The sequence below is a fragment of the Cupressus sempervirens genome, chromosome 3 (genome assembly GCF_028749045.1).
Source record: "Cupressus sempervirens isolate cs-2001-9-10 chromosome 3, ASM2874904v1, whole genome shotgun sequence".
NCBI classification, from domain to species: Eukaryota; Viridiplantae; Streptophyta; class Pinopsida; order Cupressales; family Cupressaceae; genus Cupressus; species Cupressus sempervirens.
Window position 1 is genome coordinate 926,211,177 of NC_143120.1, and position 72,089 is coordinate 926,283,265.

Sequence of the window (72,089 nt, forward strand, 5' to 3'; positions counted from 1 at the left end):
TAGTGCCCACAGAAGAACTCCCAAATGCTCGACCAATACAAATATTGGGCTTTAAGTATTGTGACCATAACAAAATCCCTTTAAACAAATAGTGGTTCTATTACTGCAAAACATTAGAAAATATTGCATCCCTTTGTATGTGAAGTTCCAATATTTTTAATTCATTCATCTTTTTTTTTCTTTCTTTTGACTCTTACTGGTGCTACCGTGAGAGGAAATATTATTCATGTGCCTCCCTTTTAGTAGTGTTCCTAACTGCCGCAATGGCCAGTTAGGCACCAGTACCATGTAGTTGTGATTTCCAATGCTCCCAGCTTGCCAGTCTCCTATTTTTTCAAGCACATGAATGTCTTCTTCTTGCTATTTTGGTGCTTCCTTTTTGAAGATAACTCCAAACGTTCATCAGAAATGTATGCAGATTCTTGCCACCAAAGTTGCTTCATGAAAGTTCAACCGCAACCATAGTTGGACGGAGGATGAAACTTGTCAATCTTTTCATTTGCAACATCAATAACTCAAATTATTCTGTTGCTACCACCTACAACTAATAATGGTGGACCATTCACATTGCAAGCCCAAATGTAACTCAACATACAACTGATATTGTTTTGTTGCAGCATAGGCCTATTAGGTGTTCATGGGAATGAAGTAACATATCTAACAATCTGTATTTCCTTCTTTGTCACCCTACGGATTATTGATTACAAGATTCACAAACTACCGCTAGATGAAGTAGCCTACACCCCTTGTCTTCCAAAAAATACTGAACATGGGGCACAATTTCCAACTAGTACCCAAAACTCAACAATGCTAAAACTGCGTTGACCAACTTACCTCTGAATATGGAGTTGCCTGAAACATTTTTTCCTCTTGAATTGAACTTAGATGTGCAAATTTGATCTTTCATAAATTTGTCTCTATTATAACTTCATAGGCTAGCAGGAAAACCAGCTCCGATACCACTGAAATATCCCAAATCGGATATTTACTCTATTTCCTTTTCAACAGTATATTCAGGATTGAACATTGTAAACGTATTACAAACACAATCGAAACTAGTAGAAATTCCAACAAATATTTACCTAGCTTCTTCTTGAATATAATATTCAAAACCCAACAATAGACAAATGCAATACGATACAACAATAAAATCAGAAGATTCTCCACAAGGTAATAACCCGTTCTTTCCAAAAATAATATTCAAGGTTTGAGCATATAACAATGTGTTACAACCTAGTAATATAAAAACCAACAAACTCTTATAACTCCTTAAAATATGTTATTACATTATACAACAACAATAAAATAACCAACACTAACAAATCCAATCTTAAATACAGTATAATAGTCAAATTAGAATACAAGAATAAGAACCTATAAGTGCATATGAAACACCCAAATTGATGTCTCCTTGGACAATGGGTTTGCATCCACTATCTGTAGGCACGAGGGGCTATGTCCTCATACTAGCTGAAAGCTGAAGCTTTTTGAATAACTCTCACTAGAGAGAACTGAAAACTAAATAATAAATTCAAGCATGTCCAGGAATGAGCCTCTTTCTATTTTTAATACACAAGTTGAGACTCTTTGACTCCCCTCTGGCTTCATCTTATTCCCCCTATGACTCTTCAACCTCCCTCTGGCTTTTCGTCTTATTCCTCCTTGACCTCTAGCCCTTCCCTTATAATATTAAATTGCTCCATTTTAATCCAGCTCTCATAGATAAATTTTAATATTATCTCGTATATCTGAAAATCCTCCAATATCCCAAAAAGGGACATTACATTCTTCTCCAATAGATAAATGGTTTAATTCCACATAGTAGTATGAAGGGATCACAACATTTGTTAGAAGGAACATAAACTATAAGCCCATGGGGGAAAGGGTTGGTTTTTTGAGTTCAAGGCATCTCACAGATTCGTTACCTGAGAGGTAGTAAGAGACTATTAACAATTATTTTACTTTATCCTTAATCAATTGCATTATTTTCCACGTTCTTATCATAGGAGAGTCTCCAAATGGTAAGCCCCACCACCTTTAACTAGCCATATTTTAATACCACAATTACATTATTCCTTGTAAACAAGAAAAAAAACAAATACGACTAATACAATGAACCTTGTCAATTCACTTGGTTCCACCGAATTGTTACTTCTTGGATGTGACAAATGAATTATAGCAATTTCATGAGGAGCCCCCATCCTTTATTTTATCCCTTGCAACTCCTTTCAAGTTTCTCACTTCTTCTTTAATCTCAAGACCTCATTTTGATTCCATCAAGATTTCTACACCTTTCAGAAACTCCCCTTTCTCTATAATTCCATCATTATTCACATTCAATAGTAGACCCAACTTCTACACATCCACAACATAGATGCGGTTAAGAAATTAGTCTACAAAATAAGGCCAACAAAGCATTGGCACTCCCATGGCGATAATTTCCTGCATTGCATTCCATCCACAATGCTCATCACAAAACAAGCAATCAAAGGATGAGATAGCACCTCTAACTCTGGTGCCCATGAAACTATGAAACTTAATACTTATCTTCAACAACCTTGATACATCATAATGATTCCATTAATGACAACTGGTATCAACTTACTTTGGTGAAATGGCCAATAGATTCCTCCAAGTTGTGCTAGCTTATGAGATGGTATCTTATCTTATTGTGTGCAGAGGAAATGGATTCCATTAGACTACCCAAATGTTTCATTTTGAGATCTACATCTTTAACAATTTCAACTTGAGCTAAGTAATTGTCCATATTATTGGCATTCACTAACATCAATTTGTTGTTATTTTGCTTTTCTATTTCCACCCCATTTGAATAGTCATGTTGCTCACTTGGCATGTTATAGACGTCTTCCATAATGGCTACATCCACTGATTGCAAAATATTATATCCTAGCTTTTGGATCTACCATCTTTTAAGTTATCTTCATAGATCCCAACTTCCCTCATGATTTTGGTTCTATCAAAGATTTGCAGGTTTGGGTTAAAGGTTAACATTTCCTTTCCTATAATATGGGAATCCATGCCAACTTCCTACCTCATTGAAATAACTATAACTATCCCATCAATCCTTCCCTTGGCCTTCCACCAGATTTTTAGAGGTATTGAAACTATATTGATAGGACAACGACTTCCCAGATCTTTCATATTGAGCTCTACATCTTTTTCAAATACAACTTGATTTGAGAATTTTCCCAAATTATTGTCAACTTCTGACATGACTTCCTTGTTATTCTAGTTTGTTATTTCCTTCCCATTTGAATTATCTTGATGTTCACTTCACTTATTGGAGATGTCTTCCCTTATGGCTCCTACCTTCAAATCCATAATATTATTCTCCATCTTTTGGATATCATATTTTAGATTAACATACAAAATTCTTGCCACCTTCAAAATTAAAATCTTGTCACTAATTTGAAGGTGCTTTTCCTTATCAAGATTATTGAAATCTATGATAGTTTCCTTCCTAGCAATAATTGCAGAATCAATCTCACAAGATGGATACTTACCTTGAACTTCCATCAAAGGAGTTGAACCACATTTATAGGAGAATCATGTGAACCTTGAACTTTCACAATTTCATCTTCTTCTACTTCTTCAAGACTGGGAGGTACCAACTCAGCATAGAGTGATCTCAAGGCTTTATGGTTTGGGTTACTGCTAATGGCCAAAGGCTTGGTTCAGGGGTTAGGAGAAGAAAGAAATTTCTAGGCTTCTTTATGGGCCGAAGGGGAATTTACTATTGATAACTCACTTGAGGGTACCGAATGACACAAGAGAGGTTGGGTAATTAGGGCCGGAGGCACACCTAACTATCAAACCACCTTGTTGAGTAAACACAACAGAAGCAAAACACAGAGAACAACCCTGAGGAGAGATAGAAACCACAATATCTTATCGATTCATCAAATGATCTGTAAATATGCTGGCCTGTGAGGCCTTCCAAGTTATGACCAATACAATGATCAGATATACGTCAAAGTACATCCAACGTGATACATTTGCAATTAGATATCCAAATAATTTACTAAGATGCTTAGTTGGGGATAAACCAAGTAATTGGGATATGGTATTGGCACAAGATGAGATTTCATATAATAATTTTGCGAATAGGAGTATAGGGAAAAACCCTTATAGATTATTACTGGAATGCAACCTAGAGGTATATCAGACTTGAGCGATATTGTTAGAGAAGAGAAGATGAGTGTTGAAGGAGAAGTGTTTGCTAATGTCATGAAGTCTTTGCATTAGGAAGTAAAGTTGAGGTTGGAAAAAAGTAATAAGATGCATAAGAAGAATGCGAACAAGTCTAGAAGACACTATATTTTTTAAGTTTGAGATGAGGTGATGGTTCATTTAAAAAGAGGTAGATTTCCTGTTGGTACATACAATAAGTTGAAAATGAAGAAGTTTGATCTTTGTAGAATCTTGAGAAATTTTGACAGTGGTAATGCATATGAAGTTAAGTTGCCTAATGACATGGATATATCTCCTATATTAAATGTCATTTGATTTATATGAGTATCATGGGTCAGATGATATAGTTGTTGCACCAAGTGATTATCCTAAGAAGCATATGGAAGAGATTGAACATGTATTGGATTAGAGAGTTAGCAAGAGTACAAGAGGAAGAGATTACTATGAGTATTTGGTAAAGTGGAAGAACATACCAGTTAAAGATGCTACATGGATTTCTCAATTTGAGTTGGATTCAACTTGGATTGTGACACCTTCATGATTCAGGAGAATCATTTCTTTTCAACCCTGATTATTTGATGCAATAGCATCCTGGGTTGCTTTGTTATCCTACTTGTTTTTGTTGTTTTGCTGACTTTCTGTGTTGGCCAAGTTCCAGCCTTGATCAAGTTTGAATTCCAATGCTGACCAAGATCCAGTGTTGGCCAAGTTCCAGTTTTGGTCAAGTTTGAGTTCAGTGCTGGTTGAGTTCCAGTGTGTATTGAGCGTTAGTGTTCACCAAGTTCTATTTTGGCCAAGCTTATTCGGTGGTCATTTTGCTTGATGATTGGTTGTGCCTAAGTCCTTCCTTCGGCAAGTTTATCTAATTTTAAGTTGTGCATTTAATGTAAGGATGGTGCATTATGCATGTAGACCGTAATGAGGTCATCCTTCTCTACGTGGTGATCTACAATCTTTTGTAAGCCATTTTGACGAGTATAAGTAGAGAGTCTAGATGTAGGTTTTAGGAGAAGATCAAGTAGAAGAATTGTAGAAGTTAGCGAACTAGAATCTGGATATTTGATCGCAGATGTATCATGTTGGATGCATTTTGATGTATATCTGAGAATTGTATTGGTCGTATCCCAGAAGGCCTCAGAGTCGGGCCTGTTTGCGGATCATCGCCCGATCCTAAAATGTTTCTGTGATTCATGAAATTCAACAAAACTGAACTGCAAACTTATTAATAATGCAGGTGTTCATTAGACGACTCCACAATTTCACCAAACTGAACTCAAACATCACACCAATCTCGCTCTACAGCAATTCAACTATCCATATCAGAAATCTTCCGCACCAATCAAAGATAAAAACATTGTGTGACGAACGGAAATTGGACGAGGCCATTAATGTTCTGCACACAATGGAGAGTCTTGGCATTTCAGCCGAATTACACGCTTATGCTTCACTCTTGAAAGCATGCGTAGATATTGAATCACTACAACATGGCAAACAAATTCATATACATATACTTAATAACAATAGAATTAAACAAAATGCTTGCCTGGGGAGTTCTCTCGTCAATATGTACGTTGCGTGCGGCAAATCTGAGGATGCACGCGCAGTGTTCGACAAAATACCCGAACGAAATGTTCAGTTCTGGAATGCAGTGATTAAAGAATATGTCAACCGTAGGCGATTTGATGAGGCCATTGCAGTATTTTATAAAATGACAGAGGCAGGTGCCACACCCAATAATTATACATTTCCGCTTGTTTTGAAAGCTTGTACTGAACTGGGAGATTTGGAACAGGGCAAGGACATCCATGAGAACATTCTGAGATACGGGTTTGAGTCGGATATATTTGTGATGAATTCCCTTGTCAATATGTATGGTAGATGTGGGAACGTAGATTGTTCCCGCCAGATATTTGAAAAGATTTCGAAAAGAGATATTGTGTCCTGGAACTCTATGATTGCCGCTTTTGCACAGAACGGGTTTGGGAATGATGCATTGGAGCTGTTCTGGAAAATGCAGATGGAGGAGGTGAAACCGGATGTGGTGACATGTGTAAGTGTATTGCCTGCGTGCGGTCTCTCTGCAGCTGTGCGCGAGGGTTTACAAGTTCATGGTTATGTAGTTAAACGCGGCTATGAGTTAGATATATCAGTGGGTAATGCTGTTATGGATATGTATGCCAAGTGTGGGAATATAGCGGATGCAAGGCAAATGTTTGAGAAAATGGCTGCCAAAGATGTGATTTCATGGAATGTGATGGTGGCCGGGTATGCTCAAAATGGGAATTGCGGTTGTGCACAAGACCTTTTGAGGCGAATGCAAGTAGAAGGAATTACATTAAATGTTGTCACGTGGAGTGCAATGATTGCAGGCTATGCTCAAAATGGGTTTGGCAATGAGGCTCTAGAACTATTTCATCAAATGCAATTGGCAGGTGTTGAACCTAACTGTGTTACAGTTTGCGCTCTTCTTTCAGGATGCGCCCTTTTAGAGGCCTTGGAACAAGGCAAAGAGATTCATAACTACATTGTTAGATGTGGGCTATGCTCAAATTTACTTGTAGGAACTGCTCTTATAGATATGTATGCAAAATGCAAAAATGTAGAAGATTCACGCCATGTTTTTGATTGCATGTCTGAAAGAAACACGGTATCATGGACTGTCATGATAGGAGGGTATACTCAGAATGGTGATGCAACCAATGCCTTGATGCTTTTTAGTCAAATGCAACAGTTAAATATCAAACCAAGTTCGGTTACCATTGCATGCTCTCTGCCAGCATGTGCACTTTTAGGAGCAGAGCGTAAAGCTAAAGAAATTCATGCTTACTCACTCAGAAGTGAATTTGAATCTGTAGTAATTGTGGTAAACTCTCTTATAGATGTGTATGCTAAGTGTGGAAACATTTATTTGGCACGACAAGTTTTTGATAAGATAACTGAAAAAAATGTGATCTCATGGACTGCAATGATCGCTGGCTATGGAATGCATGGGCTTGGTAAGGACGCACTTTTACTTTTTGAGGAAATGCAACAAACATGCACAAAACCGGACGAAGTGACCTTCATTGCTGTTTTGTCTGCATGCAGTCATTCTGGTCTGGTGGATGAAGGCTGGAGACATTTTGACTCTCTGAGTCGAGATCATTGCCTCACACCTAGAGCTGAACATTATGCATGCATGGCTGATCTTCTTGGTCGTGCTGGTTATTTGGATGAGGCACTTGAATTTATTAAGAAGATACCACTAGAACCTAGTGCAGATGTATGGGGAGCCCTGCTTGGTGCCTGCAGAATACATCACAATGTAAACATAGCAGAATGTGTTGCGAAGCACCTTTTCGAGTTGGAGCCTGAAAATTCTGGGCCTTACATATTACTGTCAAATATGTATGCCGAAGCTGGCAGGTGGGATGATGTTGCAAAGGTGAGAAAACATATGAAAGATAAGGGTTTGAAAAAGAGGCCAGGATGCAGCTGGATTGAGGTTAAGAACAAGGTTAATGTATTTTTTGTTGCAGACAAATCACATCCACTAACACCAAAAATCTATGCAATGCTGGAGAGCTTGGCTTTGCAGATGAAAAAATCAGGGTATGTGCCGGACACAAGATTCATGCTGCATGATGGTGTAGATGAGGAGAAGGAGCATGTATGCATTGGGTGATCTTTGTGGACCCTGAGGACTGATTGTTTAGTTGTTATTGAGTCATTTAGTTTGTACCTAAGATTGAAATGAGTGACAAATTATTGTTGAGGAGCCCAAGATCTTACCATCATTTTGAGGAAGTTCGTGTGGATAACATGGATGATTACATGCAAACCTGAGCAAACAACTTGCTTGATTTCTACAACAGTGATCATATTCATATCATTTGCTTTCTGACAGCTTAAAATGAACAGGTATTATTTTCATTTTGTGTTTAGCATGATGGTGCACAGAGTAGCATAAAGCCTTGGTGTTCATTGACTTGGATTGGATGATTATATGACAGTTGAAAAACTTGCATGACTCATGCGTTGATCACCTGAAAACTTGCCAAAACCTCTCAACATCAGACCAAAAACTTGGCCAGTGGTATGTAAGCTTATTCTGACCATAAAGTTTCATTTTGCTTAATTTTTTCAATCACTATTTTTAGCACTATTATTGGCACATTTCACATCTGTTTACAGGTATTTGGGAACTAGAATTGAACAAGATTAATAAACTTATTAGATCTTATCTAGCTGCATTTCAAAGATATAAAACACTTTGGTAGTTTTTTGGTTGTTTTTGTGCCTTATTTTTGAATTTCTTTTGCTATGGCTTAGTTATTAACTTATTTATTATTCTATTTTTTTACTTTGAGTTAATAAAGAGTACTCGTTAGTTTTTTCACTTATTCTTGTAGGGTTCATTTCTATTTTTCCAAAAAAAAAATGGCATGCACAAGTAGTAGTGGATGCAATGCAAGGAACTGTTATGTGTTGAGTGGGCCATTATCATAAGATGCTATAAAAAATACAAATCAGCTAATAGATGAACAGAAATAAAATTGGAATAAGGAGGACTGCAACATCCTATCCAATTGGTGAATGGATGGTAGGAGTTGCATCTTAATCAAATTCTCCGATACAAAGGGGGACAATTAGTGTTGTTGAACTCAACTCATGCTTTCGGAGATTCAAAAATCTCAAGACCTTGTGAAACTTATTGGATGAGGTGATGATAGAGGCGAGAGTGGAGAATGTTGTTCAAAGTGTGATGGAGAATGTAGTTGAGTATATAGTAGTTGTTATTTTCAAAGTTGAGGCACCTGTTATGACCTTTTAACACCATTGCCCCTAGGGAGTCGGGTTTAGACCCTGGAGCTCGGGTCCGGGTTTGGATTTGAGCCTAGGTCCACTACGGCTCTAGGCAGGGTCCTTGTTGGGGACTATGCGTCCGTTTGTGTCTAGGTAGGGGAGGACCCGAGTAGACCCACAGTCCCCAATAGGCACCCTACCTGGACTCGGGCAGATTTGGGAGGACCTGCATGGACCTGTGGCCCATGGGACCAAAAAAGTGAACTTAAAAACTTTAAACAATCAATCTTTTAATATTTTTTTGTTAGCAATCCTAAAATAAGCCTAATAAGAAACCTTTCATTCATCTAATCTTTCATTTGCTTTCTCATTTTGCTCTCTCATTTTGGTGTGGCCATTTTGCAATTTTGAAAAGAAGGTTGTAGAGATTGTTTATGGAGTCTCAAATCCTGCCAATAATCAGTGTTGAGTATTCTAGGTATGCATTTGATCCTTCCCTTTGCTTCTTTGATAGTTTGTTTTTAGTTTTTTTATTGTTCTAAAATTTTATCAAGTTTTTGTATAAGTTTTGAACATTTTATAGTTTTGTTATAAATTGCAAGAATGAGTACTCAAAGGTCAGTGGGTGGGGAGGGATCCCAAAGATTGAAAATTGATAAAAGTTCTCCTTTGTGGAAGTATGCAACAAGAATTGAACAATGTATTGGAGGGGAAGGGTATATATGGAAATGCAATTTTTGCCAAATCCAATATAGAAGCTCATATTACCAAGTTAAACATCATTTCATAGGCCCTATGGCTCAGGGGATTAGCATGTGTAAGGGGCCCCCAAATGGAGGTAGGAAGGGGTTGCCAACTTCTCAAATAGCAGGCATGTTAAAAGAACAACAAGAGGCTGATAGGTTAGTGTCAAAGGGGTAAAAAGAAATAACAAAGCACCAACCTCTCAAACAGCCACTAGACAACATCCCTTCCTACCTACCCCTTCTATGGATGAAGAAGAAATAGAAACACCGCCATCCCGCAAGAGAGGCCCATTAGATAGGGCTTTACAAAATGTAATGAGAGAGAATGTAGAAACCCTCCTCAAACCAATAAGAGATTCTTGGATCGAAACAGGGGTGAGTATTGTCTTTGATGGATGGAAAGATTGCAGAAACCGTCCATTAATAAATGTGATTGCTATCTCCCCCAAAGGGGCAACGTTTTTGAAGGCGGTTGATTGTGAACGGCAGGTAAAGGATGTAGATTTTATTGCCCAGATTCTCATTGAATCCATAAAGTCCATAGGAGTTGGGAATGTTGTCCAAGTAATAACAGATAGTGCTACAATTTGTAGGGCTGTAGGTGCTTTCATAGAAGCATGATATGATCATATCTTTTGGACACCATGGACCGTCCACTCCTTCAACTTGGTGATGAAAGCAATTGGCACCCAAATTGAATGGGTGAAAAAAGTGTATGACGAGGGTGAGAAGATCCAAATGTTTGTGAGAAACCATCATATCTTGCAAATTTTTTTCAAGACTTTCTCCTGCTTGGATGTAGTGAAGGTAAATTTTAAACTTCATTTAGTTTCATGTATCATTTTGTGTCATACTTTACATAATTGAATAAAATGTTTTTTGTGTTGTTTACATATTTGAAATGTGTTATTAACTTACACTCTGAATTAACATGGTAATAGGTTGCTGAAACAAGGTTTGCTTCACACACAATCATCCTTAGGCAAGTTGTGAAGGTGAAAGATGCATTGTCCCAAATGGTTATTAGCAACCAATGGGGTGGATGGAAGCAATCCGATACAACAAGGGCTAAAAATGTGAAGGATATGATCTTGAGTGATGATTTTTGGGGTAGGGGGGAATGTGTATTAGAATTCATCACTCCCATCATGTCTATGCTTCAGTTTGCCGACACTAATGAGCCTTGTTTGGGGGACATAAATGATGGCATGGACTCCATGCTAGAGAGAGTGAAAAAGGTAAGTTAAAATTTTTGTACAAAACTTTATCCTTGTTTATTGAGAGATTTTGATTTTTAGTTTTAATTAACACTACACAAGATAACTTACATGAAAATCATTTGACATCCTAGGTCACTCAGAGGAGAGAGTAGAATCCTGAGGAAACCTTGTACAAAAAGGTGGAGAAAATTGTTCTAAATCGCTGGAACAAGATGGCTACACCTTTACACCTCCTGGCATAGGCACTTTCTCCTAGGTATTATAGCTGTGAGATGCTTTCTATTCCTGGTAGAGTGGCACCATACAAAGATTCTGAGGTTGCTAGTGGTTATAAGAAGGCATTTAGCAGGCTCTTTAGTGATCCTATGGTGGCATCAAATGTTAGGAGAGAGTTTGTAGAGTTTGTCTCAGGAAAAAAATGTAGACCCTAATGCAATCAATGACCAAAGTAGAATGGATGCCATTGGATGGTGGTATTTACATGGGCAAGATTACATGTACCTCCAACTTCTTTCCATTAAGATCCTACTATAAGTAAGTATTTAAGTTTTTTTCCCCTTTTTTATGGCCACTTAGCTTGTAGAATTACCACTCTTAAATTCCTATTGTATTATAATTTACAATTTCCTATTTTTTAAAATTTTGTTGGTTGTCTCTCTCGGTTGCAAGCTCTTCTGCTGCTTAGTTCATTTGGAGTACATACTCCTTTATCCACTCAGTGAAGCGTAACTAGTTGGATTCCAAGAAAGTAGAGGACTTGGTATTTATTCACAACTGGCACCTCCTGTCACACAAGGGTCCAAAATATAAGAAGGGGCTAGAGAAGTTGTGAGATGTATCACCCGAGTTTGATAACTTCGATATGACCATGAGTCTATGACAAACTATTAAATATGTTTCATTTATCATTACGTTTCAAACTTTATTATCTGATGAACTAGTCTATGTTTTGAAATTTCATTTTGCAATTTAGTAATTCAAAGTATGATTTTTCGTTACAATCATGAACATAGATTAATGAGCGAGTATTTAATGTTTATCTTTGACATTTGGCATTGATCAATGAGCAAGCAACATATATTCATACTATGAAACATTGAAATGACTTGGTTTTACAATTATGCACGTTTCTCTTTATTTTTTGTGAATATCTATACACTCACGAACCCAAATAGGAAATTTTTATTTTGCTCAAACCCAGCAACTCGAACCTCGACCCCAAATCCCTTCCCAAACCCAAATCGACAACTTACAATTATGCACGTTTCTCTGTTTTTGTATGTATATATATACTAATAAACCCACCCACGAACCCAAATGGAAAATTTTTATTTTTCTTGAACCCATGAACCTGAACTTTGACCTCGAACATGAATCGACAACATAGCATCACCCCCTTGCAAATGAGGACCCCCTCTTTTCATCTGGTAGTCGTAGAGTTTTTTAGTAGAAGTGTCATCTCGAAGCTCAAAAGGTTGAGGAGTGGTTAGGTAACCAATCTTCCAATTTTCAAATGCAGAGAGTGGTGAAAGGTTTAGGATCAATGGGGTCAAGTTGCGAAGGTCTGAGAGGAAATTTCGATGTATTAGAACATTTTAGGTCGTCAATTGGTGTGACAAATGTTATAATGACTTGTTAATGATAAAGTCATACAAAAGAGGTGCTAAGTCCTCATGAAATCAGTTTTTCACTCTTAAATTGTGCAAAATCCTTATGAAAATTGATTTTCCACTTAGAAAATGCAAGAAGTCCTTGTGAGGATAGAATTTCCACTCTAGAAATAGACAAAATCTGGATGAAAGGTGAAATTCCCCTTAAAAAATGCACCAAGTCCCTATAGGAGTCAAATTTCCACTCTTGGGCATTAAAAAACAAGTAAGAAAACCAAAACTCCTTATGTAAGTCATTTTTCCACTAGCTCTATACTTAGAAATGTTTTAAAGAAATTGGAGTGGAAAGTCCTTGTAGACAAGGAATTTCCCCTTTGTCCTCGTGCATGTGGTTTGTCTAGTAGTTTGACACAGAGAACATTTTGGGGAGCCAAAATGAGAAAAGTCCTTATGAACAAATAATTTCCACTTGCCCATGTCCTTATGTAATTTCCATTGTGTTTACCGTATAGGGTAAACAAATACTTATTGCATGTCTTATAGTAAGATATAACACAGAGTAGATACTTTATTCATATACACAATATGCATTCCAATGTTTACAATATGATTATGATTATGTTCAATAGTCCCTTTCGGACGGTGTACATATACTTTCCCAAAAGGGTGACTCAACCATTACGTGCCCTTTCGGATACAATTCTACCCGTTAGCTACAATGTAGAATTTACTGACAACATCATCCCCCCCAAAAAGTAAAGTCGTCTCCAGATGACAAAATAAAGACAACCCATACAACAAAACTCAAATTACACTAAAACAATTAATTACATCAATGTTTAGACACTAAGAAGAGGGATGCGCCCCTAGTGTAGTAGCCGTCCGTGCTCTAAGCTCGTTCAACTCTGCTCGTAGCTTATACACTTGCTCCTTCCATACTTTCAATTCTGCTTCAGCCTCCATGTGAAGCTCCAAAGTTGATTGCATCATTCCAACAATCTCTTTAAGCTCTTTCTCCTTCCCTTCTGCCACCTACTCTTTCTTTGCTGCTAACTGTTCCTTCTCCGCTACCACCTTCTATAGTTGACTCTGTCATGCTAACAATGCCACCCTCTCGGATTCCCAGGCTGCCCTCTCCGCAGCTAGCTTGGTAGCTGACTCTTCTCGAGCCCTCTCCACCGCTACCTGGTCTGCCTGGCTCCTCCGAAGGGTGTAATATGCATCCCTATGTATCTCGACTATCTCCTGAGTCAAAGCCTCTACCCTGCTCTCCATACTTGGATCTCTTGTAGTGGCCCAATCCTAGCGCATCTCTGCAGTCTCCACACTCGGCCATCCTTGCTCCTCAAAACAAACTGTCATTGTAGTAGCGGTGAGTATTCTTGCCTATCACGCGAGAGAGCCGGGTTCGATCCCCAGCAACGGCACCAAATGTTTACCGTACAGGGTAAACAGATACTTATTGCATGTAGTACAATAAGATATAACACATAGCATATACTTTATTCATATATGCAATATGCACTCCAATGCTTACAATATGATTATGTTCAATAGTCCCTTCTGGATGGTGTACATATACTTTCTCGAAGGGGTGACTCAACCATCACGCGCCCTTTTGGATACAATTCTACCCGTCGGCTACAATATAGAATTTACTGACAACACACTGTGTCTCTATAAAGCTGAACTTTTGTACCAATGGGATTTCCACTTGTCCTTGAGGAGGTCATTTCCCCCCTTGGATAACAATGTGAGTGGATGAGAAAATAAAGTATTGAAATCAAGTTTGTCCTTGTATGGATCAAATTTCCCCTTGGACTTTGGATAAGTAAGGACAAGGTTTAGTCTTATTGATACGAGTTTAATACCAATACAACATGCAAAATTGAAGACTCAATATTTCAAGATGAAACATCAAATTTCCAACTCTCTCTTGCATAAAGACACCATATTTGTTAAAGATTGCAAAGGAAGGATCATTGAGGTGACTCCAAGGTTCCTTTAAATGGTGGACTTAGCTCAATTGTAATAATGTGATATGCTAGCATCACAAGGGTACTTATACCAGTTCACTAAGACTTTGCCTATTTTGACTAGTGAGTGATATGGCTGCACAATGTGCAATAAAAATAATCTGACTACCAACTTGCAAAATGAAATGTAAATGACCTTAAACTTACGAATCTAAATTCTTTCTACTTCTACTCTAAGATGCAAGAACTTGTGAATATCTTTGAGACTACTAGATTTAGTCTTGTCATGAACTCTACCAACCTAGTCCAATCTTCTAAGATATGCTCAAAAGATATTCAAATCAATACCATTTCATCAACTCCATCTAGAGATGCAAATCAATGAGCAAGTACTCATCAAAGCTAAGCTTATGATTATGTTATTTGACTACGCAAGGCATAATTTCAATCAGTAAGCAGCTAGTAGTTTGGTCTAAGCGAGTTCACCAAAGATAGTTCCACAATAACTTTAATCCAATCTAAACTAATTGAAGCAAATTCTAAAACCAAGTACTTCAAAGAAAATTCTAATCAAAGCGAGGAATGTTAAGAGCCATGCAATACTCAAAATGATCACAAATATCCACCATGCAAACATAATTTGATGTAGAGGCACCAAATCATCAAGAATTATGCATTTTGATATATAAAAATTCATGCATTAAATCCCAATGTAAAGTTGATCCAAAGTTGAAATAATGATATTTTAAAATGTAAAATGTACAAATATTACAATTTATAAATTCTGCAATATTGTACCAAATATATTCAGGAAGTTGTTTGGTCATGTTAAATTAAACAGTTTTGTAACTGCCCAAATCAATTATAAAAATGGGCTGGAACGAGTAAACAATGTACAGAGCAGAGGTGAATTTAAGAATGAAAAGAGGATAGAAACCTCTGGCTGTCCCTGCAGGAAAAGAAAGCCAGATCTGCATGATAAATACAGACTGTGGAATGAAGATGGAGGTTTGGTTTTTGTATCTATAGTTTATTCAGTTATTAATAAAGATTTGATCAGTAGAGGGATATAGCATTAATAGTTATGACTTATTTCTGTTCTGAGAATTTGTTTTATTGATATTCTTTGAAATCACCGTAACAGTTTCCATAGATTGGTTTGGGGGAATTCACGATATCTACATAGTAGCAGTAAGTTTGAGCTGTGTTGTTGATTGGGATCAAATACGACAATCAGTTACAATATCATTTCATTACAATGGTATTGGTCTTTTGTTTTGTTGTTAATTGTATTTTCATGGGAGCCATTTGTTATTGATTAAATTTGGGAAGTATCAGTTATAAACAGATCTTGCAAACAAGTTTTTATTTTATCTTCATATTTAAAAGACATCGGTTTCCTTAGTATCATCACATGGTGAAGATAATGAATAGTATTTGGTTCGAATGCAGCCCATCGGGTTTGATGCTTATATATTGATTCATCTAATAAGGATAATTTCCATTGTTTTTTTTCTACAAATGATCATGTTTCATCGGCTCTGCTTGTATTTCAGAATCGATTCATATCGATTATGAAGATTCCAATTTGGGAATATAATCTGGTACATATAGAACCAATTCATAAGTCAACGTTGTTGATTTAAATTACAATCCAAAGAAGGTATTGTTGGGTAGATTGGAGTAGACCAATTGAAGTTTAATTTTGTTTAAATTCAAATTTGGTCTGGAATTATTGGCAGCTGGTCATCGTTTTGGCATCAATTTGTATGGAGTACAACTTTTATGTTTTATTTATGGTTCGGTTTTAATTGATTCTTGATTGAGTTGGTTGAAGTCATATTCTGATTTTGAGGGTCTTTAAATAGATCCCAAATTTGGTTATTATGAGTAGATATTGCTGAGTTGTTTTTAGAATGTTCTATCTGTTAGAAACAATAGTCCACCAAGATAACTGAGAGGGGGGGGGGGAGGGGAATCAGTTATCTGACAATTAAAACATTTATCTTCTTTAAACAAACTTAACCGTTCAACCAAACTAAACAACAACCATAATAAAATGCACATAGACAATTACACCAGATATGTTGACTAGGGAAACCCTTGATCAAAGGAAAAACCCCAGTGGGAATGATGCCCACAAGATGATGTACTAATATAAATATTCCTTGTTAGAGGATGAACCCTGTTAGGAGTCTAATACAATATTTAGTACAATGAGTCCCTGTTAGGAGACTTTGAATCCTTGTTAGGAGATTCCAACTCTGTTAGGAGTTGTAGTACAATGTATGCAAGATGAGCCCACTGCCCAAACATGCAATTTCAACTACAAGAAGAGTTCATTGCTCAAACATGCAATTTACTGTTATGTCCTTCTTTCCTTTGTTCTATCAACCGAACCAATCATTGTCAGACCTTGTAGACCAGGTCACGAACCTCGGGTCCAAATATCAAACCTCAGATCACTCAACAGAACCTCGGTAATGAAGTTTCCTTCACTTTTGCACTGCTCTGCTCAACTTCGCATTCCGCTTTTATTGTTGCTTATCATCAATCATAAACCATGCCATCTCATAATGCTAGATAAAGGAGAATGTCCTTCCTTTATACCGAGTCCATAAAACAATTCCTTGAGTCAACTGTTAGACCTTCTCAGTTAATTATTATAGGACCACATTAAGAACACGTTACACTTAGCGATAACATTAATCTTCCACCTTGCAACTTGAATATCTTTCCGTACACACAATATTATGACGAGCGAACTTAGCCACGTCATCATCAACATGTCTTCTTCATGTCCTCAACCTCGATCCTCAGAATATCAATTCTGTTGAGAGATATAACAAGTTTACCAGAGCATGCTTCTGTAAACTCTATCTCAAAACAGACATCACCAAAACTTACATAACTTATTCTAGACTTATCATTTCTTCTTCCGACGTTTACTACATATACCAAATACTGAGAAGTATCTCCCATAACCTCGGATAGTGTAAACACTCAACTAGCCATTCGTACCAACTTGATCTTTCCGCTGTTCTTCTATTAGATACCACAAAAAATTGCTATGTTGACATCAATGACAAACTCAGTCATGAATGTAGCATATCATCACAGTAACATATCTACAGTACTCCCCCATAGGAGTATCATCAGCATTCATGCTTGCAACCAATCTTCTAACAATCTCCCCCTTTGGCATTGATGGCAACATAGATGAAAAACATCTAGTTCCAAGAATACCAACAAAAGACTGTTAGTCTTCTTTTTAAATCCTCTTCATCAATCATTCTCCCCATTGATATATACTTTCTGTCAAATTGTCATTCCATGCAGTTTTTTATGCAATACTTCTCCTCATGATGTTTTACCTCATGATGTTTTTCATGCAATACTTCTCCCCCATCGACATCAATGTGAAAGGTTTCAGTAACCAACATCTCTACATCAAACTCTGTAATAACTAATTCTTACTTAGCTCGAGTGTCAAAAGACACTGTTCAAAACAATATCCAACAAGAGTCCTAGATGACTCTGTCCATCACAAATACTCCCCCATACCAAGAAGCATCAGCATTCAATCTAGACAAACAATGGTGTTTTGTTACACTGGATTGATGCACTCTTGCATCTTCTACTTTGATGTAGGAAGGGGCATAGCCCCAAGCATACCTCACAAATATTCAAAAGTCTCTTTGGGAAGAGGCTTAGTGGATATATCTGCAATCTACTCTTTAGTGCTCACATATTCCAATCTAATTTCCTTATCTGCAACTTTCTCTGTCAAGATGTGATACTTAATAGAAATGTGCTTGGTCTTAGAATGCAACATTGGATTCTTAGACATATTTACCGTGCTTTTGTTGTCACAATGTATAACAATAGGTTCACTGATTTCTATCCTAATATCCTTCAACATCTGCTTCATCCAAACAACTTGATTGCAATTGTTTGCTGCTACAACATATTTTGCTTCTGTTGTACTTTGAGATGTACAATCTTGTTTCTTGCTTAACCAAGAAACCAATCTTCCTCCAAGAAAGAAGGCTCCCCCATTGGTGCTCTTTTTGTCATCCATACTGCCTGCCCAATTTGTATCAGTACAATTAGTATCAGTATAAGCACTTAGAGTAAAATCATTAGACCTATCATACCACAATCCGAACTCTGATGTTCCTTTCAAATATCTAAATATCCTTTTTACTGCTACATAATGTGCTTCTCTGGGATCAGCTTGGAATCTTTCAACAATTCCAACTGCATTTGTTATATTTGGCCTTGTGTATGTCAGATATTGCAAACCTCCAATCATAGATCTATACTTTTTTTGCTCAACAGTAGGTGTCTCATCCTTTGTAGATAACTTGTGTCCAGTTACCATAGGTGTTCCAACGGGTTTACATGCTTCCAAACCAAATCTTTTCAATAAATCCTTCAAGTACTTAGTCTAAGAAATAAAGATTCCTTCTTTATTTTGTACAATCTGCGATCCTAGGAAGTATTTCATCTCTCTTATCATATTCATTTCAAATTCTTTCTTCATCTCCTCAACAAACTTCTCACTTTCTTCATCATTTCCTCCAAATATGGTATCATCAACAAATATTACCAAAATCATCAAACCATTATCAATTTCTTTCTAATACAGATTACTATCTGCCATACCTTTGCTATATTCAAGTTTTGTCAAATGTTTGTCCAATCTTGCATACCAGGTTTTGGGTGCTTGCTTCAATCCATACAATGCTTTTCTTAGTCTGCATACTATGTCCTTGTCATTTGTCAAAGGACATCCTTCAGGCTGCTCAATATATACTTCTTCTTCTAGTTCTCCATTCATAAATGCTAACTTGACATCCATCTGATATATTTTGAATTTCTTCTATGTTGCATAGGCTAAGAATAATCTTACTGCTTCTATTCTAGCCACTGGAGCATAAGTCTCTTTATAGTTTATTCCTTCTTGCTGTGAGTAACCTTTACATACCAATTTTGTTTTGTTCCTTACAACTTCTCTTTGCTCATTCATCTTGTTCTTGAATACCCATTTAGTTCGTATCACATTCTTGTCTATTAGTCTGGGGACCAATTCCCATGTCTCATTTTTTACTATCTGATCCAATTCCTCTTTCATAGCTTGTTTTCAGTAATCATCTTTGCATGCTTCATCTGCATTATTAGGCTCAACTTGAGATATCAAACACAGTTCTTCATTGACTTTGCTTCTTGCCATCACACCTTTGTCTTTGCTTCTGATGATTTTTTTGGATGGGTGATTCTTTATCATATTCTTTCCTGAAGTAGGAGTTGCTATCTCAATTTTGAATTGTAAACAACTATTCTCTCTTCTATCCTGAATTTCTCATCAATTCTTACATTTGCACTTTCCATAATAGTCTTAGTTCTTTGATTATAACATCTATAAACCTTGCTTTTCAATGAATAACCAAGAAACATACCTTCATCACTTCTAGCATCAAACTTACCAATATCATTATCTCTTTGATATAACACTTACTCCCAAAAAATCTGAAATACTTAACTGTAGATGAGTGACCAAACCACAGTTCATAAGAGGTTTTGATTGTGTCTTTCCTAACTTACACTCTGTTCATAGTGTAGACTGTTGTATTCACAGCTTCTCCAAAATATCTTGGATACATCATTCTCTGCTAACATAGCGCTTGCAGCTTCTGTAACTAACTTCTGCAACGCCATTCTGTTTAGGGGTTCTCGGAGCTGATAACTATTTTTTGATTCAATTTTCTTCACAAAATATGTTAAACTCATTTGAAGTAAATTCTCCTCCTCTATCTGATCTTAAACATTTAATCTTCATACCAGATTCATTCTCAACCCTATTCTTGAATATCTTAAACTTATCAAATGCCTAAGATTTCTCTTTAAGAAATGCAACCCACATCATTCTAGAAAAATCATCAACTAGAATCATAAAATACCTTTCACCATAGAATCCTTTAGTCTTTGTAGGACTGCTAAGATTTGTGTGTACAATCTCCAACTTTGTTGTAGTGGTAAACTTCATGCTGGGAAAAGAAGTTTTGTTATGTTTAGCCAAAACACACTCCTTGCAAATTGTGTTAGCAGGCTTTGCAATTTTTGGCAAATCTCTAACTGCAAACATTCTACTAGTCTTCACAATACTGTCAAAGTTTATATGAAAAAATCTTTTATAACATAACCAACTGTCATCTACCTTTGCAACCAAACATGTCATTTCAGTAGGATTCAACTGAAATACATTACCTCTAGTTCTGGTTCCTGTTCCAATTACCTTTCTATCTTTATCTTTGATTATGCATGTCTTTTCTGTGAACTGCTACTGATAACCTTTGTCTACTAATTGTCCAACACTCAAAAAATTGTGCTTTAAACCATCAACAAAGTATACATCCTTAATGTTAGTTTTACCATCAAGAGTTATAGATCCAATACCTTTAACTTGGCATGCTGCATTGTTTTCAACTCTGACAATTCCTCTATCCTGACTTTTGAAGTTAACAAACTTGTTCATATCACTAGTCATACAATGTGAACAACCACTGTCAATTATCCAATTAGATTTCTTCTCAACCTATGACACCAAAGCTACCTTTTCTGGACTTTCTTTAATTGCCACAAATCCAATTTCATCATCACTAGCATTTAATGCTTGTTCATCAAAATCATTATCTTCATTTGCATACAGACACTCTCTATCTTTTTTGGGCTTGTAATTTCCTTTATACTTTTTCTCTCTTTTAGGACACTTAGATGCATAATGACCATATTTATCACAAGTCCAACATTTAGAATTTTTCTTACCTCCTTTTTCTCTTCTTACTAGAAGGGCTACTCCTTCAATCTTTTTGTCCTCCTTAGATCTACTACTGCTAGAAAAATCTCCTCTAGCACTTGTACTCCTTGATAAATTAGGTCAGATATTTAAGGCACTGAATGTTGTCTCTGTTCTGGTCAATTCTCTGAACTATCTAAGTTCATTCTCAACTGCTTCAAGTCTTCCAAGCAATGTCTCCTTTGTGAAATCTTTGGTACAAGATATCAACAACTATATCATCTGAACTGCTAACTTAAATGGTGGTGTTAGAGTCTTTAGTATCTTCCATATAACCTCATCATCTTCTTTGGTTCCTCCTTGAGCTTTGATACCTGCAGTAATTTCTGATATCCTACCTATATATGTTCTTACAGATTCATCTTCCATCATTTTAGCATCTTGAAACGCACAAATCCAACTTTGTAGTCTCAACTTCTTAGAATGTGCATCTCTTTCAAAATTATTTTCCAAAGCTTTCCAAATCAAATGTGAAGTAGCAAGTGATTTTTCCTGATTGTACTCAATTTCAGAAAGTGCAGTCAATAGTGCTTCTCTAGCTCTCATGTTGCACATAAAAAGATCTCTTTCTACCTCGGTGCAAATTTCCAAATCCTTTTCAGCAATGATTGTCTAATTTGATTTTGTCAAGATCCAATATCCTAGACCCATACACAACAGATGTGTCTTCATCTTTTCTTTCCAGCTGTCATAATTTGTTCCATCGAACTTCGGACTATCTTTCCTAAACATATTCGCCATGGATCTCCTAAAGTTGTTAAACTTTACCTTCAAGGACCTGATGCTCTAATACCAATTGTTAGAAATAATAGTCCACCAAGATAACTGAGAGGGGGGGGGGGGGGGGTGAATCAATTATTTGACAATTAAAACATTTATCTTCTTTAAACAAACTTAATCATTCAATCAAAGTAAACAACAACCATAATAAAATGCACATAGACAATTACACCAGATATGTTGACTAGGGAAACCCTTGATCAAAGGGAAAACCCCAGTGGGAATGATGCCCACAAGATGATGTACTAATATAAATATTCCTTGTTAGAGGATGGACTCTGTTAGGAGTCTATTACAACATTTAGTACAATGAGTCCCTGTTAGGAGACTTTGAATCCCTGTTAGGAGATTCCAACTCTGTTATGAGTTGTGCCAACCCTGTTAGGAGTTGTAGTACAATGTATGCAAGATGAGCCCACTGCCCAAACATGCAATTTCAACTACAAGAAGAGCTCACTGCCCAAACATTCAATTAACTGTTATGTCTTTTCTTTTGTTCTGTCAACCGAATCAATCACTATTAGACCTTGTAGACCAGGTCACAAACCTTGGATCCAACTATCAAACCTTGGATCACTCAGCAAAACCGCAATGAAGTTTCCTTCACTTTCACACTGCTTTGCTCAACTTCACATTCTGCTCTTACTGCTGCATATCATCAATCGTAAACCATGCCATCTCATCATGCTAGATAAAGGAAAATGTCCTTCCTTTATACCGAGTCCATAAAACAATTCATTGAGTCGGTTGTTAGACCTTCTCAATTAATTATTATAGGACCACATTAAGAACACATTACACTTAGCGATAACATTAATCTTCCGCCTTGCAACTTGAATATCTTTTCATACATGCAATATTACAACAAGCGAACTTAGCCACATCATCATCAACATGTCTTCTTCATGTCCTCAACCTCGATGCTCAAAATATCAACTCTGCTAAGAGATATAACAAGTTTACTAGAACATGCCTCTGTAAACTCTATCTTAGAACAGTCATCAACAAAACTTACATAACTTCTTCTAGACTTATCATTTCTTCTTCCGACGTTAACTGCATATACCAGATATTGAGAAGTATCTCCCATAACCTCACATAGTGTAATCACTCAACTAGTCGTCCCTACCAACTTGATCTTTCCACTGTTCTTCTGTCAGATACCATAGAAAACTGCTATGTTGACATCAATACTAGCTAAGTGCTTAGGAAGTTAATGTTGAAGCTGTTTGTATGGGTATTGTTGCCTCTAATAAGTGATTTTGATAGAGATTAATGTTGAAGATATGCAGATTTAATGCATGAGTTTTAATATGTCAAAATGCATAATTCTTGATGATTAAGTGCCTCTACACCACAATTCTTGAACATGACTCCCCATACAAATGAGGAAAGAAAGCCTTTATATAAGAAGCTCCAAAACAATGAATGACAAAGATTGAATCATAAAAAATGACCTATATCAATTCACTTTAGTTCTAATTAGGGTTTCTATAATGACCCAAATTCCTATCCTTTATTTGACTTCTAATTATCATTCAAAACTGAGCAAATTACATGCTCATAAGCAAGGGAATTAGCTGTTATAACAGATTAACTGTTTCTCGGGAATATCATAGCTAACAATGGTAAAGAGAAATTGAAAACTAACTGATGTGTACATGAAATAGAAAGATCATTAACTAGTTGACACACTTACATATCTTTTCATTTACTGAAGGAAATAATGCAACAACATAATTAATTACACCTCTAACTGATTTTAGATGCACATGGAAAGGAAATAAGATAGTCGTTAACCGCATTAGGAAAGAATGCAATCTTTATTTGTCTTGTGCAAGTCTTGGCATTGGTGGAGAGGAAAAACATTGACAGAGGCTTAACCACCCAACCACGGCCCTAGTGTATCCCCCCCCAGTCTCAACCAAGAATGACCCTACTCTGCGCAGGAAGGAGCACGTGAACACCATCTTGTCCTGCTACTTGAGCATCTTGGTGTTAGAGTGTCAACCACTTAGCCGACTAGACTCTAGATTCCCTCCTAATAGTCTATCCATCCGATCGGTGGCTTTTGTGCCCTCTAGTGATCACATCAGCATCAATTGCCACTAATCCTACCCTAGCCAGGGATTTACATGGACATTTGTGCCCGATCACCCACTGCTCGACTTGACAAACAATACATTCCTCAATGATTCACCACGAGCTGACTAGGTTATAGTTTTCTAGACTTAGCTTTACTTTCCTTCTTCATATTATTACTAACATGATTCTCAATCTTGTAGGAAATTCCAACACAGTCCATGACTTCATAGTTTATATCTTTCATCTCAGCCTTATTCAGCTGTCCTTGATGATCATTGATGTACCCATTCAGCAATCATGGGAATTACAGATTTCTACTTACAAAACAAGTTTCCTCATTCCTTAAGGGGTTATTAAATGAGATTATGGGACTATCCTTGGTTCAGATGATGAATATCATGTTAGAAGATCAACTGCCAAGAAGTAAGCCCTCCAATCTCAGAGACATACAGATGACTAATGTCTCTATACTTGCAGTTTTCCTGGCTAATCAATGCATAAAGATATTTTGAACAAAGCCATGATATATTACAACAAGCTCCGACTCTCATAGGGCCGTTTGGATTTTATATCAAAATTGGCTATGTGATTTCTATCATGCTATAACGGATCTTTCATGAGAAATAGACATGTGAAATTCAATAGTATTTGCATACTCGATAGCTAACTTTCAAATAGACCAAACATTATAACAAATAAGAACATTATGAGCAATCTAAGATGCAACCTGATGAGAATGAGACACTGTAAGTATGATGCGGATGCTCCAACCATGAGTTGCTATAGTGGAGGTCACTCGGAAATGCAATACCAATAAGGTACTGTCTGAATAGTTGATGATTCTCAATCACTGCCACTAAGGTGATATCATACTGACAAGGCAATATTTGCAAAATAATGAGCGGTTAATGCAAGTGTGCTCTCTTAGAAGCAACCTCTGAATGGTTGTGATCGAGCATCTTATAGAATGAGGCTCGGTTACTCGAGAATGAGGCTTGGTTACTCAAAAATATGAGCCCAATCAAAAGAGTTACATGCATGGAAAGAAAGTGCAAGGTGGCAAATAGGAGTTACCATCTTGAAATAAAATGCAAGGTCGAAACAATGAGTAAAAAGAATATGGCCGATGGACTATAAATAATAATTCATTGACATAAGATGGAAATAATAGATTACTTCTCATGTTTTATTATAATGTGTTGGTTAATAGATTGTCTTCTTTAAATATTTCTTTTATTCTACTCTTTATGCCCAAATCATAGAAAACAAATGTTCCCAACAGTTCGGACGTTAGGTTATACCATTTGTAACTTCCCTTTGAATTGCAAGGTACAACTCCCTTATAGTAGATAATTTGCAATGAATTTGTTTGATTGCCTATCTAATAGGGGTATGCTCTTAAGTTGAGAGCAAAAGAGGTAATAACCAAGCCTTCCATATCTATAAATGACTCAAGCATAAAATTGGTTTGCAACTGAATTATAACCCACCCACAACCATGAATGAGCTGAACTTTAACTTCTCTTTCTCCCTACCTCTATATGTAGCTAACAACACTTCTACATGAATGATTCACACAACATGATTAATCTATTCTTAAGAATGCAACAGAGCAATGAAAGTAAAGGTAACTGAATTGTAGAAACACTCAGGTACTTATTGATCTTCAGATTCTAGGAAAGCTTCTACCCCGGCAAAGCCTAATAACCACCCAATTCAATTAACATTCCTTTCATCACATGCAAAACAAATAACCACTATAACTAATGAACAACAAAATCTGATAACAAACCTCGAGACTCACTTAGTCGTCTCAGCAACGGGGGGAGAATTCACACCAAAAATTTGTCGATCCTTTCTATTAGATTTCAAAATAGTACATATAGGCCCTTTAACTTCCAATTGTTACAAAATTACATTCTTTGAGAAGCAAAAAATGGAGAAGAGGAAGAGACACTTGTCACTGTTGGCAGAATAATGATTACAAAAGATTAGGAAGTCGAATGGATAATATTCCCTTTACTGGCCTTTTGGCATTTTCTTGGCTTGTTTGATAGGCTTTCATAGCTGCCAGGATGGCTGCTAGACTATCTACATCGAGAACGAGCACATTATCCGAACGGATCATCCAATATCCGTGATCTCCCACCAGCTTCTCAAGTGCATTGGATCATGCTTGCATCTTCTCTGAAGCCTTAGCCAACATCCCATCCAAGGTAGTCAACTTATGAATTTCAGAAATTCAGAAATTGGAGGGATGCATTACTTCATTGTTGAAGCCTTGAAATAAGGTCTTCATGTGCTCAATGCCAATGACCTCTCTGCTCTTGCTTGTGTGAGACTCTATATGTAGACTGCTGAGGTATTTGTAGACTTTTTCTTCCTCCTTCATGGTCTCATACACTTTCTTTAGATGCTTCTCGGCCCTAAATATGTTCTCCTTCTTGAATTCAAGGGATTGCATCCAATGTGTCAAAGGCTCCAGGCCCATCTTCAGAATTCCTAGGTGGACTACATTCTGAATCTTCAAACTCTTGTGGTAAGGATGTGCATTCTTTGTACTTGTTGGTGTCTTCTTTCAATGCTTTGAGGTCAGTAAAAATAGCCTCTCCCAGCCTTAGGGCTTCTTTGCAAAGGTTGTCGAGCTTCTTAATTATGGGCAATCCTTACTTTTGTGTCTTCAACCCAACCTTGCCTAATCTGTCCAAAGTGCCTCTTTTCTTGCAATCTGGCAATCAAGGCCTTGTTTTCTTCTCTTGATAGATCAAAAGGCTTGGAAGTAGAGGACTCTCCTGGCAAGATTGTAAGTAGTGTGAGCAATTGCTTGATGTACTCGGAGAGCTCCTTGGTGGATGCCTTCAGACGGGCTTTAGATATCTTTAGCTCTTCCAACTCCTCTTCCACCTATTGATTAGTGAATTTCCACAGTCCACTATGGTATCGCGCTATGGAGGACCCATGCCATGTGTCTGAATGATGTCTGCAAGATAGAGGGATGTTATATTTCCTTATCATTGAGCCTGAGCTATCTCCATTACAACATGCCTAGTAGTATTATCTCTCCCCAAGGCAACCAAGGTGCGAGCTTTCTTTGCTTTCTAAATAGGGGGAGGTGGGTTGGTTTCCTGAGTGATCAGGTCTTTGGACGGGGTGCTCTCCTTTTCTCTTTTCCTCTTCTCCACTAGGAGTTTGCATAGGACCTGATGAGATGGACATAGTACCCGCAGAGGTTGATCTTCTCGTTGTAGCTTGTTGCTGAGTTCTAGAAATTCATTTTGTTAAACACTTCCCGAGCAGGCAACCGAAAGCAGTTTTGCATGGTATTCCATTCGATTGTGAGTAGCACCTTGTTGTTTGGCATATTAATCTACTGTGTAGTGGAGTTGTAACAATCGATGCACTTTAGGATCAACTCAGGAGCTTGGACTACCACTAGAAAAGCCACATTCTCTACAAGGCTGCTCTCCTTAAATTTCTGCATAATGGGGTGGATGGGCTCGGATCTCAATCTCCTATACATGTCCCCTAGATCATAAAACTTAAGTTGGGTATCACTCACCCCTTTCCACTCACAGTCAATTCTGTTTAGATTGTCATACCCTACAAATTTCATTGCCATGGCCAAATTCTTATATTGGAAAGCAAAGCTCTGTTTAGCTACAGAAATTGAAGGTATCCATTTGAAAACTATAATAAGAAAACCCTTTGCAAATCCTCTTTTATGGATTTTTTGTGTGATTTTAGGCCTTGGACTTTTGCGCCAAATGAATGAGGAGCACCATATTTAATTAGGAATGACCCTTTTGTGTGAACGATCAAATTTGAAATAAATGTTCAATGGTTACCCGTTGGAAAATGATGTTAGCACATCCCATGACTTCTACCTTATACCTCGGAAGATCAGATTTTCGATTTGCTTTCCTTTTTAACTTGGAGTACTGACTTTCTCATTTTTCGACCTTTAGCTTTATGTTGTAAGTCGATGATCTCTTTAATTAAGGTGAAGTCTAAACCTTTACTTTTGATGCCTCTTAAATGAGATGTTAGACCTAGAGAAGCTGTTTTTCACTTTTCATGTGAGCTCTGTATTCTGCTGCCTTTCCTTCGTTGTAGTATCGCAGAGGAAGGGGTTCTTCTCCGGGGAAGCCGCCTTAAAGAATTTTCGAAAGCATATTCCTCTTTCCCTTAGCTTTCCAGGGTGCTTGCATTATCTCTTACTTGCGGAGGTGCACATGTCTTGCAACTTTCCTGAATTGCGAAGTGTCCTTGGGGTATCCCTGAAAGAATATCCCCACACTTCAACTTACTTTACTGTGACAATGTAATTGTTCTTACCCGTAGGGGCGTAGTTGCTTTGGTGCTTCTTCGACCAGAGTAGTAGCGTGAACTGGGAAAATCCGAAATCCCAAACAATAAAATACAATGATCTTTACTTAGACTTCAGGAGGTCTCTAATTACTTACTCGCCCACTTAAACATGTAAACTACCCAACACGGCTTGCCCGTACTGACTTCCACCCAAAACCAACATAACATGATCGGAAGCAAAGCAATAGAAGGGAAATCTTGAAAACCCACACAACTAAATGGTGGGGGATTGATGAGAAATGACTCGACTCAAACTCTGACATAGGCTTAGACTTGCATTTCATTACTTGAGCTTTAAAGATTAGACATCGAACTTTACCAAACTACCATATGCAAAAGTATGGAGGATTAAAATGGGGGCATCATAATGATATTGATTTTATTTACATAAATTTGTGTGTTACACATATACATACATACACGTAATATTCCCAATATACGTATTTTTATGCATACGTTGTAATTTAAGTATACAAATACATACACACGTTGTATTTGAATATACACATACATATATATACATGTACAGATGTATGTATGTACCATGGGTACCATTATACTAGAACATGTCTGACATTAAAAGAAGGATTTGAGATCAACTCATTTCTCAAAGGTTTTTTTTTTAAAATTTGCTTTAATGCTCAAGTGAATATTTATATATCTTATTAAGCTTGTTGACCTAGTTAGCTCATGGTGGACACTTGACGTATGTCTAATTTGTCCTAGCCTGCGTTCCTTGACCATGGTGGTTTAGATTCATACCTATTAGCTTTGGTAGCAGGATGGTGCTCTCGTACCCAATTCCCTCTCTACCAATGCTTCCCCTCGTCCCCACACTACTTGTAAGAAGAATTAGAGTGGTGAAAGCATACTTCCACATTGTTCAACTATAATTAGTTATCATAACTAATAACCAAATTAACTGCAATAGCAGGTAATTTAGCTAACTTCTTCCTCTTCATATGAAACATAACGATCAACAAATGTTTCCATTCATATTAACTTTTAAAAAATGAGTAACTGATTTAACTAACCTCTTGAAATATCAACGGTTAAATGAAATTTCCAAAATCAACAAAATAGGGGATGTAATAGTTTCCATATCCATTATTTATAAATTTTAAATGCCTACCCAACTACAAAAGAGTGCCACCATGTGGGCCAATAGAAAAATTACATTGCTCCAAAGGACCAAGAAGAAAATAGGTTAAGTATTGTCAATGATTGTAGCTTTGATCGGATGATTCCAATCGATGAAATCAAATTCTTGAATGACCTATTGGCCTTAAACATTTGATATCTATCCTACACTATTATTATCATGGAGCATTAGTATTATTGATAATAAAGTGTGTGTGTGTATATATATATATATATGTATGTATGTATATGTATAGATATATATATGTACGTATGTATGTATGTGTGTGTGTTATTATCACATATTTTAATCATGACAATACCTTAAGCAAATATTGTTCCTAATAATTAATGAGAGTTAAATGGACACGTCTCTACATACTCATTGAGAAGATAACTTGAAATACATAGAAATGAAAGCAAGTGCTATTACAAGTTACAACATTGAATTAATTTATGCATCCATTGATATCTTTAACATGGTATCAGAACAATTTAATTCTTTCCCGTTGAAAGAAGAATATAAATCTAAATAGACCACAACACTATCGTTACCAATCATAACTAGAACATTATCAATATCTATTACTATACAGGCTGGATGTTTGATGAAATTTATACTTTTTTCACAAATGATGGTGGAAGTTTATTATTATTAATGTCGAGCATCGTCTGTCAATATCTATAATGCATTACAATAAGGATTGAATGAATACGGTATTTGAAGCAACAAGTTCTATCTATAGTGACAAACAGATAATTTTTTTAGTGAAATATACATATTTCTTGTATCAACTAAAGTCAAAGTAGAGTGAGGAGGTATCGCTTGTGTATTAAAGAAATCTGGATATGGTGATAAGACATCTTCATATCCTTTGTAATTTGCTGTCCGGATCATAGAGATTGAAAGGGCATATTGGTATGTAATATTATTATTTCTGTTGGCTCATTATTCCATTCAATACACAAACAAATGTATAAATGTGTTTTCAATTTGTGGGATCCCATTGCCTTGTTCAACAAAGTAAATAAGGTTCACAGATTATTGAAACCCCCAAAAACTTCATATTGGTTGAATAGATTTCATCGAATGGAATTTTATTTATCTATTGAAGACCACAACATCAAGATACCTGATGGATAATCACTTTGACCAATGTTCCATTGGTCTCCTCTATCATTTTTATTAAGTCTACTAACTGTGATAGCGAATGCAATTGGTGGTAGTAATTTCCATTCCAAAACCCTTGCCTATGTCATTCAAGCTCATGCAAGAGAAATAGAAGGAAAATGGTACCATCAAATAGGGATATACTGATGATAATGTCTAGTTAAGAAATGGAGAATGCAACAGAATGACAGCTTTGAATGATGTGCTAGAAGAAGCAAGAGAAAAGATTGTTACCAAAATTTCATTTCCCCTGGAATCAGTAAAAGTAAAAGTAAAACTATATTGGTGCAGTTAGCTATGATGAAGTCAATGGTATTTAATGTGCATATGAATTGATATAAATGTATTGATCTTTTCTCACACTATATCTAGAGCATTACATCAAGGAAAAGTTAAATCTCAGCATATTGGCTTAAGATAGATATCATTGTCTACCTTCGAAGTGCCTAATATATTGGCAGCACTATCTCTATTAAATCAAGGGAGCATCCATTCAATGCATATATATACACTAGTCTATCAACTGAAGAGAGAAGGCATATTACTATAATGTCAGCAAGGAATCTTGGAAATTAGAAGAAGCTACAAAAGACGAAAATAAAGGTTGCACCCTTGGCATATACGTAAGGTTTTCTTGGCATAGTTGTGACCAATGTCTACTACATGTCATCAGGGAGACATGAGTAAACTCAAAGGAGAAGACTCAAGGAAATAATGTCTACAACCTGGAATTGCAAACAAAGATGCTTCTACCATGAACTTGGATTATACGACGTTCTCCTTAGTTCAGATTGGAATTAATAGGCAAAGCAACATACATATATCAAAGTTGTTTGTCGAATCTGAATTCCAAATCATAGTTGTAAATGTTTATGTATCTCGAAATGAAGGATCAAGTCAATATAAATCTTCAAAATGTAATACTCAATTGTTGTAAATCAACAACGACAATTAGACTCATAACTCTGCATTTGAGCAATTAGAGTATTGACATCTATGATATGAAATGATTAAGCTATATGAAAAGATTTATTTTATTGTCTAGATTTGGATGGCTCTACATGAGTAGAAATCAAAAACTCATATTGCATGGGACATGGGTTAACATCAAAAATAGCAATTATATATTTGATTGGGGCTATCTATGTGTCTATTGGTACTCATGCCAAGGAATAAATTGATGGCAATGAAATTTAGGGAATTCGGAGGTTCATTAATTTGGAAAACCCATTAAATATTTGGTGAGACTAAGAAAAAGAAGAATAGAAAGAAGTTTGCCATATTTGATGTGATGCAAAATTGTTCTACGATATAAGTGAGAATTTTACATTGTTGTTCCATTCCCATTTGAACCATCGGGAAGATGTCAGAGAAGAGACACTATCAAAGTTCCAATTTGGACCATCCTTCGAGGGGAAATGATTTAAAGGGGAGATGTCTCTCAAACAATCTGAGAAGGCGTTTTCTAATTTGATGTATACAAACCTTCATTGAAGCAACTTGTATCAAGGATGTGCAGGGGTGTTCTTCTAGGAAGAGAAGAATGCTGTACTAGGAATGTTGTTGAGGCATTTTTGTGGGTGATAACATCTAGGACTATGAAATAAAGTCAAGACAAGGGGCTCTTCCAATGAGAGGGAGTAGACTACGATAGGATTTTGTTCAAAAATCAAGATGGTCATATAACTATTTTCTTGGATCTAGCACCTTCAGCCATATATGAATCATGTTAGATAATAAGAGACCGTTGAAGCAAGTTATCCTTCCATATCAAGAGGGAACTTGATAGTTTCAATAAAGGCAACCTTGGACAAAGAGGTTACAAGGTTGATACATGTACTTAAGAGAACCACAATATCTTAATATCTAATATTGTGTCTAAGGATAAATACACAGTTTAGTACAATCACTCATGTTACTATGAATCAAGGTATGCTTTTGTGACAGAGGGAGCATATAGAGGATATGCTTTAGTTGACTTTTGAGGATCTTGGTCATATTGATTCAAAGGGTGTAGACCATGTTGAGATGGATTCTCTAGTGATCAAGAAATTGTAGCAGTTAGAGGACTATGATTCATGAGATGAAGTTTCTTATGTGTAAACGTAAAAGCCTAATGCGAATGCCTAAATCGTAGATGAAATACCTGGAATGCTATTCATTAAGAGTACATTATAATTGAAGATTTGACAACCAATATTTTCTCCAAAGCCTCCAACCAAAGTGAAGTTTGCACACTGTTGAAGACAAGCTCAGAGTTATGGATCAAACCCCTTATTGAAAGGGAAACTCAACATTAGTGATTTCAAGGGATGTATCTTTATGCATCTTTCTCTGTGAGATAAAATTTTGAGGTGAAAAACCTTGTTCCACTCTGGGAATATTCCTTGTGGAACCACCTTCTCATATGGTTCATGGTGGATCTCATGTAAGTTATTACATGATCTTGTGAAAACTTCTTGAGAGATGACGATCTTTCAATATGTTTACTCATGGTTACTATTGTAAGGTGACGATCTTAACAATAGTTTAACCTTCTATCATGATGGATATCATTTGGTTAATGTCCCTGGAGATCCTGATAGTGCATGTCTCATGTAATTTAGTAGTTATTGAGATATAGCATGGTGTATACTATGAGACTTAGTATATGGAGACACCATGTGCAGATATTTTCCTTGGTAGGCGTCATGAGACTTGATGCTAGTGCACATGCCAAGGAAGATATTAAGTATGGTGAATACCTTATGGTTGATATTCATGTCTAGATCATATTTTTGACGATGTCGTAAGGTAACATCTAAATAATGGATCTATGTTAGCTATCTTCTCTGGTAGACATCATGAGACATGATGTCATTGTACCTATCAAGAAAGTACACGAGTATGGTGAATATCACATGATTGATATTCTTGGGCATACCGTACTCTTGATGTTACTGTGAGGTAACAGTTGCACAATGTGTTGTTTTATTTGGATAGAAATCGTCCTCCCTAGCTAAGAGGGAGATTTCATGATTGTAGCTTTGATTGGATGATTCCAATCAATGAAATCAAATGTTTGAATGACCTATCGGCCTTAAAAATTTAATATCAATGGACTATACTATTATTATCATGGAGCATTAGTACTATTGAAAACTAAAGTATATGTACATATATACATATACATATATACATTACCAATAGGTCTTGAAATTGATTAGTAAATTCTTTCGTTGTCTCTGGTTGTTTGTGTAAGGAAACTTAGGTGTAGAAACAACTTCCTACACTAATCCCTTAAGGAAAGTATTGTGCAAATTCTTTCAAATCCTTACAATTTCAGATTAGATATTATGTAAACAATAATATTGTAGTCAACCATGAATACAAAAAACAAATAGAGAAAGAAAACACAAACACAGAGTTATGCCGGTGGAGAAAAACCTTTCGATAAAACAACCCCACCCCTCCAAATCTTGCACAATTTATTATCTTCAACTCAAAGGTTACAACACACTTACACTACAAGCTCTTTCAGGACATGGAAGACTTATCCTGTAGCAACCAACAATACACTACTCACACACCTCCTCACTATCTACAACCCTCAAAGTGCTTATATAATGTGCTTTCCATTTTTAGGGCATCTTCCAAAGATAGCTCTTACGTGTCATAGGAATCCATCATAACCTTTTTAGTCATGATTTCCTTACACAATCAAATCTTCCAAAGATAGTTCTTATGTGTCATAGGAATCCGTCATAACCGTTTTAGTCATGATCTCCTTACACAATTAAATATTCCAAAGATAGCTCTTACGCGCCATAGGAATATGTCATAGGAATCCGTCATAGTTCAAGATGCTGACACATGCAAACAGAGTGACACAGACACGTACACTTACACTTAATTACATTATTTGCAAAAAATACATTTATAAAACAAATAATAAGAATAGGAATTATCCAAGGTTGAGACACCTTATTCCTAACATTCTCCCACTTGTCAAACACCTTGTAAGAGCAACAGGAACATAACAAGAACTAACCGCTATAGGCCGAAAGGCCTATAGACTCCAAACACCATCTGAACTTCTTTGTGCCCACTGGTTTCATCAATGCATCTACAACATTCTTTATGGTATAAACCTTCTCCAAATTTACCTTTCCATTTTCTACCATATCTCTCACAAAGTGAAACTGCACATCAATGTGCTTTGTTTTGGCATGGAAAGTTGGATTCTTTGCAAGGCAAATAGCACTCTGACTATCGCAACAAATAGTAATCTGTCCTGCATCAACACCAATATTAGAACATAGTCTCCTAAGCCAAATGGATTCCTTACAAGCATGAGTAGCAGCCAAGTACTCAGCTTCTGTAGTGGACAAAGTAACCACAAGTTGTCGCTTACTCATCCAACTGATGGCACCACCAAACATGGTGAACACATAAGCATTGGTGAATCTCTTGCTGTCAATATCACCCACCCAATCTGAATCCACAAACCCACAAATACAAACTAAATGGAAAGCTCCAAAAGAGTTACCATGATAACAAATGGAGTAATCTAATGTACCCCTCAAATATTCGAATACTCGCTTAACTGCATCCCAATGTACCCATTCAGGATTAGCCATAAACTGGCTTAGAACTCCCATTGCTTGGGCAATGTCTAGTCTAGTACAGACCATAGCATACATAAGACTGCCAACTGCACAAGCATAAGGCACTCTACTCATGTCCTCCACCCCACTAGGAGATTTTGTACAATCATCTACAGAAATAACTTTGTTCCTATAGAAACAGGAACACGCAGTGGTTTACAATCTGCCATGTTGAACCTTTCCAACACAGACTTCACATACTTACTCTGACTGAACCAAAGTTTTCTGTTAGACCTATCTCTATTGATTTCCATACCCAAGATGTACCTTGCTGCCCCAAGATCTTTCATCTCAAACTGTGCTGACAACTAATATTTAAAATCAGAAATCATACCCTTACCCTTCCCAAACAACAACATATCATCAACATATAATGCAACAATAAGAAGGCAATCATTTTCAACTCTGAATTAAACACAATGATCTGATTTCGATCTTACAAATCCAATTTACAACACAAAGGCATCAAACTTAAGGTACCACATCCTAGGAGATTGTTCCAAACCATGCAAAGACTTCTTTAATCTGCAAACCAAAGATTCTTTACCTTTAACAATGTAGTGCTTAGGCTATGACATATAAATCTCTTCCTCCAAATCACCATGAAGGAAAGCTGTCTTCACATCCATTTGTTCTATCTCTAAATCATATGATGCAGAAATAGATAACAGAAATCATATGGATGTCAACTTTACAACAAGAGAGAATATTTCACCATAATCTATTCCCTCTACCCGTGAATAGCCCTTCACAGCCAATCTAGCTTTGTAACTTCAACATTGCCATCTGCACATAGTTTTTTCTTGAACACTCATTTGCTACCAATAGGTTTCTGTCCTTTAGGCAAAGGTACAAGGTCCCAAGTTTTGTTTTTATCCAATGAAGCCATCTCATCATCCATGGCCTTGATCTAGGAACCTGCATCTTCCATATCCAAAGCCTCTTTCACAGATCTAGGCTCATTAGTGTTAGTAATCAAACCAAAGGCACAATTGGAATATAACATAGAATAACCAAACCTTTCTGGCTACTTCCTTACTCTCATGGATCTCCTCAAGGGCTGAGGTTGAGGTTGTTCTTCCTCTTCTTCTAAACTATCAGAGCTACTAGAGCTCTCCTCATCATTAGACCCAACATGGTCTTTCTGTTCAGTCTTCTCAAGGGTAGGAGGCAACTGAACAATATCTTCCTTCTTTTCTTTTTCATCTGGTTGTAGCACAATAGGAGAAGATGTTAGCTCTCTAAAAATAACATTTCTGCTATACAACACCTTACTAGTCACAGGGTCCCAAAGCTTGTATCCTTTCATACCAACACTGTATTTTATGAAAATACATTTGACAGCTTTGTTATCCAGCTTAGATCTTTTCTCCTTGGGAACAAGTGCATAAGTTTCACAACCAAAAACATAAAGATGTCTAATTGAAGGCTTCTTACCAGACCACACCTCCATGGGTATCTTACCAACAAGAGCTGATGTAGGAGATTTGTTAACCAGATAGCAAGCAGTGGCCACAGCTTCAGACCAAAACTTTTGTTCAAGACCAGCTCCACTAAGCATACTCCTAGCCTTCTCCATCAATGTCTTGTTCATTCTTTCTGCAACTCCATTTTGCTGTGGGCTATAAGGAGTTGTCTTATGGCTCTTAATACCTTGTTCTTTACAGAACTGTTCGAACTCTGTTGAGAAAAACTCACCACCATTGTCAATTCTCACACACTTAATCTTCTTACTAGTTTGATTCTCTACAAGGGCTTTAAATTCCTTGAACTGACTAAAGACTTGTGTCTTACTTTTTAGGAAATAAATCCATGTCCTTCTATTGTAATCATCTATGAAAGATACAAAAAATATAGACTTGGAGATTGAAGGAACTTTTATAGGACCAAATACATCGGAATGAATAAGATCTAAAACATCAGAAGATTTGTGAGAACTAGAGTAAAATTGAACACGATTTTGTTTACCGTAGACACAATGTTCGTAGAAGTCAAACTCGAGATTACAATCATTTAACCCCTCAACGAGGTTCTTTTTCTTCAAGGTTTTGAGACCCTTCTCACCAATGTGGCCAAATCTCATATGCGACACCATTGTCTTTTCTGCACGAAGCTTTCCTTCCAATGTGTTTGTACCCTTAGGTACACATGTTGCATTGCCATCAGAACCAATAACCATAGTCTTCTTTACGTCTTGTTTAGATGGTGGGGATGAAGTGATAGCTCCTCTCTTCTTTGAAACAAAAGAACTATTACACTGAGAAATGCATGCATCAATCTAAAACAGAGTACCTCTCCTAGTACCATTAGCAAGCACCATAGCTCCTCTCATCATCTTACATCCATCTTTAGAAAAAACAACTTGCACACCTACATCATTCAACATACTTACAAATAATAGGTTTCGTGCCAAACCAGGGATGTGCATTACCCCATTGATCCCCTTTACTCGTCCATCAGGGAATTTGATAGTGACCCGTCCTCGTCCAACTATCTTTAGGTGAGAATCATCACCCAAGTACACCTTTCCACCATCGAAAACTTCATACTTTGAGAAGCAACTTCGATGGGAGGTCATGTGGAAAGAAGCACCCAAGTCTATCAACCACACATCATCAGATGCGTGCGCTGCCAAGGCTACAAAAGCACCATAGCTCCTCTCATCATCTTACATCCATCTTTAGAAAAAACAACTTGCACACCTACATCATTCAGCATACTTATAGATAATAGGTTTCGTGCCAAACCAGGGATGTGCATTACCTCGTTGATCCCCTTTACTCATCCATCATCTGATAGTGACCCGTCCTCGTCCAACTATCTTTAGGTGAGAATCATCACCCAAGTACACCTTTCCACCATCGAAAACTTCATACTTTGAGAAGCAGCTTTGATGGGAGGTCATGTGGAAAGAAGCACCCGAGTCTATCAATCACACATCATTAGATGCATGTGCTGCCAAGGCTAGAGATTTTTTTGTACCTGAATCTGAGGCCTTCTTCTTCTTTGACTCTTTACAATCTTTACAGAAGTGTCCAGTCTTATCATAGTTCCAGCATTTTGCCTTGGACTTTCCAGGATTCTTTGATTTTCCACTGGATTTGGATCTACCCTTTCTAGACTTAACATTTTGCTTCCCTCTGTCATTGGATCTACTACAAACAACAAGAGCTTCCTTAGCCGAATTTGAAGACTTTCTCCTCATCTCCTCAGATAATAGCGAAGACACCACATCATCCATTCTGAAAGTGACTAATCACAAGATGGTCCCATGAATCCAACAAGGAACATACCAGGGTCATACATCGATCCTCCTCCTCTATCTTGACACTAGATGATGTCAACTGTGCAATCAGAAAATTAAAAGCATTTAGATTATCTATAATAGATCCTCCTTCCTCCATTCTTAGAGAATACAACTTCTTCCTCAGGAACAACTTGTTCACCAGAGATTTGGCCTGATACATAGACCCAAGTCGTGTCCACAAACTGTTTGTAGTCTTCTCATCAAGAACATTCAGGAGAATTGAATCAGCTAGACAGAGTCTAATGAGACCCTTAGCTTTTCGATCCTTGAGATCCCAATCTGCTTGAGATATTGTTGCGGGTCTCACATCAATTGAAGTTACCTCCCATAGATCATGATCTTCAAGCAAGTCTTCCATCTTGAGTTTCCACAACTCAAAATTACTACCATTAAATTTCTCCACCTCCATTTTTACGTATGATGAACTAGCCGTCTCAATCCGCAAATAAGATTTAGAATGCTCTACACAAAACTCCCACTCAAACTTGAGATTAGCTCAAAAAACCCTACCCAACAACTAGGATTAAAAGTTGATCAAGCTCTGATACCACTCGTAAGGAAACTCAAGTGTAGAAACAACTTCCTACACTAATCCCTTAAGGAAAGTATTGTGCAAATTCTTTCAAATCCTTACAATTTTAGATTAGATATTATGTAGACAATAATATTGCAGTCAACCATGAATATAGAAAATATATAGAGAAAGAAAATACAAACACAGAGATATGCCGGTGGGGAAAAACCTTTTGGTAAAACAACCCCACCCCTCCAAAACTTGCACAATCTATTATCTTCAACTCGAAGGTTACAACACACTTACAGTGCAAGCTCTTTCAGGACATGGAAGACTTATCCAGTAGCAACCAGCAATACACTACTCACACACTTCATTATCTATAGCCCTCAAAGTGCTTGTATAATGCACTTTCTGTTTTTAGGGCATCTTTGAAAGATAGCTCTTACGCGTCATAGGAATCCGTCATAATTGTTTCAATCATGATTTTCTTACACAATTAAATCTTCCAAAGATAGTTCTTACACGTCATAGGAATCCGTCATAACCATTTTAGTCATGATCTCCTTACACAATTAAATATTCCAAAGATAGCTCTTACACGCCATAGGAATCCGTCATAGGTCAAGATGCCGACTCATGCAAGTGGAGTGACACATCAACATGCCAACTAGACATGTACACTCACACTTAATTACATTATTTGCAAAAAATACATATATAAAACAAATAATAAAAATAGAAATTATCCAAGGTTGAGACACCTTATTCCTAACAGTTTGAGGTGAGTTAACTCTTGGAAGTACCATTTGTTGATATTAGTTTTTGTACCACATAACATATTAGCAATTGAATATTTGATACGGAGTATCAAACCAGAGTAACGAGAATCGTGCTAAAATCGCGTGAATCGCCGATTCAGCGATCAGATTCATGCACCCCGATTTTTTTGGAGTCGGAAATCGTGATCGGCGATTTCATCGGGTGAATCGCCTGAATCGCATGTATCGGCGATTCACTCAAAAAATCGCCTGAATCGCCATTAGAAATCGCCAAAAATCGGCTGGCAACAGCATGCATGTTTAGTTGGAAATAATAAAAAAATCGCTTATGTTTTTTGCTTTCTTTTTTACCTTTCCTCTTTGTTATAACCCTAAAGGGCCTTCTAATTGTTAAGCATGACTAGAAGAGAGAAGAGAAAAGAACCATAGGTTATAAAAAAAAAAAAAAAAAAAACGACAACAAATAAAAAATGTTTAGAATGCATAACGGATGATGCCCAAGGGAAGGGAAAGACATAATCAGGTAGTAAAACATCAGCGGTTCCCAGAAAGAGTGTGGGATCAGAAGAAAATCACAAAAACACTGTGTTCCATATAGTTTTGTGTGGGTTTCAAAGTGCAAATTTGGTTTTGGCGACGGGGGCGCTGCCCCTCGACCCCGCCCTGTATCGCGACAGGGAGCGCGCCCGGGGCGCTGCCCCAGGACCCCGCGAGGGCGCTGCCCCTCGACCCCGCTGGGGGCGTTGCCCCCTAGACCCCCAGTCGCTGCGGTTATCAGTCGTGGGAAGTCTCACCAGTTGATGAGACCTGAAGCTGTTGCAAGCATGGAGTGTCTGTGGTGGAGAGAACAATAGAGCAAGCCTTTCGAGAGGGGTGATATGCTTTGAAGCACTTGGAGTAGGTGTTGGATGTGAAGCTGTCTTATAAAAACTCTTTACCCCATGTGGTAAACACAAACTTCCATGTTTATATATGTTAAGTTTCAACTTCTATTTGATGATGTTATAGTGTGTTTAAGTTATATTCAATAAAGGGTGCATGAAATAAGGCTTAAATTGTTAAAATCTCTACATTTAAAGGGTTTTTTCAAATTTGCCGATTCATCGCCGATTCACCGGCGATTCACCCCCGATTCACGATTCGATTCGGCCGTGCCGATTCCGATACGATTCCGATTCTCGTTACTTTGTATCAAACACACAATTCCTCTCTTGAAAAGTTAATACTCATGGGACATGAGAATAACTCCAATGTTCCTTACACCTGTGGATACTAACTCAGTATATCGATGTGATTTTCTGGTAATCACGTAGGCGACTTTATGCTGTTTGTTTGAGGATAACTTGGACTTTGATGGAATGATGGTGATGGTGATTCGGTGTGAATACTAGATGATGTTGATGGAGAGGGTGATGGTGATGGAGGGTGAATGTTCTTATAACTTGTGCCTTTCTAACTCTCTTCTTCAAAATTCCAACTCCTAAACTACTTGCTATTCTACTCCTACTCCTATGAATGGAAAGATTAGCAAATGGACGGGGATCGAATCTAATGAAAGTTAACCAGCGGCTCCACCTCTATAGATGTAATGATTCAAAAGAAAATAAACTAGTTTACCACACAAGGCTTCCCAACAAGCCGCTAGGATGCTAGTGGCCTAGTTATTGATCCCTATCAAACATCCACTAATGCTACCGTGCAACTATCCATCCACTCTTAATCTTACTTAGCAACTTGAAATGAAATCTATTTTAGCAACTTTAAAATGAAAATCTTATTCTAACTAGTAGAAGTAGAAACCATGCAACAATACCAAATGTTCTTAATCACCATGCAAGTCACAACAATGATAAAGAGAGGTAATTTTGGCATTATCTTATGCAACAATTTTCTCCGACCATTACAAATGAGAGCAAATGGCCTTATATAGAGGCCCCAAATTACAATGAATGGCCGAGATTAAGAGGCAAAATCAAGGGCCAAGATTATATCTTACAAACCCTAATTAGGGTTACCATTATTCAACCAATTACATGAGGGCACCAACTTTGTGGGCCAATAAGAAAATTACAATAATTTGTCAACCAGTGAGAACATAGGACACTTGGCATGATTTGATTGCATGCACATGAAAGTGCCACCTCATCAACCTTATCTTATAAATTTATTCAATCCTTGAGATAAGGTGAAGCCTTGGATGCTTGAGCTTGTCCTTAGAAACTTTCTCATCACCACTCGAACTTGCTTGTACTTGATGTTTTGACCTTGAAAGGATGAGGCCTTCATGCACTTGGGGTAATCTTGTCTTGGCCTTGGTGGCTTCCCTAGATGCTGACTTCTTTGCAACTTGAGAGCCTCGCTCTTGGCCACTACCTTGAAATCGAACTTAACCTCCCCCATTATCCTTGCCTTCTTGGTCTTCCAACATTCCCATTCGAATTCAACCAAGCTAGCTTGCACGAATGGCCAAGTCTTGCCTAGCCTCAAATATTTTCAAATCTCTTCTACTAATCCTCTCTTTCTTGAAATTGCGGGGCTTCTTGAATCTTAATCTTCAATCAAATTCACCCTTCACCCAATTTCATTCTTCACGAAAGCTCACACTTGAACCTTTTCCAGCTTGCAATCAAATAGAAGGACTAGGACCCCATGTGGAATTGCTTTTAGTTTTGCATTGCCCTAAGTTGTAGTTCTAGATTTTCACTTATAATTCTAGCCCAATCAAATTTGCCCTTTCCATTTGCAATTTCAACAATAAAGAAGTACATCTAGTTTTCGGATTGCATACTTTGAGCTAGGCCCATGATCTGGCTGAGAAGCACCATGAGATCGCCATATTCTGATTTGAAGCCTGCCACTGTGAGCCTCGATAACTTGGTGACTCCTTTCTTTCTTTCGTGCAGCCAATTCTTCTTTTGTAGATCTTTGCCATAGGGAATTGTCCTTCCTTTAGTTTGTCCTTTACCTGTATCATATTTACTGTACCAACATTGGTATCGGTTATTCGCCTCATTTTCGAGAAGAAAGTTGTTTTGGGCATCATATCCTCTATCTTTCTTAGTATTTGTTCCCTTAGGGTTCTTTCTTGCACTAATATCTACCATCATAAACACTTATTTCTGCCCCTTCATTCTAAGTGATATGGACTACCCTTATCGATCTCCAACCTTCTTTCTATCGATGGATTCTACACTTATTTCTACCTCACCAAGTCCTATCACTACGCTTATCAATCTCCAATCTTCAACCTGGGTCTACCTCACCAAGTCCTATCACTACGCTTATCAATCTCCAATCTTCAACCTGGGGCTACCACTTATTTCTGCCTCGCTGTTGCCTTAGGATGGACTACACTTATATCTCCCAACTTCATATCTAGGGTGGTCTAGCTTATTTGTTCCTCTTCAAATGTCCTATCATGGATTCTACCCTTATCAATCTCCAATCTTCAACCTAGGATGGGATGATGAAGTGGTGGATGATGAATGCAATCAGAACTAAAGGACACAAATCTAGACAAGAACAAAAGAGCGAAATCCGCTTAAGGACCCCTTTCAACTCTAAATGAATTGAACTTACTTTTACCAATGGCCAAGTCCTCTTTTGGAATTTAGGATCAAACTTGAGAATTTCAAACCCCTTGCAAATATTGATGCCCTAGTTGAAGAAATCAAAATTCTGTCCACTTGAAATTGCCCATGCATGTGCCAAATAATCAGACTTTATCGCTTGTTTTCTTCACCAAAAAAATCGTCCAATCTCTAGGAGAAAATCGCAAACCCTCTTGAAACTCAGAATTTGTCTTCCACAAATTTCGGCTCCCACAAAATTCGGCTCTCTCAAAATTCAGCAAGCAAGAAGAGTACAAAGCTGCTCTTGCAAAAAAATCATCCAAGGAAAATACCAATCTACCCTTGCAAAAATCGTCCAAGGAAGAAGAAATCTGCTCCTTAGTCTAAATTGCCAAACACCATGAAGAGGAAGAATGAGGAATGAGGAGATAAGAGGAAAGAGCTTCCTCTTATACCCAATTTGCTTGCTCTCTTTAGCTGGTTGACTTGCACCCTAGAAGCAAAAGACATTTATTAGAACACAAATTTGACCCCAATTAAATGCTTAGTTAAAAATTAATTTTGCCACAATGAAATTTGCATTTTTAAATTATCGGTTAGACCAAAAATTGCAAAAAATAAAGTAAATAACACCTTGGAGATGCTAAATGTTTCCATTTAATGATGATTTAGTAATTAATATATCATTAAAAATTGGATTTTGCAAGCCAAAGCAATTCTTTCAATTTTAAATTACTAATTTTTTAAAGACTTCAAAATCTTAAAGGCAAATTTAATCCATTTAATGTCAATTTTTGCAATTTAATCCAAAATCGATTTTGCTATGCAATTTTATTTTTTTAACAGAAATAAATCATTTCTCTAGAATCTAAAATCAATTTTCCAATTTGATTTCACCTTCACAATTTTTGTTTTTCACCAAAAGAATTAAAGATTTTCCTAAAAACCCAAATATAACAAAAATTCCATTTTTTGAAAATTATTCAAGTTTATACAATTATATCCAAGTTTTCAAATTTTTTTTTATCTAAGTACAAAATTTACAATTTTATCTTGCCAAGTGTTGTTCTTTGAAATTTGTTTGGCCTAAGGATAAAATTGGTTATTCTGGAAAATCGAGCTAAGACCAGGCGAAAAATAAATTTAACCTCCTCCCTCTTGACCTGAAGGTGTCCAAGGTGTAAAATTTTCTAAAATTAGAAATTTTTGGACAACTTCAAAAAATTATTGCCAAGGCAATAAAAAAGGGGGTCCCCAAAATTTTTGGGGCAATGATGTGAAAACTTCACAACACCATTCAAAATCTCTTTGATCAAACCTGCTCATCAATTTTTTGAGTGAATTCACTATAGGTGGTAATTCTTTTGAGTCCTAAAGAATTTCAGCTATAGTGCCACCATTTGTGTGCTGACCCCCTTAAATGAAGTATGACAAATTTAATAGCACCTTTTTTTGTCATAGGACTCTATGATAGATACGTATCTAACTTTTGCACCCATGATTGAGCAATTTCCTCTCCTGACCATCAAAGCATGGTAGTTTAACTTTATTTATTTTCTCCTGAAGGTCTTCATCCACACGATTTTTCTATTTATTTTCCATGATTTTGGTTTTGTAGTATTCTTCAAATGAGATAAGTTGTCAAAGGTTAGGCGGTGTATGCAATGGTTGAACTCCTTCATGCTCGCAGTCTTCCTTTTCCAAAAACCGATCCTTCCTAGTTTAACGTGTCTTCCACTTTGCCCTCATGTCCTTGGCAGTATTCAGTAAACTTTGGTATATATAATTGCACTTCATGCCACATATTGTGCTCCTCAATATCTCCTAAAACCTTTTGTTTGTCCACTCAGGTTTATGTCTTAATTTGATGCCCCTCCTTTGATTTATAGACTTAATTCACTGTCGTGGGTTGCGACACTTGACTCATTATTAAAAACAACTTATTTATAAGTGGAAATTAAATATGATTACCATAATATTTAGTATTATATGTAATATGATTAAGTATTTCTTTATTGTAAAGTATCGATAGTAACTCAATACAATATTATATGGTGCAAGCAGTTAACACTATAATTATTAATGGGTCACTCTAATTTATCTAGAATGAATTGAATATATTTATATTTAAAATAGTATCTCTATTTACATTAGCCATATGTCATTATGGGTTCATGACAGTCTGCCTCTCTTGAATTTTGCTTGTCCTCAAGCAATACAAATTCTTCTAATGTAGATCTAATAACCTTAGAATGAAATCTTGATTCAAAAGGGATTATCCCCATCTACTTGAGTAATGACTACTAGTGCACCATGCTCTTGTTCATCAAATCTACCCCTTTTGTTGGGGCTTTCTTCATTATATGTTATTTTATTCATTTGTCCTCTTTTCCATCGATGATTATGCTCCTAAGGCTCTTTACATTTTAAACGTAACCCTTCTTTAATAGATCATCTCTCTTTGGGCACTTATGACTAACATTCCATGGTTTGTGGCACAAGCGACATTTCTTTTCTTGTTCGTCCATCCTTGTCTCTTTATGGTTGAAAGTTATTTTGAGATTATTAGGTCTCTTATCTATCTTATTAGTTCAACCTTCTTTTCTTTTCGGATGGCTTCCTGTAAGTTCTAAGGTTCAAGAGGTTTTATATGATTTCTGATGGCATCTTGAGGTCCTATAAAAGGATGAGCAAGTTGACTTTGAGATAGGTCTGGAACCATTATTGATAGGTCTTGAAACTGATTAGCAAATTCTTCCACTGTCTCTAATTGTTTGAGGTGAGTTCTCTCTTGGAAGTACCATTCAGAATCTCTTTGATCAAACCCGCTTATCAATTTTTTGAGTGAATTCATTATAGTTGGTAATTGTTTTGAGTCCTAACGAACTTTTTCTATAGTGCCACCATTTGTATGTTGACCCCCTTAAATGAACTATGGAAAACTTAATAGCACCTTTTTCTATCATAGGACTGTATGATAGATATGTATCTAACAATTGCACCCATGATTGAGCAGTTTCGTCGACGAACCCATCAGAGCATGGTAGTTTAACTTTATATATTTTCTCTTGAAGGTCTTCATCCACATGGTTTTTCTGTTTGTTTTCCAAGATTTTGGTTTTGTAGTATTCTTCAAATGAGATAAGTTGTCAAAGGTTAGGCGGTGTATGCAGTGGTTGAACTTCTTTGTGCTCACAATCTTTCTTTTCCAAAAACCAATCCTTCCTAGTCTGACATGTGTTCCACTTAGCCCTTGTCTCCTTGGTTGTATTCAGTAAGCTTTGGTATATATAATTGCACTTCGTGCCATGTATTTTGCTCCTCGATATGTCCTAAAACCTTTTGTTTGTCCACTCAGGTTTATGTCTTAATTTGATGCCCCTTCTTTGATTTATAAACTTAATTGAACTTGACTCATTATTATGAGCAACTTATTTATAAGTGGAAATTAATTATGATTACCATGATAGTTAGTATTATATGTAATATGATTATTTCTTATCATATTAAATATGTATGTTATTATAAGTATTTCTTTATTGTAATGTATCGATAGTAAGTCAATACAATATTATATGGTGCAAGTAGTTAACACTGTAATTATTAATGGGTCATTCTAATTTATTTAGAATGAATTGAATATATTTATATTTAAAATAGTATCTCTATTTACATTAGCCATATGTCATTCTGGGTTCTTGACAATCCTCCCCTCTTGAATTTCACTTGTCCTCAAGCAATACAAATTGTTCTAATGTAGATCTAATAACCTTAGAATGAACTCTTGATTCGAAAGGGATTATCCCCATCTTCTTGAGTAATGACTGCTAGTTTTTGTACATCAAATCCACCCCTTTTGTTGGGGCTTTCTTTGTTACATGTTATTGTATTCATTTGTCCTCTCTTACATCGATGATTACACTCCCAAGGCTCTTTAGATTTGAAACACAACTTTTCTTTAATAGATCATCTCTCTTTGGGCACTTATGACCAACATTCTATGGTTTATGACACAGGTGACATCTCTTTTCTTGCTCATCCGTCGTCGTCTCTTTATGGTCGAAAGTTGTTTTGAGATAATTAGGTCTCTCATCTATCTTATTAGTTTCAACCTTCTTTGCTTTTTGGATGGCTTCCTCTAAGTTCTAAGGTTCAAGAGATTTACATGGTTTTTGATGGCATCTTTAAGTCCTATAAAAAGATGAGTGAGTTGACTTTGAGATAGGTTTGGAACCATTACTGATAGGTCTTGGAACTTATTAGAAAATTCCTCCGCTGTCTCAGATTGTTTGAGGTGAGTTAACTCTTGGAAGTACCTTTCAAAATCTCTTTGATCAAACCTGCTCATCAATTTTTGAGTGAATTCACTATAGGTGGTAATTCTTTTGAGTCCTAAGGAATTCTGGCCATAGTGCCACCATTTGTGCGCTGACCCCCTTAAACGAAGTATGGAAAACTTAATAGCACCTTTTTCTGTCGTAGGACTGTATGATAGATACGTATCTAACTTTTGCACCCATGAGTGAGCAGTTTCCTCTCCTGACCCATCAAAGCATGGTAGTTTAACTTTATTTATCTTCTCCTGAAGATCTTCATCGACATGATTGTTCTGTTTACTTTCCATGATTTTGGTTTTGTAGTATTCTTCAAATGAGATAAGTTGCCGAAGGTTAGGCCCTTGTGTCCTTGTAGTATTCAGTAAACTTTGGTATATATAATTGCACTTTGTGCCACACATTGTGTTCCTCGATATCTCCTAAAACCTTTTGTTTGTCCACTCAAGTTTATGTCTTAATTCAATGCCCCTCCTATGATTTATAAACTTAATTCATAGTCACGGGTCGTGACACTTGACTCATTATTATGAGCAACTTATTTATAAGTGGAAATTAAATATGATTTCCATAATAGTTAGTATTATATGTGATATGATTATTTCTTATCATATTAAATATGTATGTTATTATTTCTTTATTGTAAAGTATCGATAGTAACTCAATACAATATTATATGGTGCAAATAGTTAACACTATAATTATTAATGGGTCACACTAATTTATTTAGAATGAATTGAATATATTTATATTTAAAATAGTATCTCTATTTACATTAGCCATATGTCATTTTGGGTTCATGACAGAATCCATGGCCTGATTTTCCAAGTTCAAGTGGTCTGTATCAAGAATCTTTAGATTTATCTTTAGAATTTGTTGTAAAAACTAGTTCAATTTTTAGGCATAATCTTGATTATCAGATCATAGGGAAGATAATCTAGATTGCATTTTGCATGGTTTGTGGGTTGGTGTTTTCAGGTTCTGAGACATGTCTTCAGAATTGTCTTGACACGTCTGCCAACCTGTTTTTTCAGACTTGTCTTTGAAACTTCAAACTTTTATCCTTTGTTATGAACCTCATTTGCAGCCTTAATTGCTTGTTTTTTTCCAAGTTATAAGCTCCAAAGTAATGGCAGAATCAGAGCAGCAAGGTCTGGAGTTAGTTTCACACACAGTTGATGCCCTCTATGAGGGCTTTTATCCTCAGAGAGCCCTTGGATGAACAAAGTCACCAACCTATTAGTGACTCTCAAGTATAGAATGCAAGAGCTTACAAAGTTCTTTTATTTGCTCGCCCATGCCCACCATGGAAAATTAAATCATTCAAATTTTTTTATTAGTTCCCTTAGGTCTTCCGTTTTGGATGCCCCATATAAACTCAAGTTTTAACATTAATTTACCTTTATACTATTTCCTTATATCCCTTCGGCATCCACTTTATAAAGTCACCTTTAATATTATTAGTGTTTAGAATAAAATAAATCTCAGATTATAATAATCACCAAACTACTTTAGATGCATCAACTGACTATGCCAAGGCTTAACCACTACCAAAAGACCAAGTCAGTTCCAAAATTGCGAGTTACTAAAATTAGCCATAACTGGTGTTTGAAAACACCCCACAAAGTGCCATTGTGAATCTTCTAATGTCTTAAGCTCAAAGCAACACCTGGAAAGGTCATATAGGTTGCAACACAGGTTTCCAAAACCCATGGACTTCTCTAACCAAACCACATTAGCCTACAGGAACCTGTGAATAGGCTACTGGCCATCAAGCTGTCAGCAACTTAGAAAGGGGACATTATAGAGACACATGAGGCACTTAACCTTTATGATGTCAATCCATTTCTAGAATGGGTTGCTGAGGATGTGGATATGTTGTTTACCATTAATGATATTACTGCTTTGGAAAGGATGGCAATGGAATGGACAGTGGAAGTAGCAATGTTTGAGGAGGCAGAAAGGGAGAGATTAGCGAGGGTTTCATCATATTCCTATCATGGTTGCATCCCTAACATTCCTATCAAGGATAATATTATTCTTTGACAACAATCAATATCACTATCATCTAGTTTGAGGATATCCACACAACAAAAACAGTTTTTGAGCTTTACTTGTAGAAGAAATTTACAGATTAAGAACATTTCAATTATAATTTGAGTCAAACGACCCTCAGTCTATTGGCAAAGTTGAATGATTCAAAGTGTCCACTAAAGATTGTATCTTGTTGAGTGCAAAGCTCATGATTCATTCAAAGGATGAGATTGATATTGTGCCCCAGGCAATTTTACAAAATGGATGCTCCCTGATCCTTGATTCGTGGCCAATAAAGGTCAATTCGTCTGTGCAACTCTGATTCATTTCTACCATTACCAACAAGTTGCAAAAGTGATTAGAGGTTGTTTTGTTCTCTCAACATAAATAAATAAAATATAAATTGTCATTTTTATTAATATTGAAACTGGATATGTATCGAACTTAAATTTTAATCAATGTTGAAGGAAATCAGTTACAGGTTCAATAAATTTAATTGTATGCATGTTTCTGAAATATATATTTACATGTTTTTATAAATATTTAGAAAATCAAAATTCTCTTAGTATTTGTCTAGTGTGTTTTTGAATTTTTTTGCGTCTGTAAGTTATTGCCAAGTCTGAAATTTTCAACCATGATTATATATCTAAGAAGCTTGGAAAAGCTAAATGTATGACAGTGATCATAGATGGATTAAAGCATTCTCATAGGACATAAGGAAAGTTAAAACAGATTCTTCTAATTGAAATTGTTTATTCTGCTGCATATTGTTGACTGCAATGGATGACTTGAATTTATTTCACAGCTTAGGGCATCTTTAAATGAAGCATAAGTGATGTAATTGTATGCATGTTTCTGAAATATATATTTACATGTTTTTATAAATATTTAGAAAATCAAAATTCTCTTAGTATTTGTCTAGTGTGTTTTTGAATTTTTTTGCGTCTGTAAGTTATTGCCAAGTCTGAAATTTTCAACCATGATTATATACATAAGAAGCTTGGAAAAGCTAAATGCGTGACAGCGTCATAGATGGATTAAAGCACTCTCATAGGATATTAGGAAAGTTAAAACACAATCTTCTAATTGGAATTGTTTGTTCTGCTGCATGTTGTTGACTGCAATCGATGACTTGAATTTAAGTGATGAACATTCATTCTGACTATTCTCATTTCTTATTATGAACTATATCCATTTGCCACTGCAGAGCTTGATGGTATATGTCCTTTCCGTTTATCTTTCTGACTGGTTATTTTTTGTTCATTTTGAGTTCACATAAATGCCTTCAGAAGAAATAAATGTATATAGTGACCAAATTTCATGTAGAGCAGGACTTATGCTTGTAGTCCCTAATTTGAATGCATATTCTTTATGCAGAGAGAGGACTATCAGTTGTACACAAACTTAAATGGTAGACTGCCATTAATAGAATGAAGCGGGGAAACAAGAAAGGTAAATAATATTCCGATCTTTTTAAATTTGCATCTTACTTTTTTATTATTCTATGTTCTTGGTTAATGTATACAAAATTCCAAATGTGCTTCAATTTTTTTCTCATTTTTATTGCTTCTTCCACATGCTCCTTTTCCATAGTATATAATGAAAACTCATTACTTGGCATGACTACCACACGTTTTGTGAATGACTACATTTGCTTTCAACATGAATGTGCAACTTATGCAGCTGGAAGAGAGGAGTGATGAATAAGACTGTCAGATTGCTTCCTGTCCTTCCATACTTGTAACTTCAAGTATACAAAACTAGTGCAGAATCTCTGCACGGCGTTGAGTAAAGTATCCAAATTATTTCTTCTCATAATATACCTCACAATGTGACTGTTGATCATGTCATACACGCAATATTCAGAATAGGTGTCAGTGCTGGTTCCATGCTAGATGTTTTAATGTCTATAGGCCAAAGGATTATCCTGCAGATTGAAATGACTTCTTGCGTTATATTCCAGGCTAGGAAGTTCCTCAAGCATTGTGTCGGCTACAAGTCACAATCTCAAGGAATGGCCACCATCCAGATGCTTTTGATTTTTAGGTACCCTGCTGTTTATATATTCCAATGAATGTTAATTGTGATGCCATTCAGTCTTCCATGTGGTTTAAATATTACAATTCTATTGTTATTATCCATTTAAAAATTGGATTCTGATGTTGCAGCCTGGAACTTCTATAACAAAATGCTCGATAATGGTATCTCTCACAACATCTATGCTCAATATATTCATTTGATTGTTTCGTCTGCACTTAGAGCAACACTAGCTATTATTTTGTTCAAGGAAATACAGGGAAAATAATTATTAATTTAGTGACTTTAAATAGCCTGGTTAAACGGCACTGTAAGGACATGTGATGCTTATGAGCTTTGTTTGTAATCAGGACATGGGATGCCACGCCTGATTTTGCTGTGGTAGTTCTTTGATCAATAGGCATTACAAGGAAGGCAGCTAAGAGTAAGCATGCAAATTGTTTGAGGAATAATAGGAAGGACCGTGACTTCAGATAGATTATTTTTTGCAGCATTCAATATATACTTTTTCAGGGTAGACGCCATTTTAATTAAGACACTTTAAACTCTCATGATGAAGTTCTGCAGTATAACAACTTAGTGTTGTTTAACACAATGCTTTTATCTATGGAATCTTCAAGAATGCCAAGATGAGGAACCCAAAATGTTTATTAATAAAGTGACAAGTTCTGACTAAAATGATGATTTGTACCATCTTAATCGTTAGATTCTGCAAAACTAAGATTGTTATGAGAAGCATAGTTCAACTTATCGTTATCGGCAACTTATTGTTGAGTGGAATTTTTTTTTTTTTGGCAAATATCAAAGATAAATTTGGAATTTCTGGGCAATATACTGAGAACTTAAAAATTTTCTTAAGTTTAATTGGAAATGTATTTATTTTGCAAAATTTAATGAGATGCTAATGAGTTAGTAAATGAGTAAACAAACCAAACAATTTGATCAAAGTATATATAGATGCAAATAGGATAAAAAATCGCATCCTTATGTTGGATGTTGATGGCTTGTAGCCATAGTTTGGTAGTCTGAACTCTAAACTTCTAAAGAAAAATAAAAATAACAAATTGCCTTTGTCAAACTATAAGCACATACAAGTGTCAAGTACAATATCAAAATAGGTTACATCTCCCTCTTCCCCTTCCCATTCCCAACAACTCTAGTAAAAACTACTTGAGTGGGAGGGACTCTAGCCCTAGAAGACTGGTGTGGTTGTGGTTGGACCTCCATCTTGGATGTAGGTTGTGTTGACATTGGCAATGGTTCATCATTTGTATCCTCACTCTCAGTGCCCTCATCCTCGTCAATGACATCCAATCCCACTGCGAATCCACCCTCCTCCATAGCCTACCTCTCCAAATCATAGATAATCGCCTACGAACAACGGAGACTACTCCTGTGATGTCCAATCACAGTAGGGATCTATGTCATCCAAATCAAGTGGACTAACTATTGTTAGCTCTCTTTCTTATGCGCAACTTAAGGTTATAATGCACACAAACAAGGTCATTGAGGGATCTCTGTACTAATTTGTTTCACTTTTTTGTGTGAATGGAAAGTTTTTGCAGATTTGGAATATTTCGACCCTAATTTTTGCCACCAAGCATATGCAAGATAAATAGTAAAGAGTTAGAAGACAAGGTGAGAGCATATTTTAATACGTTAGTTTTTATCTACTTATGCATGTGAAAGATGCAAACAATCCAAATATTGTATGTGGTGTTTGAATGTTCCTTCCTCTTCTTGCTAAGTTTGGGGAGAATATTTTTCCTCTTTGCATTCTAATACATTTCCATCTTGGGCACAATGAGGTCTCTCACCTCAACATCAAGTACCATCTAGTCATGCAATCAATGAAGCCTTATGTGACCTCTCCATTGGGATCCCCATAGGATGGAGAGAAGCAAAAAATAAGGGTCGAAGTAACGTGGCACGTGGATGGGTTGGTGGAGTTGATTGTTCCACCTCCTATCAATCATTTCATATATGCGATCGAGTTTGAGGTTGTCCCCCTTGTAGTTTTTTACAGCCTCTTTGGCCGTATCCATGGCCTCATAAAGATACCCCATTGCAGTTTGCTCCTCATCTACCAAATGGAGAATTTTAACTGAGGACTCTGTCACCTACAATTGAAAAGTAGAAAAAGATTATCATTAAGTAGAGATTAGAGTGAAATTAATAATGAAATAGTTAATTATTGAATACAACAATTAAATATTCAACTTTTGAAGCTTTCAAGTTATCTTCACAATTTTTGTAGCACCATCGTAAAAGTCAATGTCAAAGATGATGATGTATGCAATACTCTGTCCATCAAACTTCTATGAATAACTTGAGTTTAGCCATTGTGTACTTACAAACAATGACTTCAAAGGATTCAAAGAACTAATAACACTTTGCAACAATAAAAAAATTGTTGCAAACCTTGTGGTAGTAGATCTAACCAACTCCTTCCCATGGATGAATTCTCTCATCAAGCAAAGACCCCAAGGATGGTTGTAGATATATTTTGTTATCTTTCTTGCATCTTTGACTACTAGTCTCACCCAATTCAATTTTCCTATGTCCTCCAAAAGAAGGTCAAGGACATGTGTTATACAAGGAGACTAATAAAGTGTGTTCTACTTATCTTGGAGGATACTGCCCACTTCTAGATGTGTTGTTGCAATGTCGGTTATTATCTGCATCAAATTAGCAACCTTGACCTCCATCACAACTTGCTTTATTGTTAGAGCCAAAGTCTCAGTTGTCTTTATCTTGTGTGAGACATCCAAGGATTTCAAAAGATCATTTGATCCTTGCAAGAAACCATAAAATCAATGATGGTTTGATTTCTTGCACCCATCCATCCATCTAAAAGTATTAGTGTAACCAAATTGTTTACGTTGTAATATTTGATCATTAAGCACATCTTTGAGCAACCTACAAGCACAAATTAAGTTGACATTAAGTAAATAAATTTGATTAAAAAAACTTATATTGAACAAAAATAAGTAAATTGTAAAATTGAAAACATTTTAAAAATAAAACAAGTTAACTAACCTCCCACTCAAGTCTTTAGCAGTAGGCGCCTTGTAGCCTTTTCCTGCCATAGTAATTCCTATCACAAAATTCAGCCAATAGGGACTAGCTACAACATTGAACATGATGTTAAAAAACCAAAAATCGGCACATAGAATGTTAACTTACCAATGCACATCGTTGTTCTACCTAGTGCCCTCCAATGATGGTTGTGTTGTAGAGTGTTTATGTGCTAAAAAAACCATCTATAGAAGATGTGTGTGGTGGTGGTCTACGAGAACCAATAGAAGTTGAAGCCATGGGAATTGTAGATTTGTAGATCCATGGGCTGTGTTGATAGCCCACTATGCCCTTAAGTGCTTCTTCTTCTTCATCAAGGTTAGCTATGATACTTAGTTACAACCCACCTTATTTCATTATTAAATGATCATTGTTTTAACAAAATCTAGATTCTAAAAAAATGATGGTGATTATAAAATAATAAATGATTTTTAAAACAGAGATATTGTGAGTCTTGAGATACCTTGTGATTCAGAAATGTCTGCCCTCGTGGCCAATTTTTCTCTTTCCCTTTGCAACTTTTTCTTTTTTTGGGCACATAGCAAGACATTCATCTCTCTCTTTATTTCATTCATGGTGAATTGACAAACCCCTATATCACTCTTTACTATACCTCTATGGTGGTATTTCAAATGAGATATGCCTCCATTAATAACTTTTTCACATTTCATGCATATCATAGTATCGTATTCGGGTCCTTCAAATGCATATTTCCATGCCTTATATCTAGTCCCTTTAGAGCACATTCCTACATATCCTGATGGACATGCATCTACTAGGGGATTAACTGATCTAGTTGTAGAGGCATATGTATTTTCCCTTTCGATGAAGAATCAACCTACAAGTCACATACAAAATGAGGGCACAAATTTAGAAACAAAGTTTGTTTAAGACTTTAGATAAGTTTGAACATAGCTGAAACTTGAATGCATTTAATACACGACAAAATGAATTTCAAACAAAAGAGAAAGAATCTTGAAAACTTACTTGTGAATTTAAATTTGCTTGAAAACAATCTTCGAATCCGCTACAAATCCATTAAAAAATGATCTAGATGGCTACAAACAATGGTCTCTCCTCCAAAAGCTTTCTGCCCTCTCCAAATTTTCTCTTTTAATAAAAATAAATAAATGTGTTTTCTTGTTGGCCCATCACAATTCCTTAAACTGGCATGGGCAATATTTTCCAACAAAATGTGATATTATATCAAGTTATCACCGAGAATTTGGCGATTTATCGATGATGAAACATAACTTGTATCTATGATGTGTTGAGTGATAACTTGGCTTAGTTTGTTTGTTGACAATTTGGCTAGGTTAGAGTTTATGATGTTGTCATTTATGGAAACATATCAGTCACATGAAGTGAGAAGAGCATGAAGATGAAGTTATGATAGTTAGACTTAGAAAATTCAGTCACATGAAGTGAGAAGAGCATGAAGATGAAGTTATGATAGTTAGACTTAGAAAATTGTCTAAGTGTTATGCTGTTTATCAAGCAGAACAATTAGAGTTTTGAGTGGTGAGCTTCATAGGTGTATTATGGACATGTGCGGAGTTAGGTATGACTACTAGAGACTATGATGATGAAGTATGCAAGTTCACATGACAATACAATCAGTACAGGCAGAGTTATATTGATTTTATTAGTTACAATATTGTACAGGCGGAACAAAGCATGATAAGGAAATGAGTATTTTGGGTTAAGGAATTATTTTGTTTATGAAATACCTACTTAACTAATTAGGGATGACATCCTAGATGTTAACCCTAAGTGGACAAGAGCTAATTTTGTATATTGATAAAGTGTATAAAGGTATAATGATCGTCTGGGCATATATTTGTTAAATAACAAGGTATAAAGGAAAGATTGCAAATGTGAAAGTCATGTGAAGAATTGTGTGATCAAATGAAATTATCTATGATGGAAAATTTTGATGTATGATTAGAGGAATGCAAATTGTGATAAAAGTTTTGTGAAAGAGTAGAAAAGACAATATTAGATATTGAAGATATCAATAGCAGTGCAAAGGTTTTTGTATCTATCTTTTGTATTGAAGAATTTTATTGTACATTTCATGTTTGAGCAATGGCCTCATCTTGCATACATTTTGTGATTGCATATAATAACTCCTAACATGATTGAGGCTTCTAACAAAGCCTAAGTCCTCTAACAAGGATCAGGATACTATGTGAATGTAATAGACTCCTAACAGGGTCAATAACTTTAACCAAATACTTTTTATTAGTGGATCATTTTGCGGGTACCATCCCCATTGGGGTTTTCCCTTGGTCAGGGTTTCCCCAGTTAATAAAATATGGTGTTATGGGTTACTTTATTGCATGGTTATGTTTATTGTTCAACATAGGTAGTTTACTTTCTTGTGCAATTTATAAAGTTGTTAAAGATATCCAATTTTGAGAAAAAGTGCATGAAATACTAATTCACCCCCCTCTCAATATTTATTATTTCTAACAATTGGTATTAGAGCACAGTTAATCAAAGAAGGCTTAACAACTTGAGTAGGATCCCTATGGATATTAAATAGTTACAAAAGAACCTAGAAGAAGCTGTTGAGTAGATTGATATTCTTATTGAAGAAAGAGGGGCTTTCAAAGAAATGTATGAAGATACTAAAGAATACATTGGAAAGTTGAAAGATAAGATGTATCATCTTAAGTCCAAGAAAAAGCCTAAACATTAGATCAAGGACAATGATGAAGTTTCAAGATTGAAGAAAGAAAATAAGGTCTTGAAGCATGAACTGAAGATAACTAATATGAAGTTAAGTCTGAAGGATGATGATGGGAAAGTTGAATCGGATTTCAAGTCTGAAAATGCAGATATGAGATCTAATCTTACCAAAGTGACATTTGAGCTTGAGTCTACCTAGTTGCAGTATGAAAAAGTTGAAAAGTACAATACCATTGTGAAAGGAGAGTTAACTTAGTCTAAGAAACAACTTGAGAAGTTGTATTCTAGTAGTGAGAAGCTTGGTGAGTAAATCTTTATACAGAGATCTTTGTATGATAATACTGGTGTTGGATACCTTGGAGAAAAGTCAGCCAAGAAATCTAAAGCAAGAAAGGAACCAAATCCTAAGAATAATCAGCCTATATAGGGAAAAAAAGATCTGAACAAGATTGAGTCAAATCAATCTGATGATGCGCCTAAGAAAGTTGAGCAAGCCAATCAACCTAAACTAGTTGATGAACCTAAGCATCTTAAACAAACTGAATCACCCAAAGAAGCAAGATACAAATTCAAAGGTAGATGTTATGTATGCAATGAAATTGGTCATATGAAAAGGGACTATACATGTAAGTCATTTAAACCTATTACTGATTTTTATTGTTATAATTGTCATGGTTTTGGTCATAAAGCAGTTAATTGTAAGAAGCCAAAATTTGATAATAGTAATAGCAATAGTAGAATGTTTAGAGGTACTAACCCTCCAGGAAGAAGATCTAATAAAGGGAGCAATGGAATGAGAAGCAACATTGTATGTTACAAGTGCAACAACTTTGGGCATATTGTTAGAAATTGAAGATGACCTATTTATTAGCCTAGACCTAGAAACAATGCACTAGTATGTCAATTATGTAACAACATGGGTCACATAGCAATATTTTGTAGAATTGACATGAGGAACATCATGGGGAATCCTAATTTCAGAAGGAACATGAACATGAATGCTAGAAGGAATGATAGCAACAACAATAGCTAGAAAGACAATATAAAAGAATATGTAGAAGAATTCAAAGAAGTATTTGTCAAATCCAAAGATCCAACAGGTTCACATGTGGTGTTGAAAGAGCAGTCGAATGAAGCACCTAAAGGAAAATTGAAGTTAGTTTTAGTGTTTGATTCATCCTACTTAAACTGAGCATTTCACAAAAGGAATTAGCATAAGAAAGGTTACAAAACTGTTAGAAGAAGAATTAAGGCATGCACAATAAGCATGAGGTAGAACATGATGCATAGAAGCTATGGTTAAGAGCACAAACAATTTGAAGTTCGTATGTGGATGTATGGAGTAAATCAAGGTTATTGATAAAGAAAGAACAACTTTTTTTTTGTTGCATACATGTGAAATTAATAAAGTAGGTAACAAAAGAGCATTTAAGGATCTAAGTCAAGATTTTGAGTACCATTTGAATGTGTGAAGTATTATGGACCAAATTAAGAGCAAATCAAAGGCAACCAAGGCAACGTTTAATTGAATTCATCAATGAACCCTATTTTTGCGAAGCTAAGGTATTTTATAGATTTTGAAGGTTGAAATTGTGAATTTGAGTTCAGTATTTACTATAGAAATGGATAAGTCTTTAATTCAAAATGTTGACGATGAGGTGAAACCTAAGATGAAGATAAACTCCATTAAACCCTTGGAAGATGATCCCTCAATAGCATTTTTCGTAATTTCGAACAGAGTTCTATATTTGGAGGACATTGCAAGTTATATTAAGAGAAAGTTTGAATATGTGGGAGAAGGAAACATATCTAAGGAATTTGACCTTATATATAATCAAGACATAAATTTCAAAAGTGATTATGGATACTTGGAGCAAAATGAACTAATTAAGTATTTGTTTTCCCACAAGTTTGACAACAAAGAATGGACAAAGATAATTTTAAGCAAAATTCACGATAGACAATTCTGGTTAGGTGAAAATGTGATAGACATCTGAACAAACCTCATTCATGAAGTTATTGGTTTAATCAATGAAGGATCAATACCTGTCAATGAGAAGAATGTGAAGACAATTATGTTGGAAAATACCAAGTTTGAGTCTAATGATAGAGGCATTGTGATAAGCAAGATCAAACAACACGATGTAAGACTTATATCCAGAATTGTGGCATCCAAGACTTGGTCCAGTTCAAGAGAGGATGACATGGAAGAAGGCTTTATTCATGCAACCTACAAGATATGTATTGGGAAAGTGAAGGTGAATTTGTGTGAGATACTTAGAGCGCAATTAGTTGAGAACCTAGAAAGGATAAAGAAAGTGAAAAACAATCAGTTTAGGTTCTACTCATTGATAACATACATGTTTTTTCACCTATTAAAGAGAATTCCATTCATGTTTGTAACCGAGTTACTGAGAAATGATAAGAGCTCTATGGAAAAGATAACTAATTTTTATAGGAGATACCTCATTGACAAAATTGAGAGCAATATAGATATAATTTTGAAAACATTCCAAACTGAAATAAAGTAGAGATACAAAATCCCACCATCTGTAGTTAGAAAATGCAGGAATGATATATGTTTCATGGTTGATACTGACTTTACTTGCATAGAAGTAGTAGAACTTAGAATGACATATGTTGAGCCCCTTGGATATGAAGTTTTTGAAGCACAAGTTGAAGGATGTGTAGAAGTTATCCTTAAATTAGGAAGAGATGAAGATTTCAATAGATTTGGAACCTATGATGAGATAATGCAAATGACTTATCAAGCTCAACTTGAGAAGTCAACTAAGAAAAAGGTTGAGGCAACCATGAAGAAGATCACAAAAGGAGCCTAGATGACACTATAAGAAGCATCAACTATAAGGAAAACAATGGCAGTAATGAAGAAGAGTGGACAAGAAGGTATTATGTTTGTAGTCCCACTTGCAACAACATAACCCTTGCCAATAAACCCCTTGATAGAAGGTATATCGGTTGCTGAGTCACAAGTAACAACATCTAGTATACCATATGCGACAGTTTCACAAGAACAATAACAAAGTACACCAACACTAATACATTAGGGGTCAATTTGCGACGGCAAGAAAAGGTAATGTGTTTTTGGCTTTTTTTTTTCAATTTTAGCCCGATTCCGTTGCAATTGCGATGGAAGGCATCTTAATTGCGACACCACCGGGATATAAGAGAAAAAAAAAATTGAAAAACCTCATTTGAAAGAAATTGACACAAGGTTCTTCAGAAAGGAAAGGCACGTGGGAGACTTTAGCAACATTGAGAGGGGCATTGAGGTGAACTCGAGGCATTGAGAGGGCCGGGCAGAGACCCGCATCGGCTAACTCGACGCATTGAGAGGGGCAGAGACCCACAACAGCTAACTCGACGCATTGAGCTTGTTTGACCTACTATATTGTATGGGGATCTCTGCGGCGAAAGGTCCAAGGGCAACATTCAGAGGAGGATGATGGCAAGGTGCAAAACAAACAAACCCGTTACTCCTTTGTTCTCCAATCATTATTATTATTATATATATGAAGTAGAAAATGGGAGGAGACACAACCATACCAGATGGAAATTATCTCCTAGCCGCCAAAAATGCGATGGGCTCAAGCTATTTGCAATTTATCTTCCCATGTCCTACAAATGGTCATGCATTCTCATTATAGCTGTTAATGTTTCTCATGAATGCCCTTTCATTTCTTGAACAAGACACTTGTTTTTTAAGTGTTTCCATTGCATGCCGAGAGCTCCATGCTGATGCCTCCCATACTTCCATGGCAGTGTGCTTGGATTTTTCAACAAAAAGACATGAGAAATCCATGAAAATTTTATGTTCCTCATAGTCCAATGCATCAAAGCTTATTTTATTTTGCATAGCCTTGGGTGGTAAGATCTCACTCCTAAAGCCCATTATGGTAGGATGGTAGCAACAGATTTACGACTATATATTAAAAATTTGGGATACAAGTTGGAAAATTGTTACAAGTATCCCATTACATGAGATCAAGATTCAAGTTTAAATGTTCATATAATGAATAAAATTCAAAAATCCTTGCTCAATATTCATTAATTCAAGTATAAAAGTAATAATAGAACATTATTTTCATTGGAAATGAAAGGCCCTAAGTCCACAAAATGGCCAGTAATAAAAATTACATTTGGTTGTGTGTATCTTAAACAGAAATGCAATGGTATTATATATTTGGCATAGTTATGAAAGTATGGCCCTCATTGCTGTTAGAGTAAATAATTAATTATTAATTATTTATTCTATTGCTTAAGCTTACTTAGGTCATGCATTTATTTAATATTTCATATTTAATGCATGTAGTGGTTAGTTGTTGACAACTCGAGAGTTTGTTCTTTTTTTAGCATATTCCACTTTTTGTGGATGTGTGCTGAGTTGTCAATCTTATCTTCTACCTCCTTCCAGCTTGTTCTACAAGCTTCCATGAGCTCTTTATATTCGGGCTCTCTCTCATTGTAACATTGATCATCATATCATTTCTTATTGTAAATACATTTCTTCTTGTGTTTGCATTATGATGGCTCTCATGTCCGTTTAGGGTTTTGCCCATGCTCCATGCTCCTCCCCTTCTATGGCTTCTCTTTGACAGGTTCGCATGCAGGTGATCTTGGCGTCTTCGGAGTTGGCTTTCCTCAACTCCAACAATTGCCAAGGTCTATAGTATCTACCATAGTAGTAAAAATCTTCTTAGTAAAAAGAAGGCAAACCAAAAGATTCAGAAATTATCGAACTATCACGAATCAATCAAGAAAAAATCATATTTTCAACACACGTAAAATAAAGATGAAAAAATTAACAAAACTTGGTTTTATAGAATAGAGATACAAAAATAAAATAAAATGAAAGCTTATTCCATAAATTATGATATACATTTTTTCTTATTTATGTTCATATTGTATTTGATTAAATTGTATTACACAATACATACTACACACTGCATAAATGATAACTAATTATTGATAGTTTTCAATTACAATTTCCTTTGTATGAAGTCAACCTAAAAACTAAGTACAAAGTTGCAAAAAATTCTATGTTCCTTTAGAGTCTTGGGAAGGGTGGGACCTAGGATCTTGATTTGGGGATGGTGGTTAGCAAGGGTTGATTTGGGGACAATCGTTGGCACAGGTTTAGGGATGGAGCACCTAAAAGGGTCAAGAGGCAATGTCCTTTATAGGGATTTGGGGTTAGTACCTTAGCAAGATTGACAAGCAACATCCCTTTTGTAATACAAGCAACATCACACTACCATTTTTCACAGTGATAGGATGAAAATTGATTGTAAATCAGAGTAGATACAATTCAGACATGTCCTTCACAATTACATAATCATGAACGTTGGCAATTAGTGATTAATCAAAAAATCCCATTTTTTGGCTTCATCAACACATTCCTCACAGCATCATATGAAGTTCCTTACATAGTTGGCAAATGTGGGCTTAGCAAAAACTTTGGTAAATTAAAAATTGCTTAAGTTTATTTAAAAACAACTTTCTGTTATACATAACAATTTTTCTGCTATCCAAGATTTTACTTGATGTTGTTTCTAGAAGAGATTGTATATGTTTTTTGAAACACAATGTTTCAGATCTCACTCTATGATCTATCATCTAGATGTTAGAGAGCAGAAGGGATAGAAAAATATATTTTTTACAAAATTAAATGATAAAATATATCCAATGAGTCCAAAAATGAGTACAAAAGTGTTTTCTATCAAGGTTGACTCATTTGAATTTAATTGAGAAGACTAAATCCAAAAATGCATCAATGCATTCCTTGCAGCATCATACAAAGTTCCTTGCATGGTTGGCATACTTAGGACTCAACCAAAATTAGGATTGTCTTTACAGTGATTATCTTTAAAAATCATCATCATGATTCATAAACTACATTACAACATTTTAAATCTTCATCTTCCCTAGTCTACTAAAAACTTGGGGAGAGGTTCTAATCCTTGCACTCTATTGCAGCTCCTCACTTCACATTAAAGGTTGTATTTTTGGCACTGAGTTGGCCAAATAATATGTGACAACTAATCATGCTCTTTTCTCTTTCTCGTTTAACTCAGTACCAAAAACATAATATAGAGCACTTGTGCTAATTTAGAAGCATTAGCAGTGATGGCAGTGAGTTGATTGGCATCCTTGTATTGAGTTGATATTGTCATTATTAAACTAAGTATGAAAATATGAACAATCACATTATATCTATCTCTTGGATCGGGTAGTATATCCCTAATCAAGATGGATTGAATGACAATCATATGGGATTGAGTTATGATCCTCTATATTCATATTAGAGGCTTTGATGTTGAAATTGGCTTAGCAAATAATCATGACGATGACCATAGGGTCTCTTGATAATTTGTTTGGTGACTAATCATAAAACCTTTGGATTTGTTGGCTAATTAAGTTTATGCCTATGTGTCTCCTCAAGGAGACATGTAGTTGAACAGTTACAACCGCCCTTCATATGCCTCTTGATTGCACTAAATAAGATGACCGATCACAAGAGATGGATTATCGAGATTCATAAATGATTCTATCTCTTCAGATTGGGAATTCTAATAAGTGATCTAATTATATATTCAGACATGGCAAACATTTTTCAATATTGAATTAATTCATATCCATTCTATATTGATTATCACCTAGAGAGATCCATTACATTTACAAAGATCCTTCATTATTTAACATGGTATCAGAGCCAGGTTAATAAAGGTATCACTTTAAGAGAGGAAGGCTGCCAGCTATGAAATCAATACCATATGCCTTTGCAATTTTGTGCCCAAGATGGTGAGAGATTTCAAGTCACCTCATTTTCGTCCTCTCTAATGTTTGCAACAAAAGAGTAGTCGTAAATTTGTATGATTTTCTGCATAGATTTAGTTTCAATAACACTCATTGAGTAGCATTTGGCCATGAAAGAGAAGAGGCGAAAATCAAAAAATTAGTGTTTAGGTTGCTGTGCTTGCTGGCACATTTTGGCATGAGGGAGCAAGTACCAAAGTGTTGGGCCTATCATTCTCGCAAAGGGTGCTCCTGAGCTTCCCATTTCTACAAATGGTGTAATACTTGTTTAATTGCATGTTTAGTTTGGCATGCAGATGAGCATGTGTAATATTTTTCTTGTAGATCTATTTATTTTTCTTGCAGGGAGACATAGCATAATAAAAGGAAATATGGTTAAAAGTATTTGTTCAAAGCTCATTTTCAAATTGTTTGAAAGATCACTCAAGTCATTCTTTAAATGTATGGATTTGTGGTTTTTTCTGTCAATGCAAATCATGCTATTGTTAGTAGGCTTAATTCCTTTTGATTACTATCTATGGCATTTTTTCATCTTCTTCACAGGGGCAGGAAAAACCATATAAAAAGTTTCAAGCAGTCAGCGTAGCTTCTATTATTGCTCAACTAGTTAACAATATACCAAACAAATGCATCATTTGTCCATCTGTATATTTTTACTATTTTTCTTAAGTTGACAATGCTTCCCTTTGAATCTATTTATGTTAAAGCAAGATGTATCAGCATTGACTGTAGCAGAAAAACAAGTTACACAGATGAAAACTTGCATTGTTGCACTTACAGCTAACATTTGACACTTGGAGTTGATATGCACGTGTCTTTGAGGTGGGTGATAACAAAGAGCTCATCAATTTTCACTGTGTTATCTTCTGGCTACAAGTCTACACCATTCTTCACTATTTTTTATTTATACCTAATACAATTTTATTTTTCAAAATGTTTATCATTGCCACAGTTTTTGACAGTTGGCTTCTTTGTATTAACGCCTATAAGGAGCCATTGGATATTGGAAGATAAAGGTTATAAATCTTAGGTAGTTTGTCTGCGAGATTTCTTTTGGATTTCGTTGTGTTACATGAAATGCTGAAATAAGATGCATATCAAAAATATAGTTGTGGCTTTTGTGTTATGTCCAACTCAGACATGGGCATTTCTACCTACGGTTACGATTCTGTACATGATGAGCTTGAATTCATTTTTCATGCCTGGCAATGGGAATTGTTGTATGTGCCTCATAGCCTAAATTTATATCTGGTTTAGGAGTTTGACAAGAGAATTGTACAGAATATTATGACTTTTGAGTCTGTTGTACTTGGCCTCACTAAGGCTGATAAGCTTATGAGATCTAGGCCCTAGTGCCCCAAACTTCGGGTCCAAAATTTTGAATCATTTTCCAAACAGTAATACTAATTAGGGTTTTGTTGATGGATTTTTTGTAAAATATTTCAACGGCAACATGTAGAAATTTTCAGGTGGCTGGAGACGAGAAATTAATCAATTCTTGCTTTATTGCATGTTTTCTTTCCTGCTAGTTGGGATTTGTTTCTCAATAGATAATATTGTGTTTTTCAATTCATATTTGATATTACTCTTCATCTTTCTTCATATATCAATTTCTCACATAGTCTTTTTTAAGTTGTTGCTTGAATTCCTATTTATCTGTTCGTAAGTTGCCTTTGCCTTTCAATTATATAACACTTTTTCTACCTTTTCATCTAGTTATAATAAACTGGAATGTCTCCTATGGACTTTATATTCAAGCCTCAATCAAAGAACACATTAAAATAATTTTCATGCCACTGACATGACATATAAGTGACCTAAAACTAATTATAATTTAAAACAAGAATTTGTGGTTGCCCTTCTCTTTTACGTACTCTCTGAGTTTTCCATTATTAATAGTCATATTAAGTTCCTTGGGGTCCTAGCAGTGTATCTTCAAAAATGACCCGTATTTTCACAACAATATGCTAGCTAACTGAGTCAATTATAAGTTCTAAGGAGAACAGGAGAAGAATATATAATCCAACAAGGAAAGCTTAAAGGAAATTAAAAACTTTGGCAAAAATAAAATAAAAAAATCATTCGAGTTCATCCAATTTCTAGATTTCTTGGGAATTTGGTAGAAGCTCCTCTATTGTCTTGAGTATTTCATGCCAAATTATGGGTTGTCTTGTTAAATGAGCATACACAGTTTAAATGGTATACTCTTACAAACTATTAACTCTTTTGCTGCTCGCTTAGCTAATTTCCCTACAGCTACGAGCATAAATTAACAATAAATATTTGACATATTATCAGTGTTGATCTTGTTAAGTTGGGCACTGATTTCAACCCATTCTGATTGATTTGTACAGATTCTTATAACCAGTTCCATATATTTAATTACATTTAGACACTATCTTTTAATGCTTTATTTCAGTGTGCTACATATTCTATTTCATATTTGTGATATATGATGAAAGTATTATAACATATAGAGGAATAGTCCATGAGTGGCGTGGCCAATTGAAATGGTTTTAGTTTCAATTTTACACCATTTGATACAAATAATCAGTTTACCAATCGACCCCTAGGTTCATTCCATTTGTAGTAAAATCTTCATTACATAAAAAATGTTCACTAAATCTATGTCAATGTTCACCCATCTTCTTGGACTTACGCAAATCTATGTCAATCCTCACACATTTTCTTGGACTTACGTAGGAACTATGCTGCCCTGCAACTCTTGCTAAATATGTTATCAACTTGACTTTTCTATTAAAGGCTCTCATGCTGAATTGAAAGCTAGGTAAAGAAGAAGATATTATACACTATTTTGTTTGTACCCTATGCAGCACAACAAACTTTTTCTTACTATAAGAAAATTTTCTTTTCTTTTGTTTCATTGCAGATCTTCTGCTTGCACGGAGGTCTCTCCCCATCATTGGACACACTTGATAACATTCAAGCTTTGGATCACATAAAACTATATACATAAGTATAAACTTCTTCTTTTCCTACAACACATATAACAACAATTTTAAGTGCTTGCAAGGTATATACTTATGAATAAATATTACATCCTGATTTAAATGTATGAAAACAATTTTCATTCCTTTTAAGCTTCATTCATATTGAGGTGCAATTCACAAACTCAAGAATAGTGGCTTTTGTTTTTCAGGATACCTTTAGGGGAAGAGTATGTGAATGCCCCCTCGTGTTTGGAGTCCAATTTAGAGGAGATGGCTATTTACACTGCTAAGGTTTGTTGAATCTAATTCTGAATAACATTGCTTGCTATTGTTGAATCTAATCTAATGTATATTTTAACTAGACTTGTAGCTTATATGTTTTGAAATTTTTGTTAGGCCTTGTAGTTTGTATAATTTGATTGCTGGAGAGCTTCTACAGCTAAGCAAGAAGGCCGTTGCACGAGTTATAGCCGCGCGCTTGGGTATGAAAATTGTATATTTTTTATTCTAATGTATATTTTAACTAGACTTTTAGCTTATATGTTTTGAAATTGCTTTTAGTGGTTTAATGTTGTAAGGTCTCTTGAAATAAGACCTTCAGGCGGTTGGTCAAAGTTTTACAAATAATCTTAGGAATAAAGTCAAAGAAAGTATTTTTAAAATATTAAAGTATTTAGCTAGGTCTAGGAAGATTTGTGTACTTTCGACAATTTTGCTTAGTTTGTGGAAGTTGTAGACCAAAGTTTTCATAGCCCGATTTTTACTTCCTGCAAAGAACAATCATGTCAGATAATATAAGTGAAGAACAAAATAGGGAGACAATCGCTAGATTGTGGTCTAACTTGAAAAGAAAAGGTGATGGAAAATGTTATTGTCCTTGTAATATTTGTAAGGGCTTAAACTGTAGAAGACTGCTAATCAAAATAGTTAAGAGACATTGTAGGGAGAATTCTCACATTGAAGGGGGGCATGACTATCATCCACTGGTAAGTCATTCATTATATCATTTTAACAATTTATATACATATGAAATCACTTGATGATGAGTTGATGATCATGGTTTATTTATGTTAATCAATTTTATATAGGTTGATCTTCCCAGGGAAGTACATGATATGAACCACAACAATTCAAAGAATATGATTTTCAAAGTGGAGGAACATGGAGGTGCAAATATCCAAGGTGAAGATAATGATCCCATGGAAGATGACGATCATGCGCAAGAAAACACAATTGAAGAGGATGGTATAAATACATTGATCCATGACACATCTAGTCCAAGCGTATCTAATCATGATGATGATGATAGCCTCGATGTACCTCTACTTCAGAAGGCATACGAGCCCCTATACAAAGACTCCCAAACAACTCTTCTCTCTGATGTATTGTTGTTGTTGAACTTGAAGGTTATGAATGGTTTATCCAACATAACAATGTCACGTATGTTAAGGTATGTCATATATGTCTTTATAGTTAACAAAGGGTGAATAATGTACCACTATTATTGTTTATATTAACAACTTATATTTTTTGCTGTAGATTAATAGGCGAGTTTCTGTTACCATCATCAAATATTCTACCTCGCTCATATCACTCGAATTAACGGCTGTTATGAAAGATATTGAAATAGAGTATGAAGCAATACATGCTTGTCCCAATGATCATATTATATATTATAAAGAACATGAATTTGCAACACAATGCCCTGTATGTCATACGAGTAGATATCGAATAGATCGACTAACAAAAAAGGTGCCTCAAAAGATTCTTCGTTACATCCCCATTATTCCACGGATGCGACAATTATTCAGGTGTAGTAGCTTGGCTCAATTTATGGATTATCATGCACGCAATAGAAGTCGAGATGACATTATTTGAATCCCTGCGGATGGTTCGACATTTATGCACATAGAGGAAAAGTGGCAACACTTCAAAGAAGAACCTCGTAATCTCAGGCTTTCATTGGCTGCGGACGGTGTCAATCCATTTGGAGAGATGAGCTCTGTTTACTCGGTGTGGCCTATTTTTGTTATCAACAATAACATTTCTCTGTGGATGTCAATAAAGAGGGATCACATTATGTTAGCAATTATTGTTCCAGGTATCTTATCATTTGATAGTTATTAATTTACATGTACTTACAAATCTTGCAGCAAAACGGTCACAATAATTATGTAATGTTACTGTTCATTCAAGTAGGTAAATATCAAGTAAAAGATATGAGTGTATATATTGAGCCTCTTATCGACAAGTTGGTGGAGTTATGGAATGGTGTCACTATGTATGACATGTCTAGACCAATAGGACAAAGACAATTTCAATTCCATGCAATACTTGCATGGACAATACAGGATGCCCCAGGGCTAACACATTTTTGTGGTATGTTATAGTGAATTCAAGTTGCGCACAATAATTCTAACTATAAAAATCAACATATTTAATAATCCAATTATATCATTATCTTGTAGGTCTTCAAAAAAAGGGAAAATTTGCATGTCCAATTTGTGGCCCAAAGATGAAATCTCGTCATTCAAAAAGTTTAGGAAAGCAGGTGTTTGATGAGTGTAGACACTTCCTCCACAGGAATCATAAGTATTGAAGTACGGAAAAACATCTTTTCAATGGGAAAGAAGAGACTACATCAAAGCCACGAAGAATGACACCTCGCCTATGGAAGTTGGAATATAATAGAATTAATTGTCGAGGTAATGCCGTTCCACCTAATGGTTTATGTTTGTAATTTATATATTTCTATTGTGATTTTTGTTGACTAATTGTGTAATTGATGATCGTGAAGGTCGTCAAGGCAATACTGACAACCTTCCAAAGGGACTAAAAAGCTATCCCAGACAATTTAGTAGGTTGCCCTACTACGAGCACTTACAAATTGTGTATTTGTTTAATACTATGCATATTGGAAAGAATATAACAGAGACATTGTGGAAAATATTGGATGGAAGGCGTGACAAAGAAAAAATTGTCAAAATTTGTAATGACATACATGAATCCAATCATGCATTGAAGAATTTCATTCACTCAAATAGCAACAGAGATCAGATTAGTATAAGTGCCCTTCGATGGTTATTAACAGAGCAGAAAAGTGATGCCATAAAAGAAGTCATACGAAAAATTTGATTTCCCATAGGATTTGCTGCGAACATAAACAATCTCATATCAAAAAAAAGTGAATTTGGGCCAGGGCTCAAAACGCATGATTGGCATACTTTCGTCAAGGTAAGTTATGTTCTTCTGTATTTACAATATATTCATAAACTACATGTACTATTCGTTATGTTATGTTAGAAAACAATGAAATGATTGGTTTATAATTACTGCAGTACGTGCTTCCTCTATCTCTCCTAGAGCACTTCAACAATAACATCAAACAAGTGATATATGATCTTGGAAAATATATGAGGTAAGCAGTAATATCTGTTCAATTTGTTGTATATATTTATTATATTCGTGATTTTTTTTTCTTGCTATGTAATCTATTGTATATGATTTTGTAAAGTCTCATATCTATATATTTTTTGTGACTTGAATCTCTTAATGTAGGTGGTTGTCATCTAAAGAAATCCATAAAGAAGATATAAACTATTGGAAGAGAAGAATTCCTCATTTACTATGTGAAATGCAAAAGTGTCTACCTCCAACTTTTTTCAATGCACAGGAACACTACCTCATACACCTAGTTGAGGAGATTGAATTGTGTGGACCTATACACACTAGGTCAATGTGGATGGTTGAGAGGCATTTGAAATCTTTGAAGGCTTTGGTTTGACAAAGAGCACATCCTGAGGGTTCTATGGTAGAGAGATATATGGTATACCAGACTATGATGTACATTACTGAATATCTTCCTAAGTTTGCATCAAATATCCATGTAGATCGCATTTGGGATCTCGAGCTTTTCAAAAAATTAGAAGGGCAGTACTTGATGGGGAAAGGTACATTGAGGAAAGTGAGAGGTAATAAATTATAAGATGTTATTGTAATAAATTATTTCTTAATCTTCAAAATAAATCGGTTGTAAGTTGTGTATTTTTTTTTGTACAGGTGCTCGAGAGTGGGATGCACTACATTTGTATATTGCAAACAATCTTGATTGGATGACGGTATGGATTGAACGATGTCAACATTCTAGTCGCACATTAACATGGGAAGGTGTATCTTCATTGGTTAAAGAAGCTCATCGTAATAGAGATTCCAATGTTACGCAAAGGGAAATAGATTTAGCACGTGGTTCAAGAGATTTCCAGGTACGTACAAATTTATTAATCACCCGTATGTTTATCAACTCACGATACAATAATTTTGACATGTTTCACATATTATTGCAGGTTAAACA

At 35.8% G+C, this 72,089-nt stretch overlaps 1 pseudogene across 2 annotated transcripts; it reads left to right on the forward strand.

Moving 5' to 3' along the window:
- Positions 1-5,226: 5,226 nt before the first annotated feature.
- On the forward strand, positions 5,227-52,856 carry LOC149569779 (pentatricopeptide repeat-containing protein At5g16860 pseudogene; annotated as a pseudogene). Of its 2 annotated transcripts, XR_016361769.1 has the most exons (7): positions 5,227-8,112; positions 8,205-8,291; positions 51,519-51,593; positions 51,825-51,934; positions 52,105-52,187; positions 52,310-52,342; positions 52,529-52,856. The product of XR_016361769.1 is annotated as a pentatricopeptide repeat-containing protein At5g16860 pseudogene, transcript variant X1 (transcript). The 2 variants fall into 2 exon arrangements; XR_016361770.1 differs by lacking the exon at positions 51,825-51,934.
- The last annotated feature ends 19,233 nt before the right edge of the window (positions 52,857-72,089 follow it).